This window comes from Mus caroli, unplaced genomic scaffold, assembly GCF_978045245.1.
Source record: "Mus caroli unplaced genomic scaffold, Mus_caroli_1 scaffold_1, whole genome shotgun sequence".
NCBI lineage: Eukaryota > Metazoa > Chordata > Mammalia > Rodentia > Muridae > Mus > Mus caroli.
The window spans coordinates 103,633,390-103,705,478 of NW_028227256.1; the positions used below are offsets into that span (position 1 = coordinate 103,633,390).

Here is a 72,089-nt window from a genome sequence, read left to right on the forward strand (position 1 = left end):
TTTTCCCTTCCCCAGTGCTGAGCTATAAACTGTTCATCTAAAATCGTTTCAGGTCACCAAAGGGAACGTGCCCTACAATTTTAGCTAAGAAATAATACATTAGTGCTGCTGACTACAAACACAAAGGAATCTCATTTCCTTCCAGCACATCTATGTAAGTCTAAGTCTATGTAAAAACGTGTTAGAGAGTTAAGGATGTAGGTTGGCGGTAGAGATCTCTCACCTAGCACAGGCATGGGCCTTGGGCTTGATCTTGTATGTATGTATGTGTGTGTGTGTGTGAGAGAGAGAGAGAGAGAATATATGTTGTCAACGTTGAAAACTAAAAGGCTTCACAATACTGTATTTAAAGAGCTCCATCCAGGCCAGGCATAGTAGTGATGGCATACACCTTAATATTAGAACTCAGGAGGCAGAAGCAGGCTATCTGTCTGAATCCTAGCTATTCTAATCCACACAGTAAATTCCAAGCCAGCATGGCTATACAGTGAGACCCTGTATCAAAAGCAAAACAAAAATCGCTCCTGTCAAAACCTAGCCCTTTTCCAGTCAGACATTTGGATTACTTTGAATATTTTATTACTCTAAAGCCATGCAGAAAGAACATCTCCCACACTGTAATGTTCATATCGCCATGAAACCCTCCAAGCATAGATGTGTCTCTCTGTGTTCTTGAGATTATGTCACTTCCCTGTAGTCTCACCTTGGTTCTAATGGAGAGGTTAACTTGGGAGATCATTAACCAGATGTCTACTGAGGATGACTATAGAAGGATATATGTTGCCTTGGCTGAACGTTATCTCTGTGGCTTCTGATATCAGGCTATCTTACGGGCTGCTCTGGTTTCTGAACTTTTACTCTTCATAGTACCTGGCAGAGCCTCTAAAACATTTGCTCACATGCTTTATAATGCTGCCTTAAGCTGTTTCTCTTCCTCGGATCACACATCACCCCACACAGTTCCCCCAAGCCCTATGGGAACCTTTCCTGAACCCATCAGTCAGTCCTCCTGGTTGGTCACCATGTAGTCTGTACTCACTTTGGATGTATCTTGGCTCCCTGGCTGAACTCATGGTTCCTATGGACCAACACCAAGCCAGCCTGTCTCACTCATCACAGACCATACCAGCCCCCTGCACAAGCAGGCACTAAATAAATACTTTCCTCACTTTGCAGAATGTTCTCCTATATCATTTCCATGAAAACAAAAATCCAAAACAAAACAAAACGTCAAAGCTTACAAATAAAAGTCTCCCTATTTCTTGTTCAGTAAGCTGATGGAGGTAGGAATGAGGTTACTGAGACATCTTTTATGCTCCGATGTATTATGTGAACAAAAGCCGGGGGGGTTCAGGAAAGCAAACAGTGTCACTTTCTCACAATGGGAGTGAGACCTGGTTTTCAGATTAACGTGCATTCAAAAGGATCTAGCCAATGCAGCTAAGTCTTGATTGGCATATAAGAATACAGTTAGGCTAATTCTGGAATATGTTCTTCTAAGAACTGGCGTGGGCTTTTCACAATGGCCGAGAAAACGTTAAACGTATACTATATCTAAACAGAGGGCTCAAAGATAACCATTTACTTCCCCTTCCTTGACCACTCCTTGTTACTGATCACTACAAATACCATTTAAACGATACTGTCTCTTTAAGCACAGCATACAGCCTCTACTAAGGGCACCAGCAACTTTCCTGCTGCTTGGAGCACTACTCTCAGTCATCCAAAAGGAGGGACACTGAAACAAACAACCATCTACTGGGTGAGAAAGACCAGCAAAGCTTTGCTGCTGTGATCAGACACCACAGCACCAGCGTATGTTCACTGCTCTAAAAACGAAGAGTTTGGCTCACTCTCCTGATCCCAGATCACAACTAGATCACATTTTACTCTTCAGATATTAAAAAAGGCAGATAGGAGCTGGGCGTGGTAGCGCACGCTTTTAATCCCAGCACTCGGGAGGCAGAGGCAGTCGGATCTCTGAGTTCGAGGCCAGCCTGGTCTACAGAGTGAGTTCTAGGACAGCCAGGGCTACACAGAGAAACCTTGTCTTGAAAAACCAAAAAAAAAAAAAAAAAGGCAGATAGGGACTCCATATGAATAAGTCATGCTATGTTGTTTATACCAGTATACATACATACATGCATAGTGGTAATTATTTTTATTGTATTAAAGCAGGATCCTGGGAGGGCTGGGAAGTGAGTGTTTTGGAGTGCATTATGTAAAGTTCCCAAAGAATCAATAAAAATATGTTGGGAAAAAGAATGCGTCTATTGAAACAGCCCTCACCTCCCCTGTGAAAGAGCCAGGGACTGGGAACACAAGAACAAGTACCAAGGGTAGTTATGAGTACCTTGTAGATGTTGAATTAGTTTTCATTCTGACTTTATTTCTCCCCCCTTGCCCCACTGCTGAGCTATACAAGCACAAGTTGATTCAGCTTTGTGTATGTAGGTACACCTGTGCAGAAGCTAACAGTCAGTGTCTGGCATTTCAGTCACCCTGCACCTTAATTTTTGCGACAAGGCTTCTCCCTGAACCTGAAGATCACTCGTGCGTCTAGGCAAGCTAGCCAGCGCCAGCGAGCTCCAGGGATCCACAGGTTGTGGCCCCAGTGCTGAAGTTAGAGGCATAGGCCCAGTGAGCATGTGGGTGCTAGGGACCCTAACTCTGGGCATGATGCACGGCAAGCACTTTACCAACTGAGCCATTTCCCCATCCCGAAAGTTCAACTGTTTTAGTCACGATTTTGTGGGTGTAAAACTTTAACAACTTGGCATGATTGTAAACTTTGGATTTTTCTTTCTAATAACTCTTCCCACATCATGCATAGCAGCAGCTGGGAATAAATCAGTAATTTTACAAAAGACAAATTAATGGAAACACATGTTGTCATCCACAAATTCTTGTCTGGGATAAATCATACTAAGATAACCACTCTATCCTGTAACAACGCAGTGGGGACTCACTTGGATGCACTCGTGTAAGTCACCTAAGGGCACCAAGGAGATGCGCGCTGCCGGTTTGGGTACTAGCTGTCCTTATTCGCAACTCCTCGCCTCGGGTTTTGGGTCTATATAGGACACCGAGGAGAAATGCCAGAGTTGAGGCTCTGAGCTGTGGGGGCGGGGTGGAGGCATAGCCAAGCCTGCACACAGGAACCTGCGAGCTTCCGGACATTAACAAACCAAACCACTCATATCTCCTTCCATCTTAAGCTTCAAATCAAGCTGGTGAGTTCATCCTTCTGAGGCCAGAAAGGATTGCACTTGAGCAGTACTCAGCAGACCCTGGCTGAGTTCAGAGACAAGCCTGGTGGCCAAACCTGCCAGGCCACCCCTCAGGTGTATCACTTCCTAGAACCCTCTGGGGGCTCTTTGTCACTTGCACATGACACCCTACAGTCTCAGCTGCCTGGGCCAGCCCCAGAGGCCCAGACCCCCTCCTTGCTGTGGGCTCCTTAGGATTCCCTGGCTGTAGCTACTCCCATCCGGTTTGCGCCCTTATCCTGCTAGTCACCGACTGCCGTGTCCTTGGCAAAGTTTCTCAGTCTCTCTGTTGACTCATTGGGGAAACTGAAGATCCAAACAGTAGCAGACAGGGATGCTCCGGGGATCAGCGAGCAGCAGAGCCCCTGAGTCCTGGAAACTCGGCTGGCGCCTTCCCCACGACACTGCCCTGTACCCCGGCGCCTTGGAGGGCGGGTTCCTGAGGTCCGACAGGGCAGGGCAATACCGGGGCTAAGGCAGCAGGTAACCCGCCCCACTCAACCGTTCCTTTCCGGGACCGTGGTCTCGGTGGCCCAAGCCGGCCAAGCAGTCCTAGCAGTCCTGGGCAAGCTCAGCAACAGGAGGCCACTCACCACTACGTGCGCGCCGGGCAGCGCTAGGGGCTTAGGGCTGATGAGCGGCGACACCATGTAGAGGAGCAGCACGAAGGCCACGAGGCCGGCGGCGGCCAACAGCAACATCTCTGCCCGAACGACTACTGGGAGATCACGTGCACCAGCAGCCGGGAGTGTTTGGGTTTGCGAGCGAGGGCGGGACGGCGGCGAAGGGAAGAGGAGGAGCCTGGGCGGGGCGGTCTCCGCTGTCGGACTAGCTCTTGGGCCCGCGCCCCTTCAGCTTCGGGCTGCGGCTGCGCAGGGTGTGCGTGCGTAGGCTCCGGGTACTTGGCCTCCCCGTTGGCCCGCCCGCCAACGTCGTGGGAGGCTTGCAAACGGTGGTTTTTGGATCCACGGATTTTGTTCTGTGCCTAAGTCCTGGTATTCCTCTTTGAAATCACAGATTCCAGTTCGTGTATTTCTGGCACACTCAGAAAATGGTCACCGCTCCCTTTCGCTTTGAGCGTTGACTTGGATTTCTGATAATTGAATTTCGCTGAAAACTGTACATACATCCTGTAACCAAAGCAGATGCAAACGCGGGGGCGCGGGGAGCCACCGTTGCAGAGATTTAATTCCAACATCTGATCCACCGACTTAAAGTAGTTTTAGTGTCTAAACTATCGCCGCAGTCTTTTGTAGCCCTACACAGAAACCCTATAGTCATTAACAGTCACAGTTCAGTTCCTCTTTTTTTTGTTTGTTTTTTCGAGACGGGGTTTCTCTGTATAGCCCTGGCTGTCCTGGAACTCACTTTGTAGACCAGGCTGGCCTCAAACTCAGAAATCCGCCTGCCTGTGCCTCCCTAGTGCGGATTAAACGCTTGCGCCACAACGCCCGGCTCATTTTCTCTTAAATGGTACAGTTATAGGCAATCCACAAAGCTCTCTGGACTTGCCTATTCATACAAGTGGAGTTCTAATAATATGCCCTTTGCAGTGCCTAGCTTCTTTGACTTAGCATACTAAGATTCTTCCATACTGTACCTATCAGTACTTAATTTCTTTTTATTGTTGATAATATCCTAGTGTAGGCTAGATTATTTTTTCACTCAGCACTTTTTGATCAAAACAATAACAAAAGAAAAAAAAAAAAGGCTACTGGATCCAAAAGGAGAGAAGGGCTTTTGTTAAGAAAGCTTTAAGTCCTGTGCTCGATCCCTCTAGCACCACAAAGTAGGTTGTCCTTTGACCTCCACTAGTGTGTCTTGGCGTTCACCAGCACCATCACGCTCACTGAATAAATTTATCTTAAGGTCATGTATGGCCAGCCTCCTTTAAACAAAGCCATTCCTAACCTCCCCAAAGCAAAGAAAGAACGTACTTTCTGGATTAGGATGATATAAAGCCAACATCTAGCCTTTGGCCAAAGCTCACTTGAGCAAAACAAACCTCCAACACTTGGAGGGTTCATTGGGTAGCCTGAGGTTTTAAACTCTCTTCCTCAACATATTTGGCTATCCATAGAGTATTATAATCTCTCAACAAAGAAAAACCTGTGCTATTGTGTCACAGTAAGATATTAAATCCCAAATCCATGCATTTTCACATACAAGCTTTTGTGCGTGCATGCTTTGGCTGTCAATTGCTGGCTCTCAAGCCACTCTGCAACAGCATTTGAAGGGCTCTGCCAAACCATTTCTTAAGTAGTAGCATAACTTTTCACTCAGCTATGTCAACTCCAGACTTTCCAGCCCTCTACTCCAAAACTCTTTTCCTCAGGATTATTAAAACCTTTCCATAGTGGGTTTTGTTTTTTTTTTGTATTTTTCCTTTTTTTTTTTTTTTTTTTTAAGAAATGTTGTTGTGTTTACCAACAGCAAAAGGAATTATCTTTTTCTTCCATTGATCTGTGCCCAGTGTTAGTTAATAGATTCGAGGGAACAATTCCCAGGACTTGTAAAACTAGGTGGAAATTGAAGGGCTCCCAACCCCTCTGGTTGAAGGGAAGTTTGTTGGATGGACTCCTAGCGCTGTCATACTCATGATTATGTTTATCACAGGGAAAGGACACAGATCAGTCCACCAAGAAACAGTGCCTGGGGCAGGCGGGAGGGTTCAAACACAAAGCTACTGTTGTAGTCTCCCATAGACTTGGTGTGCTGCTTTTAAAGCCCCTCTTGAAGTGTCGTTCTTTGAGACGTGGAGTCCAAGGGGGTTCTATGAGCCTAAAGTGGTATCATTCCGACAGGTCATATGATGATGAACTGGACTGTGTAGAGCTGGAATCTAGCATTGAGCCCCAGTCTTTTGACTTTAAATTTTTTTTTTTTTTTTTGGTTTTGCGAGACAGGGTTTCTCTGTGTAGCCCTGGCTGTCCTGGCACTCACTTTGTAGACCAGGCTGGCCTTGAACTCAGAAATCCGCCTGCCTCTGCCTCCCGAGTGCTGGGATTAAAGGCGTGCGCCACCACGCCCGGCTGACTTTAAATTTTTTTATTGCTGTTCTTTTTCAGAGAGAAGCTCTCATGAAGCTCTGGCAGGCCTGATATATGGCAATGTGCTTAGTGTTGCAGCCACATGCATTCCATGTCCAGAATTTTGATTGGGACCTAAGTATATAGCCTTGACTGAAAGAAGTCAATATAGTAGGAGTCCATCTCTAAATAAACTGTACTTCACTGTACAAAAGAGCCACCTAAATAACTTTGCTCTTCTTGCAGGCATCATCAGCCCCACCCTAAAGTCCTGTTCAGCCAGCCTCCCTTAAACAAAGACATCCCCATTAAGCCTCCCCAAAACAAAGAAAGAACTTACTTCCTGGATAAGAATGAATTCTGAGTAAGTAGATAACATCTAGCCTTTGGGCAAAGCTCACTTCAGCAAAACAAACCTCTAATATTTGAAGGGTCCACAGGGAAGCCAGAGGCTTTTAATGCGATTTCTCTATATTTGGCTATCTGTAGAGTAAATCTCACCAAGGAACACCTTGTGATATTGTGTCACAGTAAGGTCCTGTGGTGTACACATAAAACCCCAGCACTTGAGAGGTGAAGAGGGGAGGATCAGTCATTAAGGTTATTCTCTGCTATATCTTAAGTCCAAGATAGCCTAGGCTACATGGTCTCAAAAAAAGCGTCAAAAGATAGTGGTCATTACTAATTTCCTGCTATATCCAGTTGTAGGTCACCATGACCACATGACCAAAGTATCTGGCAGAATTATACCACCTTGGTCTTACACGTTTCCATTAGTCTTTTGGGACTTAGAAAATGATTCTTCAAAAATATGATGTGGCAGGTTTTGGTATGTTATTCAATAAACCGACTTTTAAAGTCCATTTTTAATTAAAATAGATCCCTTTCACTCTCCCTTTCCTCTCTCCAGCTCCTCTCAAGTACTTTCCCTTTAATTCCTTCCACAGTCCCCCTCAGTCTCAGACTATCAACAGCCTCTTCTCTGATTACCAGTTACATGTTTGCATGTACAGATCTATAAATGTAACCTGCTGAGTCCATTTTTGTTGTGTGTATATGGTCTCAAGATTGAGCATCTTGTATTGGACAATGAATTAGGGGGCTTATGTCTATGACAGGGTAACCTGTCTCTCCGTAGTCACAAGTTGCCTACTTGTACAGAAGTGGGAGTGACCCTAGGAGATTTCCCGTTTTCCTCAATAGCATACCTGTTGATATTGCCATTGTTCAGGTCTTGTTTATGCAGCCATTTCTATGACAGACTGTTCCACTGCAGACTTCCTGGCATGGCTCTTAAGATCTTTTTGCTCTCCTCCCATGTCTCCTGATGCTGCAGCAGGTGTATCCATTGGGGTGGGGCTCCCCAGGATATGCTAAGTCTGCATTGTACCTACCAGTGTGCTTTTTAATTTGTTGTGAAGAGAGTTATTGTTCAGCTTATCCAGGAGCAGGAAAACCTCTGGAATTTTATCTGTATTCAGAACAGATTGCAAAAGGGAACCCATGTGTTTGGAAAAAGGCTGAGGAAGTATAACCACACCTCGATAAACTCCATTACAGAACAGTATGCACCCCTGTGGGCTTATTCAAGGTCCAGGGGTCTTTTGTGAACAGGGTAGAAATGTGCGCTGATTCCATGGATCTGGCCTGTGGGAGCCACAGGTTGAGCCACACTAGCACTGTTATGTTCACACAGGATATAATGACCTGCAAGACCCATCTAGGCTCATTGAGCAAGTCAAGGGAAACAGCTTTGGCACAAGAATAAAGGAAATGACAAAAAATTAAAATATATAATTTTTTTTTTTTTGTTTTTTGAGACAGGGTTTCTCTGTGTAGCCCTGGCTGTCCTGGAACTCACTTTGTAGACCAGGCTGGCCTCGAACTCAGAAATCCGCCTGCCTCTGCCTCCCGAGTGCTGGGATTAAAGGCGTGCGCCACCACGCCCGGCAAAATTTTTAAGGGAGTGGTTTTTAAAAATATAAGTCAATATAAAAATCATGGAAAACAAAACTATAGTTAAGCTATAGTAAAAATTGCCTTACAACAGACTAATCAACAGCAAAAACTGCCTTATAGCAGCTTCTATTGGATTGCATTCCTATTGCCAACAACCAAGCAAAGATTATTTATTACCTTGTTCTTGGTTGCTGTAAACTATTAGCCTTTTCTCATGTTAAGAACAACTTCTTGCTTTGTACTTATCACCATGTCTATAATAAAACAATATGGACAATAAATGCTGACAAGAAATGAAGAGAGACTTGACTTCTCGCGCACTGCTGGTTAAAATGTGAAGTGCTGCAGCGACTGTGCCCCAGCTTAGTGGGTCACCAAAGGGATCAACATAGAAGCACATATGACCCACAAGATCTACTGCTGGGTATGGATGGAGAACAACTGAAAACAGGGACTCAGATAGATACCTGCGAATCACTGTTGATAACCAAGGACCAAATATACAAGTGGTCTGATTTATTTCGTTTAGCATGATGCAGACAAACTCTTAAGAAACAGTGCAATAAAGGTTACCAGGGGCTGAGAGCAGTAGGGGAATGGAGAGTTACTACACATGGGATGAAGAGAAAGTCCTAAACATGATGCATCCTGATGGCTGAACAATACTGAATGTACTTAAGGCCACTGAATTACATATGTAAAAGTGATTGCAATGGCAAATTCCACTACATACTGTTTTCACCAAAATAAACTACATAAATTATAGAAAAGAAAAAACAAGTAATTTTATTACTCCAAGATAAATGCCATTAAATTTTGGCCCAAGACTTTCCTCTTGACATTTTCTTGATATACTGTCACAATATGTGGGGTTTTTTTCTGCGTGTTTTCCTTTCCCCATCTGAAGGCTGTTATGTTCCCTTGCCTCATATAAACAAAGCATAATTGTCTATAAAATACAAATTTCCTATCTTAGCCTCAGCTGCCACTTAAAAGATTAAGCTAAGTGGCTTCAAGAGCAGTAGGAGAGAAGGAACTTTGCAGACAGCAATAGGGACATAGGTCTCATCTCAAAACAATATTGATTATCTGAGGGTTGGAGTCATCCCTCTCCCGCCCTGGCTGCTGTATTCTTGCACTTACAGCCTGTCTCAGAGGTACTGGCAGGGGCATGAGTCTGGGGAAGGATTGAGACATGAAATTTTGTCAAATGTTCTTTTTGTGTGTAGTACATGCATGTGCATGCAGTGTGCATTGTCACAAGCATACAGGTACAAGCCAGAGGAAGATGGTGAGTGTTTTCCCCTATCACTAACAGCCTGATTGATTGCCTTTGAGGCAAGGTGTCTCTTTATTGGGAAGCTATAGATTTTGCCTGGGTTGGTTGATTGGCAAGCTCTCAGGATCCAGTTTGCTTTGCCCCTTCACGTTGAGGTTTCAGGCATATGAAGTCATACTTGGCATACTTAAATGGGTCCTTGGGGATTCAAACTGAGATCCCAATATTTGCATACAAGCATTCTTACCCATTTGAGCATGCCCAGTAAAGGTAGCCCTGGCTACTCACTAGATAGACCAAACTGACTGGCCTCTGCCTCCCAAGTGTTGGGATTAAATATATGAACCATGGCACCAAGCTCAGCAAAAGATTCCTTTACTCTGCTCCTGGCACAGTGAGGGAGAACTGAGACTTATCTGTCCACTTGCACAATTAAACGTTGGCAATGTATGAAAAGCAGTGGAGGTTTTTCTTCTACCACTTGGTACAGTATATTCAAGTAGAGGTCTAAGCAAGGTTACCAGCTTTCCTTTAGCATAGCAGACCTTGATTTAGTGATCACATGTAACTATGTAACTATGACTATTTCCTTTTGCAAATTGAAACCTGACTTACCATAGAAGTGTCTACATCTTGTGGAAAACTCTCAGGATTAACAGAGATAAAAAGTCAAAGGTTACTCTTTGTGTTGCACTGAAACCTATAGCAGGAATCTGAAGGAACGAGTGTTTTTCTCCTGGAGGAATGGAGGAGCTTGTGCATGTTTGTACAGCTAGGACAGATGATTCCAGTAGTGCTGTACCCACACAATACTTGGCTTTTTATCGCGCCATCCTCATTATCTTGGTATATTTTCAGTTTTAGTACTTTTTTTTTGTAGTATTCTAGACTTTTTCACACATGGATACTTTTTGTGGAACCACATTGCTGTCTCAAGCCTTTCAGAATGCACTGACAATTATATAGACAACTTTGGATTAAGTATCGAACAAAGTACTACAGTTCTGGCAACTTCCAAGGAATATGTACACTGAGAGCCTTGGCTTTTAGAAAACGCTGGTGTTCAGTTGCATGCAGGGAGGACAGCAGCAGCATGGACTTGTTCAGATGACTCACACCCTGGTGCTAAGTATGGATGCAATGCCAATCATTCCTCAGGCAAGCAGCAACATCCTCTCCTCCAAACCCTCCAGTCTCGTTTAACCACATTTGCTTTAAGGAGGTCTATGTTTGAGATTGGGTGTGTGTGTGCGCACACGCGTGTGTAGTAATTTCAAAGTTAAGAACATCGTGATAATTCATCTCTCGGCATAGACCTTTTAAAACGAGGGACAGCATTCGCCAGCACAAGCTCAATAGCAGTAGCACATCTGAAAGAACTCATAATTCTGTAATGTTACTTAATATTACATTCACATTTCCTCAGTTCCCCTTCCCTTTGTCCAGTCAAGGTTAAATATTCTGCTGTTTTCAATTGTATTTGAAGAGCATGAGAATCACTAAGCTATTTTACCCCAAAACATTGACTTTTTGGAGAAACCAACCCATTTTCTGAAGAATGTTTCACATATTTTGACTGACTGGTTCCTTGTGTTCTCTTCCCAGTAGACACAGCAATTACTGGGTCACTGGTAGATTAGGTTCAGAACACCTATTTTTTGCTAAAGCGGGACACTTTATAAATACTTTCATGTTGCATACGACTCGAAAGTCCATTGTTGCCTCCAACCCAGACTTTTCTTATAGTGTTATCTTAACATTTCTTCCAGTGACAGGTAGGAGGGACTCTTGTTCTCTTCATTTGCTACTGGGTGGGCTTCTGTGACCACTTCAATAGCAATAGCACATCTGCGAGGGACAGCATTCGCCAGCACAATGGTGACAGTGACTTCTGAGCCTTGCTGGGAAAGGTTGTATAGCTCCATTTTGTTGTATGGTGGACTTGTGCGGCAACTTTCAACCACACAGTAATGACTTTTCTCAGGCCACCATTGTGTGGAAGCTCAGGACAAGGTGTCTAGGAAGATCACAGGCAGAAGCCTTGAGACTTTGTGGAGACAGATGTGCAGCCAACTCCTAGAGATTCAGCTCTCTGCTAGTCCACTGCTTCAGGCAACTGTGTAAGGGACTTGCAGTGAGGACGGCAAAGCTTTCCTTCAATTCCTGGCCCACAGTATTTCGGACTGAAGTACAATGCAATACAGACTGAAATTATTGAGTTACCCCACGCCTTCTTATACTCTATATTGATTTACTGATCTTAGATATATTGTTCTGTTTATCTGTCTAAGCTTTGATTTAGAGGATGGATTCTTAGTCTTCTCCCAGAAGTGTAACAGCTTTGTCGGTGACACTGACATAATCAACTTCCTTTAGCTTTGTCTTCCCTGAAGTTGTTGAGTACTTGTTTTTACATTGTGTTATTGGAGTTCAGAGTATACACTGTCAAGTTCAGTTTCTTCAACCGTCAAGCAAGGACCTAAAACCAATGTCAGCAGGTCCAACAACAACATGGTGCAGAACCTCTTGACTGGACCCATGTTGAAATATTATTTGAATTTTAATTTTTAAAAAGATTTATTCCGGCCGAGCGTGGTGGCGCACGCCTTTAATCCTAATACTCGGGAGGCAGAGGCAGGCAGATTTCTGAGTTCGAGGCCAGCCTGGTCTACAAAGTGAGTGCCAGGACAGCCAGGGCTACACAGAGAAACCCTGTCTCGAAAAACCAAAAAAAAAAAAAAAAAAAAAAGATTTATTCCACATGTATGATTATCTTGAATGTATGTATATATGTGCATCATATCTGTGCCTATGGATTGATGGTGGCAAGCTAACATTTGGGTGCTGGGGCCCAAACTTCAGCCCTCTACAAGAACAGTAAGTACTCTCAAAGACTGAGCCAACTCCATCCCTCCACATCTGAAATCTGAAACTCCTGGTCCAGGCTGACCACAAACATGATCCATCTTCACACACCTTCCTCATACTGCTCTCACTCAGATTCTTCTCAGTGTTACAAATGCATATACACAAGTATCTATGGATCATACGGTAAGTCTGAATATATGACTAACACACTTTAGAAACCTGTGAAATGAAATACTGATCAAACACTATCTAGATTATTTTAGCACTGTGACTACAAGAACTGTTGAACACAGCCAAGGGAGATCCCTGGGCTTCTATCCTTGCCTCAACCTCTACTAGGTGCTCTTCAAGTTTTCATTGTGATTCCACTATATAGCTGCTTCCCTCTCTCCCTCTTTCCTTTCTTTCTTTTTCCCTTTGTAGTCCAGGCTGCCCTGGAACTCATTTTGTAGACCAGGCTGGACTTGAACTCAGAGATCTGCCTGCTCTGCCCCTGTCCCGAGTGCTGGGATTGAAGGTGTGTACCATCACCAAAATACAATCCTATTTTCAATGCCTTGCCCTTCTTTGTTCTAGATGTTCAAAGTGAAAACTGGAATGGCTGGATCCGTTAAGCCTTAGACAGGAATGAAGGAAAAAGATCACCCATTTGCGTTCCCATAGTAGAGGCCAGAGCATGCTTTGGACCAGGAAGGAAATGTGAATAGACAGAAACTCTTCAAAGGACACTCGTTTGATAAATATCTTTGTGATCCTGTTTTTCTATGTCTTAAAATATATTGCACACAACACACACACACACACACACACACACTTACTTTCTGTTATATCCCAAAGCTCGAGATTAATTCCTATCATTAACTACCAATCTGTCATTCATACTGATTTTTATATTTTATTTGTAGAGATTAGTTTTTCATATTCCTTTCACTAGACTTAAGTACTGTTAGCTTCTCCCTCTACTGCCCTTTTCATTTAACAAGTGGGTAAGAATTTTTTTTTAATTAGGCATTTTCCTCATTTACATTTCCAATGCTATCCCAAAAGTCCCCCATACTCCCCCCCCCACTCCCCTACCCACTCACTCCCCCTTTTTTGGCCCTGGTGTTCCCCTGTACTGGGGCATATAAAGTTTGCAAGTCCAATGGGCCTCTCTTTCCAGTGATGGCCTATTAGGCCATCTTTTGATACATATGCAGCTAGAGACAAGAGCTCCGGGGTACTGGTTAGTTCATATTGTTGTTCCAACTATAGGGTTGCAGTTCCCTTTAGTTCCTTGGGTAATTTCTCTAGCTCCTCCATTGGGGGCCCTGTGATCCATCCAATAGCTGACTGTGGGCATCCACTCCTGTGTTTGCTAGGCCCCGGCATCGTCTCACAAGAGACAGCTATATCTGGGTCCTTTCTGCAAAATCTTGCTAGTGTATGCAATGGTGTCAGCGTTTGGAAGCTGATCATGGGATGGATCCCTGGATATGGCAATCACTAGATGGTTATTTAAGCTAAGTATGCTGTGTGCTAAAGTTTTTAGGCAGTGCATGCTCTACATTTTGTACATTTATATGAATTTCAAAAGATACACTCTAACATGTTTGCCTACTTTTCAAATTCATACATTTTTTTTTAAATCTGATGCACAGTATTTATAAACAAACAAAAATCTCCTGCAATGAGCAATGTTCATTATAAGCAGGGCTTGGTACCAGGTGCCTATCCTAGAAGTATATACTAGAAGCACTTGGGAGGCCAAGATGGGATGAGATCCCATCTCAAAATAAACAAAGAGCCCCAACTCCTCCCAAGTCCCAGTCCAACCAAAAAAAAAAAAAAAAAAAAAAAAAAACAAACTCACTGACAATGCATGACCACTAGTGTAGCTTCCTTTCTCTTATCTCACTGCAGTGGCAAAGGAAGCTTTTCAGTGTGAGCTGCACCATCTTGACTTCCTGCCAACAGACAGTGAACTCAGCAGTCAATTCTCTGCTGATGTATTGACATCCGTGTCTGCGATTCTTCAGACTTGTGTAACACTTTTAATCATGTGGTGTGCAGCTCATGATGGGCAGCCACAAGAGTCTTCTTGATAGCTCAGAAACTGTCTACCTAAAACTATAGAGCAGTCACAGACCTGAGAAGCAGAACATGTACACACTGGCTCCAATGATTTTCTACAAAAGAACACAGATTGGGTTGGCAAGATAGCTCAGTGCCGAGGGAGGAGCACTTGCCAGGCAAGCCTGAAGTCTGAACTTAAGTGGAAGGAGAGGACTACCTCCACAAAGGCATCCCAATATCCACCACCCACCCCTCCCCCAACTCCACAAAGGCACTGTTGACATCCATGTTTCCCCTCCAACTTTACAAGGGTCTTCTGACATCCATATGTGCCCTCCCACCATATCATGAAAAACATACACACACACAATTTAATGTTTTTTTTTTAAAAAAATACATGAAAATGGCTTATGAAGCAAATCCTACCATTCCAGAAATGTAAAGATACTAGATTACATAAATAAATCTATTCCCTATAAATAGATTTAGGGAATGGAGCAATAATTCCAAGTCACAGCAACACAGAGGTCTTAAAGGATATATAAAAATCAAGTATGAGGGGCTAAGCATAGTAGTGTATGCCTTTACCACTTGGGAGGCAGAAACAAGTGGGATTATCTGTGAGTTCAAAGCCAGCATGATCTACATATTGAGTTTCAAGCCAGCCAGCTAAGACCTTGCTTATAAAAAAAAATTAAGCGCAATTAAAGCATTCACTTTTAAACACTATTATTACCATTTGTTCATATATTTCACCAATTTTATATAGAATTTTTTTGAACTTTGGATTCACAAAAATTCTCACTTTCAAGTGTATTTAAATAAATTTATATTAATTCTCATTGACCAGAGACTTATCAAAAACAGTTTATATATAATTTATTCACAAATTACATGTTTGAATAAGAATGGCTCCCAAAGCTCATATATCTGAGTACTTAGTTATCAGGGAGTGGAACTACTTGAGAAGGTTAGTGGTGTGGTCTTGTTGGAAGAAGTATATCGCCAGAGTTAGGTGCTGAGGTTTTAAAAGCTCAAGCAAGGTCCAGTGGCTCTCTTCCTGCTGTCTGCAGATATACAGAACTCTCAACTACTTCTCCAGCACCATGTCTGCCAGCATGCTATGTTCCCCACCATGACAACTGTTTAAACCTCTGAAACTGTAGCAAGACCCAATTAAGTGCTTTCCTTTTTAAGAGTCACCTTGGCCATGGTGTCTCTTCACAGCAATGGAACACTGACTGCAGTGGATTTGGCCTAATGCTGCTTGTACTATGTTAATTTGGGTCCCCAAAATGGTTTGCAAGAGAGAGTCTGCACTGGGGGACCCTGCCCCAGTTGGTATTGATTGGTCAATAAAGACGCCAGCAGAGGATGGCTGGGAAGGGCAGACAAAAGCAGGACTTCAGGATTCTAGGGCTTAAAATCTAGGGAAGAGGAAGGAAGAGGAGATCTGCCATGCCTGGAGAGTGTGGAGGAGAGGAGATACCATGTCTGAGAAGAGTGGAGGACAGGGAGGCATAGCGGCCATGTAGGAACTGGGACAGTGTGGTCCAGATGGCTACCCAGCTAGGCCCAGGGCAGTGAAGGTAGAGTACAGAATGTAGTAAGTGATAGATCAAGACTATCAGTGGGAGGTGGATTAACCACATGGAGGTTGCAAGTGGCCTAGCTGTTGCACTGTTTAAGGCATATCAAAATATAAAAGCTCTCTGTGTGTCTTTCTTTGGGAATGTTAAGCATTGAGGCTGGAAGTGGGATCTATTAATTAAAATTTAATTCAACAACTAAGATGCTACACAAATTAATTCATTTAGAAAAAATTCAGTATTATTCTGCCAATATAACTTACAGCTGTCACACAGCAGCTGTGGAAGAGCATAATTTTAATGTTCTTTTAAAAACAGTGTCTTGTTATGGAACCCAGGCTAGCTTTGAAGTCCTGAGACTATAGGTGTGCACTTCTACACTTGACTCTTTCACATATGCTCATTAATAAATATAAATTATTTCTTTTTATCTATCCAACTTAGACATTTTCTCCTATGTAGAAGGTCCCAAAATAAAAAAACATATAAAAGATAGCCAAAAGTAGGTTATAGTAATTTACTTCACATAGGAACAGTATTATTTCAAGCCTATAATTTTCATTGAATATCAACAAAAATAGTCTGTACAGAAAACCCAAAGGCAATCAAATAGCATAGCATGTAAAATGTGCAAATATACTTTAAAATGCAATTACCGTGTAGCACTCGCAAGGTAGAACTGCATAGCAATTCTAGTTAACCTAGTAATTGTTTGCAGGTAGGCAATGCAAATGTCCAAGGCACAACTAAGAGTTGGTACACAAGTATGTGACATACACCCTCAGATCATGTATTTGAAGACATTAAAATAACACAATGGTATGTTTATATTTCATTATGTAATGAGACATTAGTTTGTCTCTAAAGCTCCATGAAATACCACACTGAGAATGTTTGTGTGGTTAGAACAAACCGCTCCCTGAACTTAAAAGTGAAAGACATGACTCTCGCTAATATTTAAAAAATTATGTATATATATGTACACACATACCCACATCATCCACAGGAAACATCCCAAAGTCCAGAAGAAAGTCATTTTCTTATTAAAGTTTCCCATTACAGTATTTCATGACAATTCTCCAAAAATGCATACTTGTTTGCTACCTCTTTTGGTCAATCTTGGCTATAAAAGACACTGACGTAGACAAGGCAAAGATGACTACTGATTTAGAAAGTCTCGAGTGCACAGTGGAAGGAGTCATGGAGTTATAAAAGCCCACTGCTTTAAATGAATCACTTTAATCTATACAGGAGAAACTAGCCCACTACAAACTCAACAGGAGCACTGGCTGTGCCACAAACCCCAAATTCATCAGTGCTCTGCATTTTGCTGCCCATCCCTGAGAGTAAAGATTCCACCATTCTTAATTCTTAATAAAGCAGTAAGTTTACATTGATAAAATGCTTAAAGATTTTTCAAGACATTTATATACCATTAGCTTTAGCCCTGTTTCAATTTCATTTTTAAGAAAAGAAAAAAGGCCTTGCTCTTTGAACAAGTACTCATGAGACTCCTAGCTGCTGTCCATGAAGCCGGGCGAGGCTCCTTGATGCCCCCACTCTGCTGTTACTCATACCATTGTTGCTTTCCTTACAATTCGACAATGTTTGTGAATTAGGGAATTTAACAGACAGTGAAGGAAAAGGACAACACAGACTTTAGGAACACTCAAGTGACATGTATGTTTCCCTGGGTAAACGAGTTTTGCTGGAAATAATCTGAATGTCATCCAAGAAAGGCAAAATACCTACAAAAGAGAAGAAATGCAGCATAAACATGTTCTTGCTGTCTTTGTGTTAGCCTTCCTGGCCAAAATCTTCTGTAAACTTCTTCAGCTTCAACAAGTCCTGCTCATTGACTGTTGGCTTTGTGCTGGATAGGGACCGCAGCATATCCCACTGTCAGAGAAAAGAAAGAGGTCATTAACAATGGACTCAATACAGTATAAATGTCCTTCTTCGTTGTGAATTTACAGTTGCCTAGGAAAATGTGCTGTGTTATGAGCTCCTAGCAGCAACTTCCTCCTCCTGCTCCCTTGTTACCTACCATGCTCACTACCTCCTACAAAGACAGGCCACAGTCCAGCCACCATCTCACTCCTGGTCTAACTCTTTATCTTCAACAAGAGGTCTATTTCACACCAATTGTAACCCAGAAGAAAAATGGTAATTGCACAAGCAATTGATAATTTAGCACAGTCTCTGTGGAATTCTATAACTAAAGTATCGAATTCTGAAAGTCAAGACTATTAGCATTCAATAATAGTAAACTCCTCTACATTATTCTACTCCTTCCGATGAAAACTATAAACTACATTTTGTAGTAGTATCACTATATTCCTTTTTAAATTGTACTCCTTATTACTACAAAAATATATTTCTGTAAGTCACTTGGCTGTACTTAAATGGAACAGCAATGAGAATACTTTTTAAAGTTAAAACTAAGAGTGAAATGGTGAAAATACACTAACATCAGAAAGTCATTAAAAATGAACATTTCCTATAAAATTACATCACAAATGAAAAAAGGAACCACTGTAAGTTACTCTGAATTCTTCAAATCAGCACAGAACATAAAAACTTAAAACAATAATCTCATTTAGAAGAACTGCAGTCAACGGGACTTCTGAATACTCAGACAAGTACTGAGTCTGTGTCCTTATACAGACACACACACACACAGAGCAGACTGTCTGCTCACTAGCACATCAGTCTCCTCTCTTGATGCTCCTGTCCAGCCTGCTACAAAGCACTCTGAAAACTGGCAGCTAAGGCCAAAGCTGTTTGACACTGGGTGTTCATCAGTAACCAAACAGATTTCTGCAGCACCATAGTTCTCTAAAGATACACCTTACAAAATAAACCTGTGAAGTTACTTAATTTCTACAATGTAAACGTACACACAATAAAAAAAAAAAATGTTCCCAAAGTCTTATACAGTATTTGAGAAAAAGGTTAATGTTTTCAGTTAAAAATGTAAAGAACTCCATGATTTAAACTTTCTATGCAGCCTAAGAAAGTAAAACAAAACAATACTTTCTATCAATACTATCATACAAGAGTTGATGTTTCTGGTTATTTTTAAACAGGTGCGATTCAAAGGCAAAACTCATATTTTATTTAAGTCCTAACAATATTTTATGCAACATATGTGAGAATTTTGTGGATGACTTAAAGTCAGAGAAAATTGTGCTTTCAAAATACAACCTTTTCATTAACACAAGTATCACACCTTTAGATAATTATTTTTACATGTAAACAAAATTAATACAATTCTCTTCAAGTATTAAATACAGTAGCTTGATCATAACATTCTCTAGTGCTATAGAAATGAAATGACAAATTAGTGTATAAAAATTTAAAATGCCCCACCATGGAAACAACTGGCTCCAAGAGTTTATCTCCAGGAACATCCATCCATGTCATTTCAATAGCCCCAGGATCTCCCGGAGAGCAGGGTGTCAGCAGGTCATTTACAATGCAGTTAGGATCAGCTCTTGAGGGTCCACGAACCTGTAATGATAGTAACTTGAATACATCTGAGTAAATGAAATAAGAATTAAGATTGTGGTCACTAACAGAAAAGTTAAAAATATTGCTACATCCACTCCAGCAGTGACAAGCGCCGAAAACCTGGGCACTGTCCCAAGGCGAAAAGTTCATGGAAACTCTCTTGGAATCGTGGCATCCTGTATAACGAATTTTCCAATGTCCTTGCTTTAGTTGGTAAACAGATCTGTGTGCTTTCCCTTAATATTGCTTTATTACAGTGCTCCTAAGGATTGATTTTTTGACATATAGCTAAGCTAGATTCTAGGCAGTCCTTGGGCATGGATAGCTAAGTCAATGCCCTACACAGGAATTTACCATTATCTAGGAAGAAGGAAGTTTGTGATCTAAGAAGGAACCAGAGTAGATACTTAGAACTATAGATAGCTGAGTTACACCCGTACACAAGTATTTACAATGGTCTAGGGGGAAGGTGGACTATACAATAGACTAGAATAAGAACAATGGCAAGGGCACGAAGCCCTTGACCCTAGCTTCTAAGATCAAGTGGACCTTAGATAGAGCTGTTTTGGATCCCAGTTGTTAAACACTGAATTTTATCCCAGTTGGTTCCTGCCAGTCCTTCCGTGTTTGCATTCCTCTGTTTTGTGTAAGAATCCAGTAACCTCTTTGTACCTGGCCGATGTGTCACCTAACTTCTCTATTTTCTTCAGTATAAAAAGTCTGATGCAGCCGGTGGTGGCGCAAACCTTTAATCCCAGCACTCCTTTAATCCCAGCAGAGGGAGGCAGAGGCAGGCGGATTTCTGAATTCGAGGCCAACCTGGTCTACAAAGTGAGTTCCAGGACAGCCAAGGCTACACAGAAAAACCCTGTCTCAAAATAAACAAACAAAAACAAAAACAAAATAAAAGTCTGATGCTTGATTTGTCAAATTGCATTCAGATTCTACACAATCTTGTGTGTAGCTTCTGTTTGTCATTCATTCACCGACTCCTTGTGCACCTGCAACTAGAGACCCATTTCATGCAGATAGGAGACCCAAAAAGGGGATAGTCTGCGGCAAAATACATTAATTTTTAGATTGTATTTAAAATGTTTACTCTAGGAAAAATAGAATATATGAGGAAAAATAAACTAGGGTTAAAAAGAAAAGTTTTGAAAAAGAAACAGCTCCTTCTGGCTACCCTTTTCTTCCTGTAATGCTTATTAAGTGGTAGTTACATTATAGACCAAAACAAACATTACAAAACTCTCCCAAGTTGCTCTTTTCCATGCCTGAAAGAAAGCTTGAGATATTGTGTAGGATTATTTAGTCTTAAATTACTCAATCTTTAGGTCTCTCTCTTAAACTTTAAAAACCCACGTGTGCTGGTTTAAATGAGGATGGCTCCCACAGTCTCATATATTTGAAGGTTTGGTTTCCAGATGGCAGAGGGCTTAGGAAGGATTAGGAGGTATGGCCTTGTTGGAAAAGTGTGTCATTGAGGTTTGGCTTGGAGGTTTCAAAAGCCCAGGACAAGCTCTCTCTGCCTGAAACTTGCCAATAAGAAGTAAGCTCTCAGCTACTGCTCCAGTGCCGTGCCTGTCTGCCTCCTGCCATGCTACCTACCATGATGGTCATGAAATTACCGTCTGAAAAATACAAGCAAGCTTTCAGTTAAATGTTTTCTTTTATAAGCTGTCTTGGCCTTGGTCATGGTGTCTCTTCAGAGCAATAGAAAAGGAACTAAGAAGACATACACACACTGTGCTAGTTAGCTTTTTGGCAACTTGACATAAGGGAGAATCATTTGTGAAGAAGAAATCTCTATTGAGAAAAATGCTTTTATCAGATGGTCTATAGGCAAGTCCATGGATCCTTTCTTGATTATGACTTGAGTGGGAAGATCCAGCCCACTGTGGGAGCTATCACCTCTGTGCTGGCTGTCCTGTGTTTCTAGAAAGGAGTGCCACTGAGCAGTACTCCTCCATGGCTCTGCATCAGTTTCTGTTTCTAGGTTCCTGCTCTGACTTCTCTTTACCATGGAGTATCATCAGAGCCTGTAAGCCAATAAACAAACCCTTTCCTCCCCAGACTGCTTTTGGTTATATTGTTTCATCACAGCAATATAAAACTAGGACTGAAATAAAATTACATGCTTAATAATGGCTATGTGACTTCATGAAACGCAACTTAAAGCAAGATTTTAGCAATATCTAGAAAACAAACCTTTGTTACAAAGTAGCATATATATATATATATATATATTTAGACGGTTGCTTTCAAGACTATTTCATGATGATCACCTTTATTTCAAGACTGGAATAGGTGTAAAATATACCCTGGCTTCCTTAACTGTGTACAAACCTACTGTATACACACTCACATTTAGTTTATGTCTATATTTTTACTCAACCTGCATGAGACCAGGGATTTCTGTCTTTATTTTTGGCTGATTACATCCTGACTGAACTCTGGGCTCAGACTTAGTATGTTAGACACTGTACCAATAATTGAAATAAACAGGCAAATATGTCTGTTCTTTTAGTTGTAACATTTTCAAAAGTAGAAGGATGGAAACATGGAAATATCTACTGCAGATGGTAATCCAAAGCCCTAGTGTTAAAGCTAATGAGATCATAAAGAACATATCCACGAGATGCATATGTCACAGTGAAGTCACTAATCTGTACAATTAAGATACATTACTAATTATGATTTTTAAACCTATGCTTGCTTTAACCTTTATGATATTAAGACCTGGCTTCATGTTCACATATGAGGTCCCTGGTACCGATATGTAGAAATAAGTAACAAATTCTAGGTAAGAAAAGTCTGAGGTCCTAAGAATTTAGTTTCTAAGTGCAAAGGGAATTTAAAAGAAAATATGATGGCTATGGCATATATTTAATCCTGAACTGCATTTCTCTCTAACAAGCTGCTACTGTACAAAAGCACTACACATTAGTGAGGAAATGGCTGAGGAGGGCACACAGTGAATAGTCAGGGACTATCATTAGTGTTGTGTGTAAACATTATCTCACAAGATCCTTACAGTAATTCTTCAAAGAGTGCTATCTCCATTTAAGAAACAACAATAAGAATTATATAGTAAGACTATTATCTTCTCACCAAGTGGTACCCCAATCAGATAGCTCAATGCATTCTTATGGGAAAGACAGAAAGGCTGACAATCGTGACTTCAGATTCTGAAATACACTCCATCATACCTTTGCCTCTGTGAACTACAATACACGGAATTGTGTGTGTTAGCACCCAAGTTCCAGATTCACTACTAACACTGTACCTCTTGTTTCCTCTCTGACACAGCACAGTGCCTGACAGTGTGGACATAGAAAGGCCAGGCTAAGCATGTACTGGATCTACTTGTATGATATGGTGAAAATGTAGCAGATTCTGCTCCCAGTTGCTCTGGCTATGCCCAAAGCAGACTCTCATCCATGTGAGCTGTTGCACTTCCACCAGAATGACTCAGAAATGCCTCACATTACTTCTTAAAAAACCACGATCTTTAGGACCGTGAATAATCTTCACTGGAGAAAATATTTTCAATGCAGCAGGAATGTATTTATTACATTATCATACAACACTGAAGCCATTTCAACTTCTCTGGAAAATAAGCCAGGGACAGTCCTGAAGTTTCACTTAAAAAGTACATGACAGGGTCAATTAATGCTTCTTACCTTTTTGAAGTGAGTAGCTGACTGAACTTTTCTCACAGGCTGCATAAGTGCATCCCGTACAATGATACTTATATCTGCTCCTGAATAGCCATCCGTCTTTCTCCCAAGTTCTTGGAAGTCTGCTTCTGTGAGGCTGTTCTGAGTGCTGCCCAAGTGCAGTCTAAACATGGCTGCTCGGGCATGGGCTTCGGGCAAAGGAATATAAATACGTTTCTCAAATCTTAAAATAAAAGAAATTATACAGATGATGTAAAGCATATAGGCTTAATTTCAATGTAAAATTAGCATGTTTAGAAAAATCCCACATGATTAGTTGGATAGTCTTTATTATACTAAGATAGGGTGAATAAGATCAGAGTTAAATGCACATATATTTAAGTGTTTCATGCATACACATATTCCTACCTACCTCGAGGGAAGACTATCTATAATATACTGAAAACTAAAATTAGAAGCAAAATAGTCAGGAAACAAATTTTGAGGGGTTTAATCTTTCTCACACAACTTTTGGGTCCTTTGTGGCTGTTTCTATGTCTGGAATTTAAAGCATAAAAGCACATCTTACAAGACTGCATTCGGAACTTGTGATGAAAAGTAATGATTCATAATACAAAATAAGGGTTACCATAATTCTCTAAATTCAAAATAGTAAAACTACTTAAAATCTTTCAAAATAGACATTATACAAAATGTTCTTACTATGAGTTCATTCTGAATAATCCTGTACTATACGTAATTACTATTTTTACTTGCCTTCATTAAATTCAAGCATTTGGAAACTGAGAGGAAGCAGTGAGAGACAGTTTTCCAGACCCCCTGGGGCAGTGACATTTTTAAACGTTTTTCTTACCTTACCTTTATTAGCTGGCCTTCCTTTGGAATCAGGCTTTCTAACCTACCTAACACATTTCCTCTGGAGGTATCAGGTGCTATCTAAGTGAAGGGGATAAAAGTGGTATGTACTGAACTGCTTTTTACTATGCAACTAAAGAATGCTTCAGGGAGCTGAGGAGCTGTAAACAATCTACATACTGCTCCTATAGCTGAACTTGCATCTTTACAAAGAAGACTTGCTATTGTTTTAAACAGGGTTTCACACAGTCCGAGCTGGTCTGGAACTTGCTACAAAGCTAAGGATAACCTTGACTTCTTGGCTCTCCTGTCTCCTCCCAAGTGCTGGTATTCAGGTGGTTGCTACTTTGCCCATATCAGACATAAATCTCTTATTTTTTACAACTAAAAATCTATCTTCCTAGGCAAGCAGGGTAGCTCATGCCCATAATCCCAGCATGTGGAAGGCTGAAGTAGGGGGGATGCTCTGAGTCAGGGTACATCCCTGAGTTACAGAGTAAACAACAAGAAGTCATTTTGCAAAACTTTATATGAAGATTTTCACTGAGATACAAAACTGTTTGTCAATTTTGAAGCATCATTCCTCTTAAACTTACTAAAATAAAGCTAAGCATAGATGCCAAGCAATGTTCTTTCCAAAGTGGAAGGCCCCAGTATAGAGAGCACTTATTTTCATTATAGCAGGCACACAAATAAGCAATTCCTCCTGCCCAACACAAGGACACAAAAAAGGCTAGAAGTCAATAATTGATTTTCAAAAAGCCATCAGAGTAAATTCTTATACAGGAAAGGGAAATTATCATCTATTGCTACACCAAAAGTTAGCAATAAGATGTTTATCTATCATCATACCTTCGCCTAATTGCAGAATCCAGAACCCAGGGTATATTTGTAGCTCCCAGAACCAAAATGCCATCATTGTCCACACCAACTCCTGCATTAAAATAGGTAATATTTAAAGTACTACTTCGGTACTTTCTTTTTTAGAGTCCCTGGTGCATCCTCACTATGGATGACAGTGCTGCAGAGGGATGTTTTTAAAGAAGCATGGAAGGCACTCAGCATATTCTCCTGCAGCATCCCATCTCTCCCTTCCCATGAGCCCCCTCTGTTCCCCAAGGCAGTTGACTTAACTTTGATACCATATAGATACCTGTAAGTTTACATAGTCATAGAATCTATGAACTACAAGTAAGACAAAATAAGATATTTGTCTTTCTGAGGGTGACTTAGTTTGTTTAATATGATTATCTCTAGTTATGTTCATTTTTCTGCAAATGACCCAATTTCATTCTTTGCAGCTAAAAAAGAAAAACTCTCTCTCCCTCTCTCTCTCTCTCACACACACACACACACACACACACCCCGTTTGTATGTTCCACTAAGAACGGCAGTGCTTTACATAACAGTAACGTGCTTCATCTTCACCTTTACAAAACCTTTAACTAAACAAGAACCATGTTGCACAGGTCTCAGTCAAATCATCTGAAGAAGCAAATACCCTAAATTACAGACAAATACTATTAATATTCTTTTCAAATTGTTCTTTCATGAAGCGCCTGGTAAATTAGTAGAGATATTAATCTCCTTACTAATAACATTTGTGAATCCTGTAAGATAATTTAAAACATGACAGATTCCTGCAGGGAGTGATGGTGCAGAGGTCAGTGCTAGGGAGGCAGAGCCAGGTGATCACTGTGAGGCTATCTTGGTCTCTGTAGGAAGTTAACAGCCAGTCAGGGCTAAGCAGTGAGACCTTCTCTCAAAACAAAAACAGTAATGGAAATAATAACATTTTAGAGAAATTCTGCTTAAATTCTTTCCCACTAATAGTGAAAAAAGAATTGGAAAGTGTCTTAGAATCCAACAATCCTACCTTGCATTTGAACCAGGAACTCTGTCTTAATTCTCCGTGCAGCCTCGCTCTCATTCTCACTTCTGGAACCACACAGAGAATCAATCTCATCGATGAAGATGATAGAAGGCTTGTTCTCTCTGGCAAGCTGGAATAAGTTCTTAACCAGTCTGCGAAGAGTAAGTAAAGCTCAGCTCCTGAACGGCACTAAAGGCCCCCATCAAAGCAATGCACAGGAGTTCTAAGAACCATGCACACCTAAGGCCTAGTCATGCTGTCGGGGTAGAGAATGATAAATTACAACTACACGGTCCACTGAGTTATAGAAGCACCCACATGACCACGGACAAACGCATACACATACTTACTATTTTTTTTTCCTACAAAATAAATTCCTAGCCTGGTCCAGAGCTTGACCAAGAGATGAATACCTACTGTTACATGCTCCCTCCCCCTGGCCCCCGAGTTCTTAGGAAAGGTACTTGAAACCCATTAACCACAGACAGCCTAAGTTACCGTAGCCTCCAGGGACCAACGTAAAGACTTTCAATGCACCACTCACTTTTCGCTTTCCCCTAGCCACTTAGACACAAGGTCAGAGGAAGATATTGAGAAAAATGTTGAGTTGTTTGCTTCCGTTGCAACAGCTTTAGCCAAATAAGATTTTCCTGTTCCTGGTGGTCCAAATAATAGGATTCCTCTCCAAGGTGTCCGCTTTCCTACAATTGTATTAAAAAAGACATGAGAATTTCAAGACTATTCATTTCACTTACTTCAGACATTAGCCACACTGAAAAATACTGTAAAAAGGTCTTCATTGGAAAGCTATCAGTAAAATAAAAAGATAGCTTTAAAAAGTCTAACATATGTCTTCAGTGCATATAACTTGCTCTTCTAGAAACATTATCAGAAGTGCATTCACTGCTTCATTGGACAGAAAGTTCATTTACTTGCTCATTCATCTGCTCAGCCAATGTATGGAGACAACACTGTGAGAAACAGATGGACAAAAGGATCTCTGCTCCCCAGGGAGAAAGTTCAGTTAAAGAGTACTGCTCAAAACTAGACTAATACAGGAAAACTGCAGCCATAGAGCAGGGCTGCTGCAAAGACTTGCTTCTATCACCTGTGGAGGAAGGACAAGGCATGAACTCACAGTCTGGGGGACTTGTGATTTCTAAGGAGTTCCTGATTTACCAGGAAGCACAAGCCAGTGCTACCATCAGCAGCTTCAAAGATTGGGTAATGATATGGGAGCTATTATTGTAAATCCTACTTCTGCTTAAAAGAAATGAGGGGATAGGAAATCAACCTTTTGTGCCTTAATTTGGCTAATCAGAAATTATAGTATTGACTAAAATACACCATGATGTATAGAATAAATTTAAAAGTCTACAAAAACTGCAGATAGGTACCTAGTGTCTGTAGAACTGTCTGTCCCTAGATAACTAATGAAAAACTAGATTAATATTACTTGACTTTCAGAATTTTACCACTTTTCTCTTTTAAATGCACACTACTCTAAGTCAATGTTGTACTGCTCAGTTGGTGCACAGAACACTAGTATGATAGGAAATGATTTTAGGTAATATGTACTTTTAAGTGATTACCTTTTAAATATGTTTGATAGACACTTCTTTCATTCATCATAGATAGTAAGTAGTTTTAAAAATAATTATAATCAAGTAAAAGTAAACAAGAAAACTTGAAGCTCAAATACAGGTAAAATCTATTCTGTTAGAAGTCTCTGGGGAAGAAGCAGGCAGGAAGGCAAATGCCATGCTACCTTGAGCTGGAAGGCCAGTACACAGACACATTGACTTATAGGGTCCTCCATGTCCCTCTGTGTGTCCTGAGGACTGAGCTATAAGCAGCCCCCTAGAGTGAGGTAGGTGAGATGCAGCCCAGATTCTTTGCTGTATCTGCTCTCTGTGACATCAATGTTTGAACTTGTTCAGTTTGCAACATGAACCAACTTGTTTTCAAAACAAAAATAAAACACCTCTGTGTTAGACTGTGGGTACAGTCCTATCACAGGCACAGAGGTCACCAGTCACAAAAAGGACATGAAAAAACAGTTCAGCACAGTGCAGATGGTCACTTACGCTGCAGCTAGAACCAGAGCTATCATATCCCCAGGTGCTGGGGTCAGGAGACCTCTCTTCAGAGGGTTAAGGATGGTGTTCTCTGTCCCTACAGGATGTGCACTCCATCTGAGGCAGTCAATTAATTAACTCCTCTTTTTAAAAACTGGAAACACTTTGAAAACTAACACGTGACTACTGCACAAATTCAGATAAAACTCAGAGGGTAAAGTTAACCTGTAACTGTATTCTCTAGGCCCTTACTGGCATTTTAAAGTCTATAGACATTTACTTCTAAGAATACATATTTACTTCATAAACATGGACTCATACTCTACGTTTTTTATAATTTGTTTTCTGATACTTATAATAGATGTGGACATGTTTCAACAAATTATCATGTGGGCTTAAATTTCTTAATATGAATACGCTCACTGTGTTTTAATGAGTATGTAGCATTCCACTGATTTACCTTAAGCCTTATTGGCTGACAATTAGATTTTGCAATGAATACTTACAAATATAGACATGAACAGGAATATATCTGGGAAGATGTATTTACTAATGTCAAAACTCAGTGCTCTACCTTAGCCACTGGTTTCTTTTAAATAAAGTTGATAAGAAGCCATTTCACCTGTAAACAGATGAGGAAACTTAATAGGCAGAATCACAGCCTCTTTAAGAGCTTCTTTGGCTCCTTCGAGACCAGCAACATCACTCCACTTCACATTCGGTCGCTCTATAACAATGGCACCTGCAAAATATTGGGTCATCTTTCAACCGAGGAAGACTAGTTCAGCAAGCTAGAAAGCAACATTTAAAACCCACAGCGTAAAGTCGTCTGGGAAAGGTCTTAGTACTAAAACCTTCTAAAGTAATGCAAGGAGGAAGCAGTTAGAAATCATCAAGAGGCAGGAACTTAGGTGGGTGGCTGGACAGCTAAGGGCTGGACTCAATGCCTACATTTTTGCTGCCTCATCAGTGCAATGACACTAATCCTACCTAGCAAAGCAACACAGACAGGCTATCACAAGGATCAGGTGACACAGTATCAGAGCTGGGTACGGCCCTGGGCAATCAACGTACTTCCCAGCAGGGCTGGTTTACGGTTTCGCTTGTTAACACTCTCAGGTGAGAATACACTTCAGTGATTTTAACTAAAGACAGAGGAAAAAGTCAGAGGAAAGTCAGAAGGGATAGAAATGAGACAGGAGCAGATGATGGAAAAGACAAATGTGTCCCTAAACATCTACAGTTCTTGAGTTTGCCACTTTTCGTCTAGCTTTTAAACAGAATCATTAAAAAAATTAAAGTTACTTAAAGGGATGATTTAGTTCCTCAAAGCAGTACATTTAAAAACTACAGCAAGTGTTACTAAAAAAAAAAAAAAGCCTGCACTTTATTAGAAGACGCTTCCAGCTATTTCCATTACAAGTGTTCCCATTCTTCTAGTGTGTAAGAACTGCTTTACTGCAAATCACTAAAGAAAGAGTCCAAGATGAGAAGCAGCCACTCTTGTGCTGCGAAATGGCTGTCAGCAAAGCACCTGCAAGTGTGAGGGTCTTGCATTCAGACTCCCTGGCACCTATGTAAAAACTCTAATGGTGGACATCTATAAGCCCACCTCAGAGGTAGGGGGTGGGGGGCGTGCAGAAATGGGAGGATCCCTGAAGTTCACAGGCTGTCGGCCAAGCTGAACTGGTTCAATAACAAAGCTTGTCTCAAAAACTAAGGTAGGATAATCTAAGAAGATGCTTGAAGTCACCCTCTGTCCTCTACATAACACACACACACACACACACGCACACACACACACACACACACACTCTCTCTCTCTCATATATGTACATGTAAATTAAATAAATGCAAAAAAATTAAAAATCAAACAAGTTCCTGAATTACCTAACAGAAAATCTTAATAACAATCATATATTAAATCCCATAGTCTAAAGCACAAGTAAAATATTAAAACACTATTTCACGAATAGAAATTTTAAAAATGATAATGTGTTTGTATGTGTACAGTCACACACGTGTGTATTATGTCGAGGTCCATTCCTCAGGACCATCCACCTTGTCTAAGAGCCGGCGCTCATTGAGCAGGCTAGGCTGGCAGGCTAGCACGCCTGACAGATACACCTAGCTTCACCTCCCCAGCACTAGGATGACAGATGTATGTCACCGTGGCTGGCCTTTGTACATCGGGCTTGAACTCAGGTTCTTACCATGCTGTGTGGCAAGCATTCTACCGACTGAACTATCTTCCTGGTTGGAAGAAATAAAAATAATAATCCATTAAGAACCCATTAAGTTAAAAGATGGTCAAAAGCCAGGCACGGTGGCACATACCTCTATTCCCAGCACTTGGGAGGTGGAGACAGAAGTATCAGAAATTCTAGGTCATTCTCAGCTACGGAAAGTTTAGAGCTAATCTGGCCTATGTGAGACACTGTTTTCATGTGTGTATGTGTGTGTATTTAAAAGGAGATGGAGAGAGACACCCCACCTTAGAAAGGCTAAAGCTCCATTCATACTATTTCATACTGAGACTCCAAAGGTTTCTATATTTAAAAGTTGTCTTTGGATTTACAGTTGATAGGAATTTACAAAAGTCTCTGTTAAAAATCCTAATTTTCAAAATTGAATATATGATCTACTTTTTACCAGGCACAGGGAGATGTACAGGGAGAAACCCAAACTAGCAAGACAAACAGAGAACAGCTTTTTGTCCTACAGTCAAAAAGTCTACTTAGTGTACAACTGTCAACAATGTGCACAGTAAGCATTATATCACGGAGGGCAGTACAGTACAGCAGTATAAACTCAAAGTTCTCTCGGGGACTGTATCTATTGCCACAAAAGTTCTCAGCATACAAACATACACTAAACCAAACCAATCAAATAACAGTAACAAAACTCTATTCTTAGGGGCTGGAGAAATGGTTGAGTGTTAAGAGCATACAATGATCTTCAGAGAAATCAAGTTTGGATTCTAGAACCCACCTTGGGCAATTTACAATTGTTGTTACTACCAGCCCCAGGGAGATCTGACACCCTCTTCTGACCTTTGTGGGCATCCACTCACATGCGGCATGTATTCATACAGATATAGACACTCACACGTAAGTAGAAATAAAAGAATAAATCCAAAACCAAAAACCAACACCCCAAAACCTCAGCTCTCTTGCTTATGGGTTTCAATGTACCAGGTTTACAATATTTTCCTACATAACAGTGGGTTAATGTAAAACAGAAATATTGGCAAAGCGAAGGAAGTAGTAGAGTTAAAGGTATAACACATACACACAGCCCTCTGCACATATGTACACACATACATAGACACACCCTCTACAATATGTATGTATATATAAGTATAGATATATACACACATATACATGTATATATAAGTATACATGTATATATAAGTATAGATATATACACACATATACATGTACAACACACACACACAGCCCTCTGCACATATGTACACACATACATAGACACACCCTCTACAATATGTACATATATAAGTATAGATATATACACACATATACATGTATGTACACCTGCACATATATACATTTATGTATGTACATTCACACATCCCTCTGCACATATGTACACACACTTCTGCGTGATATGTACAAGTCTATGTGTAGATATGTATACACACCCACGTACATGCACATTCATGTGCACACACACACATACATACATACACACAGACAAAAACTCACTCTCACTATCTAGTAACCAAACTGAGTATATAAAATGGGAATCCTTTTTAGTTAAATATTTTTTAGGTGACTTAATGGTACAAGTACAAACTACCCACGCCTAAGCATAAAGTATACTTGGAAGGTCATTAGCTGGCTTACAAAAGAACAATTAAAGAAATCAGAAATTACGTGGATCCCTTTTAGATATCCTGAGCTCATCATCAGGCCTCAAGAATTTACTAAGACCTCTCTGAATTGCCTTGATTTCCTTTCCCTACAAGAAATGTCCATTTTCAGGATGGGGACTCAGATTCTGAGAGGTTGGAGAACTTGCCCAAACCTAGAAAACTTTTATGTGGCAAGTCTGATCAGAGTGTTCCCGATCTGTAACTGCAGCCATTCCATTATGCCACTATAATGTAGGACAGCAGAATCAAAGGGCTTTGATCTATGTATTGGATAAAAAGAGAAAAGAAAATGTAATAAAATAAGCATATCTGTGAAACTGGAAAGTGGAGGAAAAGAACAGGGAGGAAATGAAGCCACAGGCCAATGGCAGCCATGGCAGTAGGATCACTATAACTCCTAATCCATGCTGTTCCTTGGGCCTTGTAGTGTGACAACAGTGGCAATGTTGCCTAGCTTACAAGGTGCAAATAAGTGAAAAACAGTAACTTCTGGCAGCCTTTTAATTTTCTTTTTTAATTTTTATTTATTTAATGTATGCATGTTCTGCTGCATACAACTCTGCCTGCCTGAAGAGAACATCAGATCCCCCTATAGATGGTTGTGAGTCACCATGTTGTTGCTGAGACTTGAACTCAGGACCTCTGGAAGAGCAGCTAAGTGCTCTTAACCACTGAGCCATCTCACCAGCCCTGATGGCATCCTTTTAAAGGCAGATTTTATTTTTTTTTAATCTATCGAAGAAAAGAAATCCTAACTATTAGAAACTTTTGAGACTAAATCCTAATCTGGAACCAATCTAGTATATGACCCACCAGCAACTAAAGCCATTTTTTGAAATTTGATGAAAAAGAGGGAAATAAAATTGTTCAAGCAGACAATCCATGAGTATTTTCAATAAGAGTAAATTTAAACATGAAATCCACAGTAACCTTGAAGTTGATTCTGCAGTTTCTTTTTTTCAGGATCATCAGATTCTGCTTCCCCATCACTGTCATTCCTAATGAAAAAAATTTAATATATGCAAAAGATCACTCACTGCTAATAAACAATGCAAAAGTGAAGGAAAGATTACCTGAAATATTTACACAACAAAAGACACTGACATCAAAATTGATTTTTACTTCAGTGTTTCAAATGATGCTTTTAAGAATATATTAAAACAGAGAACAGGCAAATAATCAATAGGAAAGTACACACTGGAAACGGACAAGAGTGGGCTAAAGTCAGGATCACCTGCACCCTCGTGACATACCTGTGCATGAACCTAATCACAGGAGTGTGCCCCACACTACTCTATAAAGGACTTAAAGGAAAGGAAAATGATGAGCTACTATGAAAAACATTAGGACCAGGCAAAAACTGGAACTCAACAGGACTTTGTGTTAGGAAGAAAGGGTACAATACATAAAAATGTACAAGAACAGAGAAAGCTTCCTAGTGAAAATCTTAGGAATTCAAAAAAAAAAATTGCCAACCCACTTGTATTGGTTAGCTTTTGTGACCTAACCAAGACTACCTTCGAAGAAGGATTCTGAGGAACTGCCTCGAACACACTGCAGTGTGGTGGGCACATCTGTGTGGCAGTATCTTGATTACTTAGTAACATAGGAAGGTCCAGCCCACTCTGGCAGTGCCATCCCTAGGCAGGTTGAGCTTGGGCGATACAAGAAGGATGAGCAAGCAAGGGAAAGCATGCTAGTAAGCAGCATCCCTCCATCATGCTCTGCGCCAAGCTCCTGCCTTGAGTCCTTCCTACCTTTGAATCCCTCAGCGGTGGACTATACTTTCTAAACCAAATGACATCACTTCTCCTCACATTGCTTTTGCTCATGGTATTTTAGCACAGCAGTAGATAAGCAAACTAGAACAGCGCTATATCACATCTAGGGATTTACATTGAGGTCATTTTTAAAGTTCACTACAAGGACAGTCATACCTATAGTACAACTGTGGAAAAAAACAAAAATAATTATGTTCAATAATGGCTTATCACAAAATACACTACAGCTTTTGAAAACAATGTTGTAGAAACACATAATGGAAAAATGTTCCTGCTACAATGTTGGGTAAAAAAGTGATACAGAGAAGAAAAATCCTACCAACTTTTAGATTTTAATATATCAGAGGGTTGAAAAACTTGACAGGACTTATGACTGGGTGATAAAGCCTTGGTTATTTGTAGCATGGCAGAGTTACAGATGAAGTAACTACTGAGAACTGAGTCACAGACACTCCAACCCCTTATTCATGCTATCTCATGCTGTACAAATCATTCAATACAGGTTCCCTTCATCCTCAGCAAACCTGAAGTCCCCCAAGGTGAAGGTTGCTTGTGTGAAGAACAAATCTTCAGGGAAGACCATGGTTTGCCCTGAGGAAACTGAGGCAGAGGTCTTCTATGTACTTCTGAGCCCTAGTAATGGCTCATGGGAGAGGTGGCAACAGCAAGATCTCTACTTGAACATAAAATACCACAGGCATGAATTTACAATTCTCTGTCCCCAAATGGAATCCTGGGTAATTATTTCTCTTAGTGATGGGAACCCATCTGTGATTCTCTGTACTCAAAATTCTATAAAATAATCCCTGCAAGAACACCTTTCCTTTTAATTAAATCAGCCAAAGTGAGTTCGGCTGCTTGTAACTGATAATTAGTATAAAAGAAAGATCAACTCTCCTCTGTCTGGCTGCCACTGGACAGCAGATGACTACGGGGTCCTCAGTAATACTGCATGTGTCCCAGCAGACAGGGAAGATCCAATGTCTCTAATGGAAAAGATGCCTGTGAGATGTGGAAGCCCTGTATGCTCATGATGAATTCTTCCCTTTACGTGCACTTCATGTTGGGAACTAGTATGTACAGAATATAAAATACTCTTGGCATGCCACAGACACTGTTTTCCTAACCTAACCTAACCTAAATTCCCTAGTATTTCAACAGAGAATATAAAACCCTGAGATTCTAATTTTCTTCAAACTCTGCCACACACTTTAAGACAGCTAACTCTAATTTTTATATCTGCCCCCATCCTTAAAATAGACAATGTCTAGTAAATGGGCAAAATTTCACCATGAACAAACATGGAAGGAGAGCACTGACTAAACAGCTCCATCTCTAGTTCCCTCATGACTTTGGGCATCACATGTACCTTGCAGAACATGAACTGTGAGCATCACAGGCTCCAGAACTCATCAGATCCTCAGTGTTTCAAATCCAGCCAGGCCACATCAACTGAAAAATCTCATTTTCCTAATGTGATTTGGAACCATGCTGGCACTCATTTGTAGGACCATCAAGAGCAAATCTGGCTAGAATAAGTCCTCCCTGCTTAGCAGAGTTGGGCACAAATCCACTAAACGCTCTCTACATTTTTGATACCTCATGCATCTAGGAAGGCATTCAAAACCTGGAGCTTACTGCTTCAAAAATTATGCTGTTGTTTCTTCATGATGACATAATACAAATCCACAGAGAAAAAAACCTTTTGCATAAAATAAAAATTAATGACACTGTTAGAGTTCGCTTTCCCTTTGTGCACAAGGTCAGATGTAATTCACAGATCACACACTTCTACAGTAGTACTGTCTTACTGACAGTCAGGGGTGTGCTGGCGTCATGACTGTAGTGTTTTCCCAATTACTTGAAAACACCTTGAAAAAAGGTAGGAGAGAGAGAGTGCAGTCAGCACAGACTAGCAACTCTGGTCTGATGGTAGATGCTTCCAGTTTCCTGGCCACACTATCTCTATGTAACCACCCAACTCTGTTATAGGACAAAAACTGCTGCTGGGTGGTGGTGGCACACGCCTTTAATCCCAGCACTTGGGAGGCAGAGGCAGGCACATTTCTGAGTTTGAGGCCAGCCTGGTCTACAAAGTGAGTTCCAGGACAGCCAGGGTTATACAGAGAAACCCTGTCTCGAAAAAAAACAAAAACAAAAAACAAAAAAAAAACAAAACCAAACAAACAAAAAACCTGCCTGAGATAACAGTATGTAAGTGGATGTGCAAGGCTATGTCTCAATAAAACTTAATGATTGAAATAGGCAATAAACCCACTTAGGCCCATGAACCATGGCTAGAAAATCCCTGGCTTAGACAAAAGAATCCTATTTCACAAGTGAAAAGTTATAGGATACAAAATCTAACACTTTAGAATACATACATACCCCTTCTCATCAACTGGGCCTGACTGTTCCTCTTTCACGGGCTTCTGTGGTTTCTTCTCCTTTTTCTTCAGATATTCCTTTAGTTTTTCTGCTCTATCAAGATATTCTGTACACTTGGCCCTGATACTTTGCTTGGCTTTATCACCTTGTGCTTCATCTGTAGAAGGGAACGACACACTATGTCATTAGTATTTGTTGTGGTTTGATATGGAATGCCCCCACAGGCTCATGTATCCAAATGTCTACAGTGGGTGGTGCTATATAGGAAGGTTACAGAACGTTTAGGAGGTAGAGCCTGACTGGAAGAAATATGTCACTGGGGTAGACTCTGAGGTTTATAAAACCTGGCTCTATTTCCTGTTGTCTCATTTCCCATGAGTTGATGAGATGTAGTCAGTTAACTTCCTGATCCCAACCAAGGCTGGACTCACTCCTGCTGCCTCGCCTTCCCTGCGATGATGGGCCAGATCCCCTCTGGAACTGTATGCAGACCAGAATAAAGCCTTTCTTCCCTAACTTGTTTTCTGTCATGGTATTCTTCAGCATCCAGAGAAAGAATCAAAGAGGTATATTCTTTAACCAGGAACTTCTGTGTTGGAGGAGGGAGGAGAAAGCTTCTCTAATTCATTGTATCCAGTGATCATCAGCCCTCTTTCCACTCAGGGTAGGAGGCCAACACTGGGTTTGAGTTTACAAACAAAACAAAACAAAAAGCTCACAGCAAAATAGTAGTTATTCTAAGTTAATATTATATCATAATCAATAAGTAACAATCTATAGGTTACAAATTCTTCCCTTAACCATTTGCAGACATCTAAACACTGTTTATCTCACATAAAACCAACCACAAGAGCGACAACAGACAACAATGACTGCACAGTAGGGATTACTAAAAGCTGGAATTGGAGGGTTAGGAAAGTGGAAGCTGGATTTACTCTCTGTATACTGCTTGCATATATTGACAGAGAAAATTAATAGAAGTGAATAAAAACTTTGATATAAAAGATATATAAGCCATAGTTAACTATTTCTATTAACATCTTTGTCTCCTTTATCTCAAAGTATACAAAGAGATGGAAATTGCCTACATTATGTGGACTACCAACATTGTAATTTTTTTATATTAAAGCTTCTATTGTAGTTGTTTTGAAATGTGGACTTTAGCAGTATGGGCAACACATAGGACTATCCTCATGTCTCTTAAATGTTACATTTCATTCCCCGTTTTAACATACACTCTCCCCTACAATTAAGTAGGAAAGTTCACATTAAATACTTTTTAATAACCCAATGGTGCTAAATATAAGATTGGTGATGGACCTTACAGGTTTTCATGTACTTGTTTCAGTGTTGAATATCCAGTTTCCAGAACAAACATCAATAATAAACATCAAATAAGAATTTGTTAAATAAACGTAATACCTCCCTACCTATTTTTACAAGAAAATAACTTTTAACATATGCTCAGAAAATGGTTGTTCAAATCATATAATCTAGCTGGATTATCTATCCATAAAATAAAATTCTCTCTACTGAATGCACAATAAGATACTGTTATATAAAGTAATAATTACAACAGCTGGCACATTGCTTGATAGTATTAAAAGCTAGGAGAAAGGAGTTTCTCTTTAATGGTGGTTTAGATTTTTAGAATTCTCTTGGCTTTGTATTTCAACTTTTAGAAATGTCCCATTTCCCCCTCCTAGTGTACAGGTTTAAAGAGAATAGAACATGCCTTACATTTAACAACATGGAGAAAATACTGCACAGCATGTTGGTAGAGTTGAAGAGCTTCCTCATAGTTCCCAGCTTTGTCTTCCTGGGCTGCTTTGCTTGCAAGATCTATTGCTTTCTGTGTGAGGGAGGCAAAACAATACACTTAAAATGAAAGCATAAATCTTAAGCTTGAAGCAAATAACACCCCCCCCCCGCAACATACATAAGGGGGTGGGGGGCACAGAGTGGATTTAATTAAGAGTAGTTAGGGAAATTCTCAAAAGTTAAGTACTGTTAGACTGAAGACATGGCTCAGGGGTTCAGGGCACTAGCTAGTCTTCTGGGAAACCTGGGTTCAATTCTCAGTACCCACATGTCAGGTCATAAACTTCTGTGATTTCAGTTCAGGAGATCTGACACCTTCTGCTGCCCTCTGTGGGTACCAAGCATACACATAGTGCACAGGCACTATGCAGGCACAAGACCTAATCACATAAAATAAACTTAAAGCATCTGAAAAAACCTTGGTGCTGCTTTGCCTAAAGCACAAACAGAACACAGAGATAAAATCCTGTATGGAACATTGTGATATTAATGTTCTGAAAGGTTCCCAAAATGATACTGAGCACAGATATTAAAAACCAAAATAGTATCACATCAAAGAATATTAAAAGGTCATTAAAATATTATAAAATTTTAGAAACATGGAAAGTATTTGAGGGGCATTTGTTGATGATTTGACCCAAATTCATTTTCTACCTTTTCATATCTTCTGTGATAAGACCTTCAGTAGAGATTAAAAAAGGAAGACCTTCCCAGAAATAGAACCATACCAACATAGCCAAGCAACTATTTAAAAGTGATAGAGAACCAAGTCTACAATGAGAAAGTAGGCTCTTAAAATGGAGTTAGAGCAAACGGACATCCACGAGGGAGCAAAAAAGAAAAAAAAACAAAAAAAACAAAAACAATCTTGCCTTAAATCCTGTATGTCCAGGAAAAACTAACTCAAAATGAGCACAGACTTAAATAAAAACTTTTAGAAAACAAAACCAAAAAGAAAAAAGTTCTTAGATTTAACTCCAAAAGCACAATGTATAAAATGAAAAGATGTTAACATGAAAACATATCAGTTAAAACATTTGTTTTCTGAAAGATCCTGATAAGATGATGAAAAGACAGTATAGACTGAGGGAACACTTGTGAAACATCAGACCAAAGAGAAACATCTACTAGAACACATACAGGGATCCTGAAGACCTAACAGTTTAAAGGGTCTTGCTACCTAACCTAATTGATTCAATATACCCACACAGTAGAAGAGAACCAACTCTTGCAAGCTGTCCTGACACGGCTGCACACACACATTTAAAAAACCCAATTAACTAATATATTTCATCAATGAGACCATATAGATGGCATACCATTATTGGTCATTTGAATAATGCAAATTAAAACCACAATGAAAAAACAGATACCTATCACAATGGCTAAAATTAAAACCAATGACAACTTCGATGCTGGTAAGAATGCCGAGAGCGTATAATGGTTTTGCAGTTCTGGAGAACTGGCTTGTATTTACTGAACAAAATATGTAGCTAATAATATAAACAAAGAACTGCACTCCTAGACAATCCCCCAGAAAAGGTATGATTTATGTTCCCACAAAACTTGTACATAAATGAATGTTCCAGATAGCCTTCAGTGGCTTGACGAGCAAACTGTTCCCAAACTGCACAGAAAATACACAAACACACACAGAAGTACAGGTCAAACTGGGGGATAAGTAAAACCTGCAGAGGGTGTCAACATCAATATCCTGATGTGTTATTGTCACAGTTTTACAACATGCAAGTGGGGGAAGGGTCTACTGGATACCTCTCATCATTTCTGAAAACTGCATGTGATCTCAAGATAAAACGTTTTACAGGCTTTCTCTGTGTAGTCCTGACTGTCCTGGAACTCACAGAGATCTGCCTGCCTCTACCTGGCCTTCAAAATAAAACTTTGACTAAGCATTGTAATTTAGAGGTTGGAGAGATGTCCCAGGGATTAAGAACACTGGTCTTCCAGAGGTCCTGCATTCAGTTCCCAACATCTGCATGGTAGCTCACAATCATCTATAACTTCTTTTCCAGGAGATCCAATGTCCTCTTCTGGCCTCCATGGGCATTAAGAACACACATGGAACACAGGCATAAAGCAGGCAAAATACCCATACACATAAATTACAATAAATTGTAATTTAAAATACATGCAGACATATGAAAATAAGGAAGGAGCATAAACACTCCAATGGGGAGAGAGTATAGGCATGGGGCTAGTGAGCTACCACAGTAGGTAGGGAATAGGTGAGGATGCCTGCCACAGTAGGTAGGGAGTAGGTAAGGGCACCTGCCACAGTAGGCAGGGAGTAGGTAAGGACACCTGCCTGCCACCAGGACTGATGACCTAAGTTTGATTCCTAGGAACCATTCAACAGAAAATGAGAACAAACTCCCCCAAGTTGTCCTCTGACCACCCACAAACGCTATGGCACATGCTTGTGCGCACACACACACACACAGACGGATGGACAGACTGATGGGGGTGGGATAGTTTTACATGGATAGCAAACATTTAGGAGTGGTTCGCCTTTAGATTTTACTTTATGTTCTCTGCAAGGTTTTTATTACATTTCTGCAATTTTTCTCTTCCTGGAAAGCATTCACCATTCTTCTTCAAGTACACAGAATTTTACAGGGAAAGAAAACCACAAGCATATCAGCACACAGACCTGGGTTCAAAGCTAACCCCAACACTAATTTACAGCATCTCTCTTTGGGCACACACCACCTCAAGAAGTTCGAGTTTCTGATACTGTGAAACGGGATTAACGCTGGCCTTGAAGAGTTGTTCTGAGGAGTCAATGAGATCCCATCACACACTGAGCCAATCACAGTTGGTGCTTACCTTATCTGAGATCACAGCACCTTCGAGAAACATGTCTTACCTATCCTAGGAAGAGTGAGATACACCCTTCTGGGATGTATGAGAATTAACCTCTAATTCTCTTATAATCTTATGGAATTGTATTTAAATTCTGGTGGCATTCTGTTGTTGTTTGCTTTCTTGGTTATTTGCATTCCGCATTAGATTAAAAGCATCTATTTACAAAGATTTTTATTTTGTTCCTTGGGGAAATTACTCATTTAACAATTCTTCATCAAAATTTTCTTGGTTAGAAAGCTGAAAAGTCTGATAGAGAAAAACCACAGTCGAACTAACCACTAACACAACTGAAGCTCAACATCCCTCTTCTTACCTCTCACAGCTATACTTTTAATATTTTTCAGTCTCTATCTAGCTCACTGAAGAACATCCAACAATCCAATTAACATACAATGCATTCTGGTTACAGAATCAAACTACAAATGTTGAAAAAGAAAGATGAGTACCACAAATGAAATTATCTTTAATAGCCACAGGAAAGCCTTTATCAATTAACGAATACATTCACAAAAGCAAAATCATCAACAACAAATCCACTAACCACCCTCCAAAACAACCAAAACAAAACCCCAGCATTTTCCGAATAGGGCTACAAAATATAAGGCTACAAAAACTCTGTGGAAAAAAAATATACATACATATTAATAGTGAGCTTACTCTTAATTCTTAAAAATGAGCCATGGTTGCATTTAGGCTTTATAAAAGACAGCAATCATTCATAATCTTTTAGGTTGAGTTTCAGGATAAGACCCACTAGACAAGCCTCTACTCCCAGTCTTGGTGTGGAGTGATCCCTATTCAAATGCCCTTCTTTTGGGTGGAATTTCTTCAGAATCAATTATTCTATGTTAAGGAAATATGTTTACATTATCATTGTTACTTATATCAGACACTGAACAAATACCTATTTGACTACCAGAAGACCAATATTTAAGGGTACTTTGTCCTACTCCTTGGTAAGAAACTAACCAACCTATTTGGCTACAAGTCTTGGTTATCCTTCTGGACCCCAGGGGCGAACCAAGGATGATGGGAGGCGGCCTTACAAACATTTGCCAATGCACACCGTTCCATGAAGCAACAATAACCGCTTTCTAACATTATCTTAGGAATCCGAAATGTATCTAGAAAACACTGAGTTTTTGTTTTTGTTTTGCGATGCGTGCGGGAAAGTGAAGATACAGATTAAAATACTCCCTGATCTTAAATTTAGTAATTCGGGAGAACATACTCTTAATGAATTAATGGGGATGGTGTGTTGGCTCTCTCTAACCTAAGGTTCTTGGACTATTCACCGGATACCTGGACATCTTTGTTTATCAGCGTAAGGAACTGAGAAGGCAAACCTTATTCTAAACTGGTCCAGAGTACTGCTTTGGGGAAAACAATAACAAAAATATAAACAAAAACAAAAAACCCTTTTCCTTTCTTCCTGGTGGACAGACTGGAGATCTTCTTGATTGGAGAGATCTGCCCAGTTCGGCCCAAACTCCGCTGTTTTGTTTTCCAATCTCACAAGCAAACCAAGAGTCCCAAAGACCGTGAGGCTGAGGCGATGCCAAGGCCGGCCCCACTGGGAAGCGCCCCTTCGCCCGGGTCGGGTCTGCGCGGCCCCGCCCTCCTCCGCCGGGGACAGGGGCGCGGCCGCTTCTCCGTCCCCCGCCCCCACTCCTTCCCCGCGGGGCTCCGGCTCTCCAGAGGGGCCCAGAAAGACCGCGGTACCTGGAGGTTGGTGTTCGTGGACGCCATGGTGGAGATCCGAGGGGTCCCCTACAGACAAGGCCGGCAGCAGGGCCGTCGAGTTGCGCCCGGGTCACCACCGCAAACCCTGCGGAAGCTGGCGACTCTGAGACCCCCAGCGGCAGCCCCAGCTCCCGAGCCGTAAATCCAGCAGGAACTCCAGCAGCCACCCGACCCTCCGCCCAAAACTTCCGTAATTTCGAGCCCCTTAGGGCTCTGGTCCCGCCTCTGGCCCGGGCACTTCCGCTTCGTCATCCGCACACGCGCTAACCTGTCACCCAGGATGCGTTTCGCCACAAATGAACTCTCGCGAAATGAGAACAGGAAGCCGAGATGCGGAAGTCAGCCTAAAGGCATGTGGGGGATTCTGGAGTGAAGTCTGGTGCTGGAGAGGGACGTCAGTTGTTAAAACATAAAAGTGTGTAGCTCAGCTAATGTATCGGACATTAACATTTTAGTTTTAGTAAGCAATAGTACAGTCATTTAAGATGCTACTAAGAAAACTGGGTGACAAATACGTTGGAATTCGAATTTTTTTTTTTTTGCAACTCTTGTGCAAGTGTTTCAAACTAAGTTTTTCTTTTCGAAATTATTGCTATCTGCTCCTTATATTTCAGCACAATAAAATACCTATTGTGTATATAAAATGGTAAAATGTAAATGGAGCCTTCACCCCTATTGACTAGTGTTTACGGCACTGGGAGGTACTTTGCACAGAACCAGAGGAGAAAGGTAACCATCACCCAGCTACAAACCATGGGACCTACAGTGCTGCTTGCAGATAGGCTGGCTCAATACTGGCACAAATGTAGGAATAACCAGCAACTCTCTGATTGGATATAAGGCCCATCTATGGGATGGAACAAAACTGCTTGGGTAGCCATGAACTTTAGATTGGATAATCATGGTCTTAGGAGAAAACCACATACTGTTGTTCTGATTTAAAAAAAAAAAAAAAGCAATAAAAATGACTCCCAACAACATTCTGCTACACCCATAGATCAGTGATTCACTCTCCAATCATCAAAGGAGTTTCCTCTTGTAGTATACGTATACGGGGAACTAACCAGAGACCCGGAACTGAACAGTCAGTGTTCAGTGAGAGACCTAATGGGCTATCTTCATCCCTCCACCTCAGAGCAAAGAAATCTAGAAGAGGAGGAAAGACTAAGAGTCAGAGGAGTTTGGATGACTCCAAGGAAGCAAAGTCACAAAAGGACTTGTGAGACCCTGACTTAGAGCGTTTCTCCCTGGAAGGTAAAGCCCCTAGATGTTCCCCAAGCTTGTTTTCCCTGATCTCTAAAAATACAGCTAGAAAGAAGCTCTTTGTTCTCTAGAGCCAGCAAAAAGTCTTTTTGTTTCTATACTGTACAATCAGAGATGCCTGCCTTCCTGTGCCGAGGACACGGAGATAAAAATTCAGAAAGAACTCACTACCCACTCCTTCCTTGTAAATTTCACCAAGGACACCCGGAATAGAAGAACTCCTCCCAACTCCTCCCAATTTTCCTCCCAACTCCTCCCAACTCCTCAGCTAGCTGTTAAAAACCCCCTACTGTCACTGCTTGGGGTCGAACTCCCCTGCCCTGCTAGAGGCAAACTGCAAGAGGTTTTATTATCAGCTAGCTGATAATAAAACCTCTTGCAGTTTGCATCAGGTGTGGTTTTCTATTGGGACACTGGGGTGCTGGCCAGCTCATCCCGGGACTTGAGCGGAGGCCCAGCTTCGGGGGTCTTACAGACTAAAGAGCAGGGTTCAAGTCAGATGGGGTCCCAGCACTGAAAGGGGGAAGTGGATGAGGGCTCCCACCCTAACCAAGAAACTATCTGCAATGACACTCACTTACAAAGGAAAAATTAATTTTCTCCAATGAAGCCTTACTGGGTATATAAACCACACTTAAGGACAGGTCCTAGGCCAACACAAACAAACTCAACGGTATTTTTGTAGACTTTTTGTCTCATACTTTGAACATTCTTTTCTACCTTGTCTTTTTCCTGTATGTTGTAGTTTCTAATTTTGGGCTTTAATGTAATGTGTGTGTGTGTGTGCGTCTATTTCATTGGGTTCTTTTTCTTCCTGTTTGCTTTCTAAAGAGAGAGAAAGAAAGCAGAACATGAAGGTGGATGGGTGGGAATGTGGAAGGGACCTAGGAGGAGTTGGGGAATGAGAAATCAAAATCTGGATATATCTCATGGAAAAACTTTTCAATAAAAATAAGATGGAAATGGAATTCTTTATGTGCATAAAGGTTTACAAAATACTTGTGTATATATTTTATCTTACTGAATTCTATGAGAAATGTGTCTGATTTTTATAAATGAAGTTAATTGGATGATCAAGAAAGCACATTGCACAGCTGGGTGGTAAACTTAGGTCACTTATCTCCAAGGGCAATCTCATCTGAGAACTGAGGCAAACAAGCATAGGCTGAATGAACCCTGACTCTGGAGTGGAGGCTCAGTTCCAGTCGCATGAACAAGGATGCCCTAGAGAAGTGTCATCTGAACAGAATCTCAAAGTCTTAAATTGATTTCCACAGACCAGGACATTTCAGACAGCAGTCAAAGCAAGAATAAATGCACAAATGAAAGCCATCCAACGTGTTTATGGGAGTCTGGCATGCAGGAAACAAAGATACTTTGGAAAAAGAGCAGCAGGAAATGAAGTTAGGAATATATCAGCAGGCACTGATGGATGCTGAGTGCTTCATGCATTAGGCTTTTCTAGAAGGCAGAGAGGGCTGCAGAAGTCCTGCATTATTGGTCTTTTTAGATTTTATTTCTGGTGAAGTTGTGATTGGTGGTATGTTGACTTTATGAAGATGGATGTGGGTATTGTAGAATGGACCAAGAGAAAGCTGGTAATAGGATGAAGTAAGAGGCATCTTGTTTCTACACTTTAAGAAAGAGCCATAGAGCCAATAGGATATTCCCCATTCCTGGAGTACAAACCTTTCGTCCTGACTTAAGGGCTTTGGTTAATAGTAGATCATGTTCCTCAATTGCTTTTGATTAACTCAGCTTGTTAAATAAACACACAGATATTCTTCAAGTGCCTGTTCAATGTCATTTTTCATGATGTCTTGGATGTGTCTTCGTTCTCACTACATCTTGGCACTTGAACTCCCTAGATGTTGCACACTAACAACTTGTGTGTCACAAATAAGAAAAATCTGTTACTCCCATTTTCGTACAGTATCCTATCTTTCGAGGGGTAAAATCTCCAAGGTCCCACTGCTTTAGAGCACAATTTCCTGGGCACTAAGCCTTCCATGTTTTATAACACCCTCTGCCCTTACATTGACATACACCTACAGATTACCTGCTTAATTAATATTAATTAAACAAAGAAACTCCCTTTCCTCAAGGGAAATCTTTCAGGGAAACACTTTCAGACCTCAGGAATTATGGGAAATGGGGAGATCAGTAGAGCTCATGGAGGCATTTGTGGATTCAGCCCTTCTACATGAAATTTAGTTTCATAACGACAAAATTCATCTCAGTCTTAAAGATTTAAAGGAAGCACCTAACCGTAAGACCTTTCCTGTAGCCAATACAATCATCTATGTATACCCAGAAGTCAGGTTTCTGCTTGTTGAGTTTCCATCTCTTCCATGGCTGGGGATACAACTAGTAAGCAGGCCAAGTGCTGGCAGGGCTGGTCTGTGAATGAGGTGACTCACCTGCATTATCAGGCTAGAAACCTGTTGGCCCACTTGGAGCTGCATACGTCTCTGAGCATACTGAAGTACTGTGAAAACCAAGTCTGCTCTCAACTTAGGTTATATTTTTTTTATTATTCTGTAAAAAAAAAAAGTCTTTTTAATGTAGTTTAATTTAATTTTATTGACTTGTGTGGGTGTTTTGTCTGCATGTATGTCTGTGTACTCCATGCTTGCCTGATACCTGTGTAGGCCAGATGAGGTGTCAGATCACTAGAGCTGCAGTTACTGATTACTGTGACATAGATGCTGAAATGTATTGAATCTGGATCCTCAGGGGGAGCAGCGAATGCTCTTAACTTCTGCACCATCTCTTTAGCCCCTCATTTTATTCCCATGCAGCCATAAGAATAAAGCCATAAGGAGTCTTGGGAGGTGAGGTATGGGTTTTGTAGTCAACCTATCATTGTCAAAAAAGGATTTATTCTCACTTGCATGCATGTTTCTGTGTGTGCAGGTGTCCATGGGGTCCAGAAGAGGGCACTGGATCCCCTGGAGCTCGAGTATAGGCTGTTGGGAGCCGAGTCCCTTGGTGTAGATGCTGGGAACTCAACTCCAGGAAGAGCAGTGATCATTCGTAACTGCTTGAGCAACCTCTGCAGCCCACACAGAAGTTTAAAAATGCTTTTCAAATATTAATTAGCATGTGCTTGTTGGAGATTGGTTCTAATGCTTTGATTTAGTTGGCAATCTATGTCTCTAGACATTGAAGGTCCTTGTCCCCAATTGGTTTTTGATTGACCAATAAAGATGCCAACAGCCAATGACAGTGCACAGGGTGGGACACTTAGAGTTGCTCAAGTAGGACACAGAGAGGAACGGAGCAGAATCTCCATGACCCAGAAAAGGAGGATGGGACACATTAGTGGCAGGAGACAAAGCCAACAAGCCATGTGAGTGACCACTGGCCACTTCCCCCATTGGACTTTAGGCAGCAGAGGAAGGTTTAGGAGTGTTCAGCCTTTGAGGTCGCCAAAGCATTTTAAAAATGAGCTAATGTGTGTGTGTGTGTCTTTCATTTGAGGATCCAAAAATAGCTCCTGGGCAGATGTGCGTGTGCGATCTGCTGGGATCACAAAGCAGAGTAGCAAAAACTCCACAAGGGATTGCACTATGACAGTTTCATATATATATATATATATACACACACACGCACACACACATATATATAGTGTATATTTTATCATATTTATACCCACTTCCTTTCCCCAATTAGCTTCCTTTCTACCTTAATCTATTTTCAGTGTGTGTATGTGTGTGTTGCCTATGGAAGTTTATTAGGGTTGTGTATAGGAGTATGGGTGGCAGTTGATTACATGCACAGGTTCACCTTACCATTGGCTACATTATTGAAGAAAAAGAACATGGTAGCTTTAATTTTCTATTTAGCATACCTTCAGAGTGACATTTCCTGTTGTCTTTATATGGGTAAAAATCTATTATATTAACTGTCACTATCTCAAGATACAGCTGTGGATTGAAGGCATGTGATGGTTAATTCCAGTTGCCAACTGGATGAAATCTGGAATCACCTGGGAGATAGGGCTTACCCATGCCTGTGGGAGATTGTCTTGATTAAGGTAATTGAGGTTGGAAGACCTGTCTACTCTGGGTGTCATCATTTCTTATGCTCAGAGCATGAACGGTTAAAGCCCCCTTTAACTAAGCTAAGCACAAGTATTCATTGCTTTCTTCTTCCTGACTAAGGATGCAAGTGAGCAGGTGCTTCTAGCCTCTGCTGACATCTCTGGACCACGGAGAACTGTATGTCACTTTAAGCCTAATAACCCCTTCTCCCTTAGGTTGCTTTATTGATTATTTTGTCACAACTACAGGAAAGAAACTAGGACAGATATTGGGATAGAATAATCTTTTAGTTAAAAAAAACATATGAAGATGTACTTGTTAGCATACAGTTTAACATAGCGTTTCAGAAGTGGGGCCTAGGTTCAGTCATAGAATGTTCCAGCACTGAATAGCACTATCTTCCAAATAGTGACAGTGTCATCATTAAGCTAATGATTATTGGCAGGAGCAGCACAATTTTGTGTACTGTTATCTGAGCTTACTGAACATTTCTAGGAACCATAGTACATACTACTGCTTCATGTGCCCATTTGATTGTTAAACCAGGTCACCTCAACAGAGTTAAACAGAAATACAGTTATCACAAAATAAGAGTCGCAGTCATATGTATACCAGAAAAGAGTAAAAGCTGACTTTTTCCCATAATGCCTTTTCCTTTCTGAAGGCAGTGCAGCCCTGGTTTCTCCTTTTAGGAGATGACCTGAATCCACATCAAGCAAGTCTTCCTCCAACTGTGGGCGGTGCTGACATCTCCCTTTTGCTTTCAAAGTCCATCAGCATATATCAGTCTTGATTCTGTAAACTAACTTTCTTTCTTTCTTTCTTTCTTTCTTTCTTTCTTTCTTTCTTTCTTCCTTATTTTGGAAACAGGGTATGATGTTTGATTTAAAAAATCAACTTCATGGCATTTATGCATGTGGAAATGTGCATGTGTGTGCAGAGGCAAGAAGAAGGGACAGATCCCCTGGTGCTGTATTTCCAAGTGGTCATACGGCATCTGACCGGGGGACTGGGGACTGAACATGTTTCTTCTGCAAGAGTGATGTGCACTTTTGACCACTGAGCAATCTTCCCAGTCCTCAACTGTAAATATTTTAAAAAAATGACGTATTTCCATGAAATGCACAAATTGATTGTAGTTTATGTAGACCACATAAACTTCATTAGCTGAACACTGAGTCAGGAGCCCCTTTGGTACAGTTTTAAGTGAAGATAATGCTCTATCTAGGTAGAGGAGATATGAAGACAGAGGAGTGATCCCTGAGGGAAAGGTCAACTCGAGGGAAACCTAGGATCACAAGTAATCTTACATTCTGCTATATGACTTACCAGTTTCTGTGTATTCTGCTATATGACTTACCAGTTTCTGTGTATTCTGCTCTATGACTTACCAGTTTCTGTGTATTCTGCTCTATGACTTACCAGTTTCTGTGTATTCTGCTCTATGACTTACCAGTTTCTGTGTATTCTGCTCTATGACTTACCAGTTTCTGTGTATTCTGCTATATGACTTACCAGTTTCTGTGTATAATGTGTGAAGATAAATTTGGGCTCTTCCGGTCAGACTAGCACCGGGGTAGCTAGGGCGCAGGGTCGGCTGACACCCGCCAGCTACCCACGACACCCGCCACAGGATTTTGAGACTTCTGGTGAGTGGTACACAGCTTCTGCTCCAGTCCAATCGCGCGGGACCTGAGACTGCTTTGGTTGGGGAGGCAGAAATCCTGCCTGAGTAGGGCCACGAGCCTCTTCCGGTCAGACCAGCACCTGGATAGCTAGAGTGCAGGGTCGGCTGACACCCGCCACAGGATTTTGAGACTTCTGGTGAGTGGTACACAGCTTCTGCTCCAGTCCAATCGCGCGCGGGACCTGAGACGGCTTTAGTTGGGGAGGCAGAAATCCAGCCTGAGTAGGGCCACAAGCCTCTTCCGGTCAGACCAGCATCAAGGTAGCTAGGGCGCAGGGTCTGTTGACACTCGACATCTACCCACAACACCCGCCACAGGGTCTTAAGACTTCTGGTGAGTGGAACAAAGCTTCTGCTCCAGTCCAATCGCGTGGGACCTGAGACTGCATTAGTTAGGGAAGCAGAAAACCGGCCTGAGTAGGGCCACAAGCCTCCTCGTGTCTGACCAGCACCTGAGTAGCTAGAGCGCAGGGTCGGCTGACACCCGCCAGCTACCCAGGACACCCGCCACGGGATTTTGAGACTTCTGGTGAGTGGAACACAGCTTCTGCTCCAGTCCAATCACGCGGGACCTGAGACTGCTTTGGTTGGGGAGGCAGAAATCCGGCCTGAGTAGGGCCACGAGCCTCTTCCGGTCTGAACAGCACCTGGGTAGCTAGAGCGCAGGGTCTGCTGACACCCGCCAGCTACCCACGACACCCCCCACAGGATTTTGAGACTTCGGGTGAGTGGAACACAGAGTCTGCTCCAATCTTTAAACAGTGACAACAATAACAACTAATCCCAGAGATTACCAGATGGTGAAAGGTAAACGTAAGAATCTTACTAACAGAAACCAAGACCACTCACCATCATCAGAACCCAGCACTCCAACTTCACCCAGTCCAGGGCACCCCAACACACCGGAAAAGCTAGACCCGGTTCTAAAAGCATATCTCAAGATGATGGTAGAGGACATCAAGAAGGACTTTAATAACACACTTAAAGAAATACAAAAGAACACTGGTAAACAGGTAGAAGACATTAAAGAGGAAGCACAAAAATCCCTTAAAGAATTGCAGGAGAACACTGGTAAACAGGTAGAAGACATTAAAGAGGAAGCACAAAAATCCCTTAAAGAATTGCAGGAGAACACTGCTAAACAGGTAGAAGACATTAAAGAGGAAGCACAAAAATCCCTTAAAGAATTGCAGGAGAACACTGCCAAACAGGTAGAAGACATTAAAGAGGAAGCACAAAAATCCATTAAAGAATTGCAGGAAAACCAGACCAAACAAGTGATGGAATTGAATAAAACCATCCAAGACCTAAAAAGGGAAGTAGAAACAATGAAGAAAACCCAAATTGAGGCAACACTGGAGATAGAAACACTAGGAAAGAAATCTGGAACCATAGATACGAGCATCAGCAACAGAATACAAGAGATGGAAGAGAGAATCTCAGGTGCAGAAGACTCCATAGAGAACATCGGCACGACAATCAAAGAAAATACAAAATCCAAAAAGATCCTAACTCAAAATATCCAGGAAATCCAGGACAAAATGAGAAGACCAAACCTACGGATAATAGGAGTAGATGAGAATGAAGATTTTCAACTCAAAGGACCAGCAAATATATTCAACAAAATTATAGAAGAAAACTTCCCAAACCTAAAGAAAGAGATGCCCATGAATATACAAGAAGCTTACAGAACTCCAAATAGACTGGACCAGAAAAGAAATTCCTTCTGACACATAATAATCAGAACAACAAATGCACTAAATAAAGATAGAATACTAAAAGCAGTAAGGGAAAAAGGTCAAGTAACATATAAAGGCAAGCCTATCAGAATTACACCGGAGTTTTCACCAGAGAGAGACTATGAAAGCCAGAAGGGCCTGGGCAGATGTTATACAGACACTAAGAGAACAAGAATGCCAGCCCAGGCTACTATACCCAGCCAAACTCTCAATTACCATAGATGGAGAAACCAAAGTATTCCATGATAAAACCAAATTCACACATTATCTTTCCACGAATCCAGCACTTCAAAGGATAATAACAGAAAAAAAACCAATACAAGGACGGAAACCACGTCATAGAAAAAGCAAGAAGGTAATCCCTCAATAAACCTAAAAGAAGACAGCCACAAAAACAGAACACCAACTCTAAAAACAAAAATAAAAGGAAGCAACAATTACTTCTCCCTAATATCTCTTAATACCAATGGACTCAACTCCCCAATAAAAAGACATAGACTAACAGGCTGGCTACAGAAACAGGACCCAACATTTTGCTGCTTACAAGAAACTCATCTCAGAGAAAAAGATAGACACTACCTCAGAATGAAAGGCTGGAAAACAATTTTCCAAGCAAATGGTAGGAAGAAACAAGCTGGAGTAGCCATTATAATATCTGATAAGATTGACTTCCAACCCAAAGTCATCAAAAAAGACAAGGAAGGGCACTTCATTCTCATCAAAGGTAAAATCCTCCAAGAGGAACTATCAATTCTGAATATCTATGCGCCAAATACAAGGGCAGCCTCATTCATTAAAGATACTTTGTAAAGCTCAAAGCACACATTGCACCTCACACAATAATAGTGGGAGACTTCAACACACCACTTTCACCAATGGACAGATCATGGAAACAGAAACTAAACAGGGACACAGTGAAACTAACAGAGGTTATGAAACAAATGGATCTGACAAATATCTACAGAACATTTTATCCTAAAACAAAAGGATATACCTTCTTCTCAGCACCTCATGGTACCTTCTCCAAAATTGACCACATAATTGGTCACAAAACAAGCCTCAATATATACAAAAATATTGAAATTGTCCCAAGCACCCTATCAGATCACCATGGACTAAGACTGATCTTCAATAACAAAATAAATAATAGAAAGCCAACACACACGTGGAAACTAAACAACACTCTTCTCAATGATACCTTGGTCAAGGAAGGAATAAAGAAAGAAATTAAGGACTTTCTGGAGTTTAATGAAAATGAAGCCACAACATACCCAAACTTATGGGACACACTGAAAGCATTTCTAAGAGGAAAATTCATAGCTCTGAGTGCCTCCAAAAAGAAACTAGAGAGAGCACACATTAGCAGCTTGACAACACACCTAAAAGCTCTAGAACGAAAGGAAGCAAATTCACCCAAGTGGAGTAGATGGCAAGAAATAATCAAACTCAGGGGTGAAATAAACCAAGTGGAAACAAGAAGAAAAATTCAAAGAATCAACCAATCGAGGAGCTGGTTCTTTGAGAAAATCAACAAGATAGATAAACCCTTAGCCAGACTCACTAGAGGGCATAGGGAAAGTACTCTAATTAACAAAATCAGAAATGAAAAGGGAGACATAACAACAGACCCTGAAGAAATCCAAAACACCATCACTTCATTCTACAAAAGGCTATACTCAACAAAACTGGAGATCCTGGATGAAATGGACAAGTTTCTGGACAGATACCAGGTACCAAAGTTAAATCAAGATCAGGTTAATGATCTAAACAGTCCCATATCCCCTAAAGAAATAGAAGCAGTCATTAATAGTCTCCCAACCAAGAAAAGCCCAGGACCAAACGGGTTTAGTGCAGAGTTCTATCAAACCTTCAAAGAAGAACTAATCCCAGTTCTTCACAAACTATTCCACAAAATAGAATCAGAAGGTACTCTACCCAACTCATTCTATGAAGCCACAATTACTCTGATACCTAAACCACATAAAGACCCAACAAAAATAGAGAACTTCAGACCAATTTCCCTTATGAATATTGATGCAAAAATCCTCAATAAAGTTCTCGCTAACCGAATTCAAGAACACATCAAAACAATCATCCATCCTGACCAAGTAGGATTCATCCCAGGGATGCAAGGATGGTTCAATATACAAAAATCCATCAATGTAATCCATTATATAAACAAACTCAAAGACAAAAACCACATGATCATCTCGTTAGATGCTGAAAAAGCATTTGACAAAATCCAACACCCATTCATGATAAAAGTCTTGGTAAGATCAGGAATTCAAGGCCCATACCTAAACATGATAAAAGCAACATACAGCAAACCAGTAGCCAACATCAAAGTAAATGGTGAGAAGCTGGAAGCAATCCCACTAAAATCAGGGAGTAGACAAGGCTGCCCACTCTCTCCCTACCTATTCAACATTGTACTTGAAGTCTTAGCCAGAGCAATTAGACAACAAAAGGAGATCAAGGGGATACAAATCGGAAAAGAAGAAGTCAAAATATCGCTTTTTGCAGATGATATGATAGTATACATAAGTGACCCTAAAAATTCCACCAGAGAACTCCTAAGCCTGATAAATAGCTTCGGTGAAGTAGCTGGATATAAAATTAACTCAAGCAAGTCAATGGCCTTTCTGTACACAAAGGATAAATAAGCAGAGAAGGAAATTAGGGAAACAACACCCTTCTCAATAGTCACAAACAATATAAAATACTTTGGCGTGACTCTAACTAAGGAAGTGAAAGATCTGTATGACAAGAACTTCAAGTCCCTGAAGAAAGAAATTAAAGAAGATCTCAGAAGATGGAAAAACTTCCCATGCTCATGGATTGGCAGGATCAACATTGTAAAAATGGCTATCTTGCCAAAAGCAATCTACAGATTCAATGCAATCCCCATCAAAATTCCAACTCAATTCTTCAACGAATTGGAAAGGGCAATCTGCAAATTCATCTGGAACAACAAAAAACCTAGGATAGCAAAAACTCTTCTCAAGGATAAAAGAACCCCTGGAGGAATCACCATGCCTGACCTAAAGCTGTACTACAGAGCAATTGTGATAAAAACTGCATGGTACTGGTATAACGACAGACAAGTAGACCAATGGAACAGAATTGAAGACCCTGAGATCAACCCACATACCTATGGTCACTTGATCTTTGACAAGGGAGCAAAAACCATCCAGTGGAAAAAAGACAGCATTTTCAACAAATTGTGCTGGCACAACTGGCGGTTATCATGTAGAAGAATGCGAATTGATCCATTCCTATCTCGTTGTACCAAGGTCAAATCTAAGTGGATTAAGGAACTCCACATAAAACCAGAGACACTGAAACTTATAGAGGAGAAAGTAGGGAAAAGCCTCGAAGATATGGGTACAGGGGAAAAATTCCTGAATAGAACAGCAAAGGCTTGCGCTGTAAGATCGAGAATCGATAAATGGGACCTCATAAAGTTGCAAAGCTTCTGCAAGGCAAAAGACACCGTCAATAAGACAAAAAGACCACCAACAGATTAGGAAAGGATCTTTACCTATCCTAAATCAGATAGGGGACTAATATCCAATATATATAAGGAACTCAAGAAGGTGGACTCCAGAAAATCAAATAACCCCGTTAAAAAATGGGGCTCAGAACTGAACAAAGAATTCTCACCTGAGGAATACCGAATGGCAGAGAAGCACCTGAAAAAATGTTCAACATCCTTAATCATCAGGGAAATGCAAATCAAAACAACCCTGAGATTCCACCTCACACCAGTCAGAATGGCTAAGATCAAAAATTCAAGTGACAGCAGATGCTGGCAAGGATGTGGAGAAAGAGGGACACTCCTTCATTGTTGGTGGGATTGCAAGCTGGTACAACCACTCTGGAAATCAGTTTGGCGGTTCCTCAGAAAATTGGACATAATACTACCAGAGGATCCAGCAATACCTCTTCTGGGCGTATATCCAGAAAATGTTCCAACCGGTAAGAGGGACACATGCTCCACTATGTTCATAGCAGCCTTATTTATAATAGCCAGAAGCTGGAAAGAACCCAGATGCCCCTCAACAGAGGAATGGATACAGAAAATGTGGTACATTTACACAATGGAGTACTACTCAGCTATTAAAAGGAATGAATTTATGAAATTCCTAGGCAAATGGATGGATCTGGAAGGCATCATTTTGAGTGAGGTAACATATTCACAAAGGAACTCACACAATATGTACTCACTGATAAGTGGATATTAGTCCAAAAACTTAGGATACCCAAGATATAAGATACAATTTGTTAAACGCATGAAACTCAAGAAGAACAAAGACCAAAGTGTGGACACTGTGCCCCTTCTTGGAATTGGGAACAAAACACCCATGGAAAGAGTTACAGAGATAAAGTTTGGAGCTGTGAAGAAAGGATGGACCATCTAAAGACTGCCATATCCAGGGATCCATCTCATAATCAGCTTCCAAACGCTGACACCATTGCCTACACTAGCAAGATTTTGCTGAAAGGACCCAGATATAGCTGTCTCTTGTGAGACTATGCCGGGGCCTAGCAAACACAGAAGTGGATGCTCACAGTCAGCTATTGGATGGATCACAGGGCCCCCAATGGAGGAGCTAGAGAAAGTACCCAAGGAGCTAAAGGGAACTGCAACCCCATAGGTGGATCATTATTATGAACTAACCAGTACCCCAGAGCTCTTGACTCTAGCTGCATTTGTATCAAAAGATGGCCTAGTAGGCCATCACTGGAAAGAGAGGCCCATTGGACTTGCCAACTTTATATGCCCCAGTACAGGGAATGCCAGGGCCAAGGTGTGGGTGTGGGTGGGTGGGGGACTGGGGGGGGGAGTGTATTGGGTACTTTTTGGATAGCATTGGAAATGTAATTGAGAAAATTACCTAATTAAAAAAAAAAGATAGATTTGGGAGGCTGGAAAGATGGCTGAGCAGTTGAGTACTACTATTGGTGAAGATCTAAGTTCAGTTTCCTGCACCCATATCAGGTGGCTTCAAGCCGTCAATAATTCCAGCTCCAAGAGATCCGATGCCTTCTTCTGGCCTCACATGTCCTGCATTTACAGGCCTATGCCCATGCAAATAGACATACGTGATTAAAAACAAAAATAAAATCATAGAAAACAAATAGGTTTGGACATTTTTTTGATGGAAAATTCCAAACCAACAATCCTAAGATTTTTTAAAGCTGATGTGTTAGAGTACTTTAAGGAAAGGGTTTTAATTTAGTAAGGCATTTAATACTCCTGTTCCTATGATAGCTGTAATTAGGTTGAAGGTTAGATCAAAACATATGGCATAGAATTCTATTAAATATATTTTATTTTTGTGTGTATGCATGCATACTGTATGTGTGCATGTGTGTGTGCATGTGTGTGTGTGCATGTGTGTGTGTGTATGTGTGTGCATGTGTGTGTAGTGTGTGGTATGTGTGTGCATGTGTGTGTGTGCACATGCAAGTACATGCTTCTGCTCTTGTAGGAGTCAGGTTTCCACTTCCACTGTGGGTCCCAGTGGTCAATCTCAGGCAGGCACAGTGCTCACACCCATGTGACCTATGAGCAACTATTCCAGGCCAAGGAGAATACTCAGTGTGGAAAGGATTCCAAGAACACACATTAGAGATGGTAACACAGCTACTGCTGAGCCAATGATATTTTTCAAATAGTTAGCTAGCCAGTGCTGGTTGAGATGCTGATGGGTGCACTGCAGACTTTGATATCCAACAGATTCACCGGGAAATCAAACATGGACTTGTTGTTCTGAAAATCTGCAATACAGCAGAAAAGATGAAGCAGAAAGCAGCCTTTGTGCCCCCAAACGACTGAAAATACAGTGGATGCTTTAAGGAGTTAAAAACAAGTGGTGAGAAATGCCTGGACTCAGTGATTACAGAAAATGCTGGGCCTGAGCTGTGTCTGCTGCAGAAACTGGAGACAATGAAGGAATTTACTTGTTCATATAAAGACACTCAGTGCTACCAAGGAGAGCTTTCTTTTCCTATTATTCAAATTGTAATGACAAAATGGAAGTTTTGAAAGCCCAAATGTTTATTCATAATCTTGGCTAAAGTCCACATTGGAGAACTAAGAGTAAGTTAAAAAAAAACTACTGCCAATTCAATTATTTAATTTCACTGTATTAGAGTGCAAGTTGCCAAATGATCTCATTACCAAATTATATCCTAAGGTCATCCTGGGAAAATAAGCTATCTAATGCCAAGCAAACTATCCCCAAGGGTAATTTCTGGGCAATGATATATTTGAGAGTTGCAAGATGGCTGTGTTTTTTCATAGGAAAGAAATCACTTTTGCTCCTGGTACTCTTTGATGTTTCTACAGCTTACCTAAGCTAGAGCAGAAAAGCATTAACACAAAGAGTATCACATAAGACACATCCAGTGACCTGTAAATGACAGCAGATAGTAGTCAGAAAAGCAACATTACAATAGGTTTTATAAAGAGAAACTTAGGTCTATAAAATTACATGGGGGCCAGGGACATGGCTTGGTCAATAATGTGCTTACTTGAATTCAGATCCCTAATGGTGACATAAAACTCTAGGTGTGGTTCTGTGTGCTGAGGATGCAGACAGGAGGGTCCCTTGAGTTTCCTGGTCAGCTACTCTTGCTGAGTTGGCAAGCTTCAGGTTCAGAGAAAGACTCTCAGAAACATGGAAAACAATAGAGAAGACACCTGGTATTGACTTCTGGTCTCTATATCATGATCCCATGCTCCTGTTCATTCACATGTAACACACACACACACACAGACACACACACAGACACAGACACACACACACAGACACACACACACACACACACACACACACACACATAGAGGCTTCTAGAGTTAACCACAAACGTTTTCTATATATTCCTCTGAAGAGGCATCCATAGTTATTAAACACACAGCCAGGCCGCATTATTCACAAAGGCATAAAAGCACAGCAGTGCTCAGTTCTCATGTTTGTGGGCCTATCTTTTAAATGTGGGGCTTTTTAGAAGCAAAAGGTTCAAGTTGCCTCTTAAAGGAGAAAGTATACTATCCCTACTAAAGGAAGAAATACCCCAGCACAAAGCAGTTTTTCTGTGCCAGGAACAAGTGAGAAACTCTAGAAAATGGATATCATAAGAGCTCTGAAAATGGCAGATCTAGGTCAAGAGATATCCTTTGGAGGGGCATGGAGACATTAGCTTATTCATAAGCCAGATCTCTTCAAAGACCACAGAGTGTAAAGTATCATGTAATTGATCCAAGCAGCCAACATGTCAATCAAGAGATGTATACTGGGTTGATTATTACGTGAGAGCCATGTAACCCTCCAAGCTCCTTCTAAATTTCTCAAACGAGAAAGAGGGGCATTGTACACATATCATGTAACCCATGGGCATTACAATACAATTACATCTTAGAAATAATGGTGATGTGATTTTCTATGCTATGCCTGCTTACTGTGAAGTGGAGGACATGGCTATCTCTAGGCTTAGAATTCTCAAGTTCTAGGTTTGAATCCAGACTTCAGCTCGACAGCCCAGAGCCTTTCTTAGAGCATTAGAAGGGGTCTGCTTGGAAGGATACACCACCTCGAAACTCAGCTGCAATGTGAAAACTCAGTTTTCTTTTGGCCTCAGCAAGAGCAGACTCTGCTCCCATGTTGAGAAGGCAGCTCAGGATTTGGTTCCTCTGAGTAGCCAGCCCATCCCTGCACGAGTCACTGGACCACTCTGTTCACTCTTGTCACACACTATTGCACAACGCTGGCTTCTTTCAATAGGAATGGATTACGAACTCTGAGAACAGGACTAGTGCGTGGATATGGAGGTATTAGGGAAAGTGATAAGACAAGATTCTTAGAAAGGTTCACCCACTTGCAAGTGTGAACAGTAAATTCTAGTTCCCAAACCAGTGAGTGAACTGTGCTTGATGAGGGGTAAGACACTTAGCTAGAAGTCAGCCCCAGAAGCAAACCCCGCTGGCAAAACATAGAAGCTTTACAATTTTCAAAGAGTCATGCTGGTACCTGGGAGACCAAGAGATGGCACACACATGCATGCTATTCTGTTTTACTAAAAGAAAGAGGAAACATCCAACAGAATCCATAGTGCGGTAAAAATGCAGAAGCACAGGGCATTAAGACCCTGCTCTGCAGGGATCATGATGACAAAGAGGAACCTAAACTATGACAGAAGAAAGTACTGAGCTGAAGAAGTCCCAATCAATCAGCAACATAGCTCTAGCTCAGAGCCTGTGGGAACTGACCTAAAGACCCGTGGGACCCATGGGTGTTACATGTAGGAAATAACTGCAAGGTCTAACTGCAATGCACCACAAAGGCATCGTTCCATGTACCTGAGTAAAATAACGCTTGTCTTAGTCAGGGTTTCTATTCCTGCACAAACATCACGACCAAGAAACAAGTTGGGGAGGAAAGGGTTTATTCGGCTTACACTTCCATACTGCTATTCATCACCAAGGGAGTCAGGACTGGAACTCAAGCAGGTCAGGAAGCAGGAGCTGATGCAGAGGCATGGAGGGATGTTCCTTACTGGCTTGCTACCCCTGGCTTGCTCAGCCTGCTCTCTTATAGAACCCAAGACTACCAGCCCAGAGATGGTCCCATCCACAAGGGGCCTTTCCCCCTTGATCACTAATTGAGAAAATGCCTTACAGTTGTATCTCATGGAGGCACTTCCTCGACTGAAGCTCCTTTCTCTGTGATAACTCCAGCTGTGTCAAGTTGACACAAAACTAACCAGTACAAATCTCTTCCAACAGAGGCCAGGAGTAAGTCTCCCTAAACTTTTATGCTCAACAGTCTCTATCAGAGAAGGTTCTATGCTGTGGTAGACACACTGATGTGCTGGTTCTCAACCTGTGGGTCCCGACTCCCAGGGTTCCCATAGCAGGCAGCATGCATGTCAGAATTTTACATGACGATCCATAACGGTAGGAACATTACAGTTACGAAGCACTAATGAAATGATATGATGGGTGGGGGTCCCCACAACCAGAGGGACGGTATTAAAGGGTCACAACATTAGGAAGGTTGAGAAACACTGCCCTAGGCCCATAGCTGTAAAGTTGTTTTCATTTTTCTCCTAGGAACAAAATGCTATTTCTTGCTATTAAGTGTTTCAAAGAGGTAAAAGTAATGGTGGAACATTCCCACCCCCATTCACTGAGCATCCATTACAGCCACAAACCCAACCAACTGCCTCTCATCTTTGCAGCAACCTTATAAAGCAGGAATCATTGATCTTGTTTTAAGATAAGAGTAAATTTGAAAGCACTGAAGTGGGACTGTCCTTGGGTCTCACTTCGAAATTACCAAGACTTTGTTCCTATTCTGTTCCCCAGGAGTCAAGCATAAACGCCAAAACACACCTCCACCATGCACAATGGTCTTGAGTACTGTAATTACGTTTGGCTTTGAGGGACTGATTTAAAATACCAAGCCATTTTAGAGATAGGTAGCGTGGTAAGGAAAACATAGACATGAGAGGCTAAACAACAACCGGGTGTGGTGGGATGGGATGCAACTGTAGTTTCAGAGGATCTCATGAGCCCCGGGGCTCAGGGACTCAGCTCGCGGAGTGCAGGTGCAGGGCGTGTGCAGATTCTCCCTGAAGACCTTTCAAGGATGTTAGTGTTGCTTTTGTTTCATCCCCCCTCCCTCAGTTCGGAAGTTCATCTCTGCTGGGAACACCCTTGTTAAGGTTCACAGGCGAAGAAAAGCCAGAGTGGCGCGCTGGACAGGGAGTGTGAGAATAGAGGTCCGTGCTGGGTCTGTTTTCCTCCACAATAGCAGAAGCTGCTGTGCGCAGCAGGCAGGAGTACAAGAAGTCACTGGGGGCAGCTTGTCATCAGTGTGAGAGCCATCTCTCCGTCCGCTCCATGCAGACATGCATCTGGCATAGAGGGTGGGGCCGTACTCATCTCTGTTGCTTTATTGATCCTAGAAGAACAATCTCCTCACGTGCATGTGGAGATAAATGAAATTGTAGTGGCTTTGTAAGTTTCCTAACGCTGTTATTTTGAAATAGGTCTGTGATTGGTTGAAAATAACTTAAAAATAACTTAAAATAACTTTTACTTTCCTTTTGTGTGTGTGGGTGTTCTGCTTTCATGTTATGTCTGCATTATAAGCACGCAGTGCTTACAGATGGCCGAGGACTGTGGCAGATCCCTGAAGCTGGACTTAAAGATTGTGAGCCATATGTGGGTGCTGAGAATTGAACTCTGGTTATCTGGAAGAGCAGTCAGTGCTCTTAATCACTGAGCCATCTCTGCAGACTCAAAAGAACTGATAGATAGATGGATAGATAAATAGATAGATACTCGGTCAAGTGCACTAATGCTTAAAAGAGAAGTGTCATGAATGCATGATTTCTGCTTTTCTAAACTTCCCTTCCTTAGTCAAGGGGACAAACAGTTCAGTATCCCAGGACTGCTGCAAATGGAAGAGACATTCTCTTAAAGCCCTGGAGGGTGGAAGTCTAATGTCAAGACATCAACTTGGCCAAACACTCTCTGAGGGCACATAACCTCTTCTCTATCCTGATGCCCACCCACAACACCTGACGTATCTGACTCTCTCACCACCATACCCCATGAGGGAGTCTCTGTGCCCAAGTCTCCCCAGTTCGTTATAAGAACATCAGGGCAAGAACTCTAAGTAATAACAAGTTATCAAAGGAAACAAATTTATGATCCAAATATTTCAAGACGGTTCCCAAAAGAACCAGAATCTGGGAACAATTAACTTCATATAACAGTAACTGCTATTGAGACCATTAACTATATTAGGACATTAAATATTGACTACCAAGTCTTCCCTTGTTATAAATATTTTATACAAATGACAGGGTGAAACTCCTTTATAAATAATAGCGACAGGAAAATTTGTAATTTTATTCATCAGTGTCTGCAGATCAGAAGGAGGCACTCAAATTATTTTTAAAAATTATTATTCAAAAATATTACAGAAAAAAAGTAAAATCTCTTAAATATTGATTTTCACTCTCATGACTTACAGGCTTATTAAAAGTTTCCCAATATTGGGTTCATCTATAAGCTTTAAAGAAATGCATTCTCTCATTCACCACGAATTACCTTCATTTTCTCAGTTTCTCTCACTTATCTTTCAATGAACAATCTCAAATTGGTTCAAAACAGAATTCATAGTACAAACAGTGCCAATTGGCAGCTTTCGTTTTTCAGACAAGTGTGGTACTCGCGACATCTACTGGCGACATTTAGAAACTACAACTTTCTGTTAAGTTGTGTTTCCTTGAAAATTGTCGAGGTATAGTGGAATATGCCTTTAATCCCAGCATTTAGCAGGTGGAGGCAGGTGGATCTCCAAGTTTGAGTCCAGCCTGATCTGCAAAGTAAGGTCTAGGACAGCCAGAGCCACACAGAGGAACACTATCTCAAAAAACCAAAAGGGAAAGAAAAATAAAAAAATTGTCAGAGGTAGTAATAGCAGGGCAGAAATTCAAGTTGGAAAGCAAGCTGGGAAGTCTGGCCCATAGCACTTTGGGTGGTATTAGAAACTGAATAACATTGTTCCATAGACAAAAGCATGAACAATGAGCATAATGAAAACTAAAAATTTTCTAAAGGCCACATATTTTTTATTTTATTTTATTTTTTTGATTTTTCGAGACAGGGTTTCTCTGTACAGCCCTGGCTGTCCTGGAACTCACTTTGTAGACCAGGCTGGCCTCGAACTCAGAAATCCGCCTGCTTCTGCCTCCCGAGTGCTAGGATTAAAGGCATGAGCCACCACACCTGGAAAGACCACATATTTTTAAAAAGTAAAACCAAGCAGCTGGTAGTGTAGCTCAGAGGTAGGACTTTTGCTGAGTATTTGTAAGGCCCTTGGTTGCATCCCAGCACTGCCAAAAGAACAACCAAATGAGACAAACTAATTTCAGTGATACTCACCTAATTTCACCTAATGTTACCAAAGCATTATCGTCCCAACATTGTGTCACAATAAGAAGAGAGAAGTTATTTACACTCTTAGGTTGTAGAGACTTCTCCACATGACCTATCTCAGTGAAGACTAGCCACATCCAGGTGGTTAGTAGTTCCTGGGGCTAGCAGCCACCATATTGGATAGTGTAGAACTTACCATAGCAAGGGCAAGGTGCAAGGCATACCCCATTCATAGGTTTACAATTTACCATCCACATTTCACATTGGTCCAAAATCAACCTAGAAATGGCCCACTATCCATTGATACACTGGTTTCCGAGAACCTAAAGTTTGATGTATCATTGTTGGTGGATCGAGAGTTCAATCATGGATCTGGAAGATGTGCGACGTTACCTACTCAGAGTCTTAAGCATCCAAGCTTCTGTTTTCTCTTGTTTTTATGATGCTTGGACTACTACACAGAGCCTCCTGCATTCTGCATAGGAGCTCTGTCGCTGAGCTACATCCCAGACATTCACGTTCTGGGCCAGTCGTTGCATTTGTGGAAACTGAAGCATGTGATCATGAGTAACACCATGGCTTTGGGTATCAGGTACCTGTCTGCTGGATGGGCCTACATCTCTCCTTCCAAAGCCTCCCCATGGTTGTAGCCAGCAGCCACATGACTTTGCATAAATGAAATAAAGTATATAGTGGATTAAAATTAATATAATGAAGCTAATTATGTTTCTTATTGATCTTGAAGATCTTTTTCTCTCAAGGCCTTTTGTTGAGTCTAATTAAAAGAAACTGTAGGAATTAATTTTGTCTACTAACCCGGAAGTAGACTTTAACTAAGTCGGAAGTTACACATGCAGGAGACTTCCAGCTATGGTTGTTCAATATGGTCTTGTCATATTTGGAAAGGTAGTTGCACATATCCACCTGTAAAAAGGGCTTCTTTTTTAACAGTGTGCCATCCACATAGATTGCATATCATACCACTTCCGAAGACTTATTTGATTTTTAATGTGTGGGCACCGAGACCCTAGGCTCCCTCTGGAGCTGAGCTGGTGTTATAGGTAAGCTGCTCACACTCTCCCTTCCCCTACCCTACCTTCGTGACATCCCTCAACCCATGGAGACGCTGAAACTTGGGTCTTCTGTTAGAGAAGCACACACACTCTTAATTGCTGAGCCATCTCTTCAGCCTTGCCACCTTCAAAGTAAACCTTTTAGTGAACCACTTTTGGTTTTTCCTAGTCTTCCTAGGGTCGCCTGAGTTGTGTGGCTTCCTTCTCTCTACCTCTCCTCTTCTCTGAGTGTCTTTCATCACATTTGACCAGTTGCCATAGAACTTTCATGTGTCCAAATGACATGCTGCATTTCTGCCTGTGGGTAATTAAATTCCAGCCATCACTTACTCCAGCAGTCCTCAACCTGTGAGTAGTAATATCTGCATATCAGCTATTTATATTAGAATCCATAACAGTAGCAGAATCACAGTTATGAAGTAGCTACAAAATTAATTTTATGGTTGGGGGTCACCACAACACGAGGAACTGAATTACAGGGTCACAGCGTGAGCAAGGTTGAGAACTGCTGAGCTGCTCACTGTTCATTCTGGAAGGGAAGGATTTGGCTATTTTCCTTCTCAGCCTGCCTCTTCCACGTTCTCACCCTTCCTCCTGTCCCGCAGGCCTGCTCCTGCCATGTGCTTACACAGATGCATGCATCTTCTGGTCCTACTACTCTCCCATGATAGACTGCAACCATCTGCTTTCTTGGTTTATGACTGGACTGATGAGTGCCAAAAGAATTATAAATTAGGTGAGATAGGCAAGGTGTTAAAGGAATTATACATTAGGGAGTTTGTAGGTGCCTTTTCAAGCAAGCCATGGAATGCCAGCAGCCAGTAAAGCTATCCCACCAAATTTCAACATAGACTTTCATGCCAGGTTTATCATCACTCCACACTTACGAGGGTAACTTTTATTTATTTATTTATTTATTTTTACAATTTCATACATGAATGACATATTTATATAATTTCCACACCTCCCTTTTCTCTTCTATTCCCCACCCCCTTTAAAGTTCATGACCTCTTCCTCAATTATTGTTTTACACACACATACAGACAGCCCATTCTGAGTGTTCATGTCTAACCCCTTGGAGGAGTCAGACAGCCAATCAGAGGCAAGGAGAAGATTAATTCTTCCTCTCAGCAGCCACAGAATGCCTGGAGCTCTTTTCTTTTTTCCCCCTTTCCTTTTTTTTTTTTTTTTAAGATAGGGTTTCTCTGTGTAGTCCTGACTGTCCAGGCTGGTCTCAAACTCAGATCTGCCTGCCTCTGTTTCCAGAGTGCTGGGACTCAGGGCGTGAGCCATCACCACTTCACTGCTTAGAGCTCTTCATCTAGATGTTGCTGGCTGGTCATTATGCAGGTGTTGTTTAGGCAGTCATACTGTTGAGGTTTCATGAGGGCAGCTTTCCTGGCACTTCTGAAAGACAGTATCTAGCAGATGTTCTGGTCCTCTGGCCTTAACAGCTTTCCCACCGCCTCTTCCACGATGTTCCCTGGGCCCCAGAGATGGGGTGACATTGTTGTAGATGTACCTACCTGCTCTGTTCCCCCTATCATGTGACCACTTATTTCATTGTGGCCAGTGTTCTGGAGCTCTCGAGAGCCTACAGAAGGACTTCTTGATGAAAGGTGAGAGCTACATTTACCTATGGGTATTAGGCTAAGCATTTAGAATGCAGTTCAAACTTAATCTGGTTTAGGAAAACAGCAGGCAAGGTTCACCTTAGGGTCCATGACCTCAACAGACATGGTAGGTGTCTAGGTTTAAAGCACCAGGCATGACTTTACCCCTGTTTAGCCCAGTTAGACAGCTGTTGGTTACCCCCAGATAAGTGTGCCATATTTTCAGCTTTTCAGTTTTGTTGTCAATTCTGGTTGTGCTGAGACTGATAGGAGAGACCTTGAGTGTAAATGAAAAAAATGCACAAGGGGTGTGGAAGTGACATCTAACAATACACACCTCCAAATGCAATCTCTGTACTCTACTTACAAAAGAATGGGATTGGAAAGGAGTTTGGAGTGTGGGAAGAGATCAAGGGTCGTGTGGATCTTACAGAGAGCTAGAGTTGCTCAGAATGAAGACACGAGCATGAGGGAGAGGAACGGTCAGGGCCAGGGTATTGCATCTAGAATGCTTGGGAGGCAGAACTGGAAGCCACAGGAGCTGAACCCAGCTGGGAGATGGAGGATTCAGGGCAAAACAAGACTTACCTTCTGTCCTGTGGATGGTTTGTATTGCAAGCCTAAAATTATTTTTATTCTTTTTTTCCATGTATTCAATTAAGGGAATTGAGGTTGAAAACCTGTGTGGTTACAATTATTTGCTTTCATTATTGAGTAGTAAATGTTCTTTTAACTTTGAATAAATGCCTAGACACTCGACAATACAATAAAAACACACAGTACCTAACAGGAACTTCACTCTCCCCCAATTCCCAGTCTTGATTGTCTGTTGGGCCAACCTGAGTAATTTCTCTGAAAGTGCTGTCAGAATGAGATAGCAATTATGTCACTCATTGGCAATAAACAGCTAGGGAGCCATCACTGAGAGGAAGTTTAAAAGAGTCCCCTGGGAATCACATTGTTCTGCTTCTAGTTCTGTGAGATGTAAATGGATCTCTAAAAATGTGTGCTTATGTGCTTTCTCTCCCTTATTGCAACATAAAATGTATCCCTGAGGTAAGGCCCATGCCATGATGACAGATTCAAGTATTCACAATTTATTCCTCAGGGTTCGGATTCAGTAACTTGGAGTGGCCAAGGACCTGAAATATCAACTATTTTTAACTGCCCCATAATTCTTCCCCTATTTTTCCCAAAGTATGAGTCTCTCAAGATTTACCAAAGATAGAGTGTGGGCGCTGTGTAACAGAGAGGCATTCATTCTTGGAGACTAGCCTTCTGAGATGCTCATGTAGGGGCCTGTTAGGGTTGCCATTTTGGAAACAAACCCTACTTGGAACTATGCCCAGTCCCTGGGCAGAGAACCTGTCCAATTCCATTTGCATTACGCAGCCAAATGTCTTGTCTGGTGAGGAAATCAATGAACTTCTTAGATATTTATGGGGCTAGATTTGACTGGGTAAAGAGGAAAGACAGCCTAGAAAAAGAGGTGCAAACCATCACTGGTATTTATTAGGAAAACACATCTTTGGAAATGTAAAATTCTAAATTATGGAATATTTCAATGATATTTAAAATGATTATATATAGCAAACTTAAACACCTATGATTATTCATCAACTAAATGAGAAGACATATTTTCTAACTCCCATATTAAAATACATATAAACCAAAAATGATTTGAACTCCCTTTTAAAAAAGGTTTATTTTTATTTATGTGTATATGTTTGTGTTTGTGTGTAGGTATGTACACTGTAGGTGTTCATGGCAGTCAGAAGAGTGTGTCAGATCCCTTGGAGCTAGAGTTACAGGTGATTGGATGCTTCTTACTGTGGGTGCTGGTAACCAAACTGAGGTTGTCTAGGAGAGCAGTAATCACTCCTGGCCCTGAAGTCCTTTCTCCAGCCCATATTTTTTATTCTGAGCAAATATAAATCAGTACTATGGATGTATGGAAATAAATTTCAAATTAGTAACTATGGTGGTTTGAAAATGCTTGGTTCATAGGAAGTGGCACTGTTGGGAGGTATGGTCTTGTTGGAGGTAGTGTCATTATTAGGGTAGGCTTTGAGATCCTCCTAGATGACAGTCTTCTAGATGTAGAACTCTTAGCTCCTTCTCCACTGCCATGCCTGCCTGGATGCTCCCATGATTTTGCCTTGATGATAATGGACTGAACCTCTGAACCTATAAGCTATCCCCAATTAAATGTTTTCCTTTATAAGAGTTGCTTTGGTCATGGTGTCTGTTCACAGCAATGGACAGCCTAACTAAGACAGTGATGTTGAAATCAATGAAGACCTGTGGCCTATTAATAATGTGATTATGGAGTTCTGGAGAGATGACCTAGCGGTTAAGAGCACTGACTGCTCTTCCCAAGGTCCGGAGTTCAAATCCCAGCAACCACATGTTGGCTCACAATCACCTGTAATGAGATCTGATGCTCTTTTCTGGTGTGTTTGAAGACAGCTACAATATACATAAGATATAATAAAAATAAGCCTTTAAAAATTATGTGATTATGGCTTCAGCTGTACAGTGAGAGTTCCTGACCTAATGTTTCTGAAAGGGCATTTGAGGGTTCATTTATCTGCAGGGAACTGTGAATTCAAGGAGCTTCACTATGTACACTATTGATGATATACTGGACAATAGTAACTGACTGATAGGCAGGATCAGAGCCAGACCAGTGAAAAACAAGCTGTGAAGTCTTTCTTCTTGGATCTGGAGGATGGCAGTCTGTGATTTCTGATAATGAGTGCTGTGACATTTGATCGAGGGTGATGGTGCGGGATGCACACCCTCTTTGAAAAAGTGGCTAATGACCTATTATTGTGATGAGTTTTATGATCAGGTTGGTCCCAGCTTGGCGGAGGAGAACATCTGTATGATGATTTCTGTGCCCCATTTCACCTCTATTCTTTTTTAAGATGCTTTTTGGCTTTCTGAAGATTATCTTTCCTTTACCTCACTGGTTTCTTCATTATTCATTTCTTCTGAATCTCTTTGTAGAGAGTGATACATTCATTACTTGTTGGCACAGGTTTCTTCTCTCATAGGTCATCTCAGCAAGCACAACAAGAAATATATGTATGTACACATTTTAATTTGTGGATATTCCCATATCAACCAAGCTATTAAAAACCTGCAATGCAGTACCATGGAAAGAATCCTACTGCTTCTATAAAGGTTGTTATGATCCATGCTGCGTCGTCTACGGTGTGCTGTGAAGATTGATCCTATAATACATGCCCTCTGTTGCTGAGCATCCCAAGTTACTTTTCATCAAACTTCATGTGGGATGTTGGAGGTGAGAAGATGCGATTGATTGTGTTAAGTGCCATCTTACTATGCTTAGGACAGTGTCAACGCACATTCCCTTATCTCTCCTCCTTCCACTCTTCCTTTCTTCAAGTTGCATTAACTTTGGGAAGGCTGCTACTTGGTGGAGATGGAGATGCAGGAGGAGGCATCATCATTATGACTGAGGAAACATCTCCAGAAATCAGAGAGAGGCTCCTGTTTATGCTTTAAGGGATGGAGAACACTCACATTGAAACTGTTTCCTGTGACAAGCGCTTCTATGGGCCATATGTCTTTAGGAGAAAGGCCTTAATAGATTCTCATGGGAAGTTGGGTTGCTGTCTGTGTTGGGCAGAGGGTCTGGAGAAAGGAAGGACTGTTTAGTAACAGGGCATCAGGGAAGGAAGAAGATACTGGGAAGGCAGTGAGAGGCAACATGGAAGGAGGACCTCTTCGTCATGTCCCTGTTCTTAGCTGTTGGGAAACAGCTTCTCCTAGGAGCTCATTTTAAAGCCTATTCAGCTTCACTAGGCTGAGGGATAGTTTATAAAATGCAGTAAGAGCAATTTCTGCTGACAATGGACCAGGACCTATTGAAACCAGGGGGAAAAAATGAGGAAAGACTTCTTCAGTAGAAAGGACAGCAAGACCCAAGATATAAGATACAATTTGCTAAACGCATGAAACTCAAGAAGAATGAAGACCAAAGTGTGGACACTGTGCCCCTTCTTAGAATTGGGAACAAAACACCCAGGGAAGGAGTTACAGAGACAAAGTTCGTAGCTGTGATGAAAGGATGGACCATTTAGAGACTGCCGTATCCAGGGATCCATCCCATAAGCAGCTTCTAAACGCTGACACCATTGCATACACTAGCAAGATTTTGCTGAAAGGACCCAAATATAGCTGTCTCTTATGAGACGATGCCGGGGTCTAGCAAACACAGGAGTGGATGTTCACAGTCAGCTATTGGATGTATCACAGGGCTCCCAATGGAGAAGCTAGAGAAAGTACCCAAGGAGCTAAAGGGATCTGCAACCCTATTGTTGGAACAACATGATGTACTAACCAGAACCCCGGAGCTCTTGTCTCTAGCTGCATATGTATCGAAAGATGGCCTAGTCGGCCATCACTGGAAAGAGAGGCCCATTGGACTTGCAAACTTTATATGCCCCAATATAGGGGAATGCCAGTGCCAAAAGAATGGGAATGGGTGGGTAGGGAAGTGGGGGGCTCTATGGGGGACTTTTGGGATAGCATTGGAAATGTAACTGAGGAAAATATGTAATAAAAATATTAAAAATTAAAAAAAAAATAAATAAATGAAAAAAAAAAGAAAGGACAGCAAGAGTACCAACAGCAGAGCCATGAGACTACTCATTGATGCTGACTGTGTCAGCTTCATCAGCAAAGGTTATTGAATTCTTAAGTTCCAGGTTTCTCATCATCACATAGAAGTAATCATGATGATATTTACCTTTATGGTGCCATGAACCTCTAAGGGTGATACAAAATATTATTGAGATTAGCAAAAAGACTCACAAGAAATGGGAGAATGATATGGCTGGATGATTGCTTAGTGGTTAAGAGCATTGCTGTTCTTCCAGAGGACCTGAATTCAGTTCCCCAAATCCAAGTCAGGCTACTCACAACTGCCCAAAGCTCCAACTCCATGGCACCCGATGCCCTCTATGGCCTTTGTGGGAACTCACATGCATGTAGCATTCACTCACACAGGCATAAATAAAAATACGAATGGAAAAAATCCTCAAAAAGACAAAAGGAATGGTAGAAAAGAAAAGGATGGAAGAAATTGAACCTAGCAAGAGATTTGTTTTTTTTTTAATTGGATGTTTAAAAATTTACATTTCAAGTATTATCCCAATTTCTGCCACCCCCCAGAAATCTCCTATTCTATCCCTCCTCCTCCTGCTTCTATGAGGGTTTACTCCCACCCACCTACTTCCACTTCCCTGCCCTCGAATTCCCCTATATTGGGGCATCAAGCCTTCATGGAACCAAAGGCTTCTTCTCCCATTGATGCCTGACAAGGTCATCCTCTGCTACATATACAGCTGGAGCCATGGGTCCCTCCATGTGTACTCCTTGTTGGTGGTTTAGACCCTGGAAGCTCTGGTTGGTTGGTATTGTTGTTCTTCCTATAGGGTTGCAAACCACTTCAGCTCCTTCAGATCTTTTTCTAACTCTCCATTATGGACCCCACGATCATTTTAATGGTTGGCTGTGAGCATCCACCTCTGTATATATTAGGCTCTGGCAGAGTCTCTCTGAAGACAGCTGTATCAAGCTCCTGTCAGCATGCACTTCTTGGCATCAACACTAGAATCTGCATTTGGCACCATCCCTGAGCTCGAGCTGTACTACAGAACAGTAGTATTAAAAACTGCATGGTATTGGTACAGAGAAAGACATGTTGATCAATGGAATAGAATTAAAGACCCATAAATGAGCCACACACCTATGGTCACTTGATCTTTGACAAAGAAGCTAAAACCATCCAGTGGAAAAAAGACAGCATTTTCAACAAATGGTGCTGGTTCAATGGGAGGTCATCATGTAGAAGAATGCAAATCTTTCCATTCTTATCTCCTTGTACAAAGTTCAAGTCCAAGTGGATCAAGGACCTCCACATAAAACCAGATATACTGAATCTAATAGAGGAAGAAGTGGGGAAGAGCCTCAAACACATGGACATTGGGGGAAGTTTCCTGAACAGAACACCAATGGCTTATGCTCTAAAATCAAGAATCGATAAATGGGACCTCATAAAACTACCATAAGGCAAAGAACACTGCCAATAGGGCAAAACGGCAACCAACAGATT

The 72,089-nt window shown here is 41.2% G+C and overlaps 2 protein-coding genes across 2 annotated transcripts in view; both read right to left on the reverse strand.

The window, feature by feature from the left end:
- Positions 1 to 4,114, reverse strand: part of Kdsr (3-ketodihydrosphingosine reductase) — a 36,878-nt gene extending 32,764 nt beyond the window's left edge. The window contains exon 1 of the mRNA XM_021159111.2: positions 3,863 to 4,114. Within this exon, the coding sequence (XP_021014770.1) occupies positions 3,863 to 3,970 (108 nt within the window). The 5' untranslated portion in view covers positions 3,971 to 4,114. The remainder of the gene's footprint in view (positions 1 to 3,862) is intronic.
- A 12,437-nt stretch (positions 4,115 to 16,551) lies between these two features.
- Positions 16,552 to 42,814, reverse strand: Vps4b (vacuolar protein sorting 4 homolog B). The gene is made up of 11 exons (XM_021169137.2): positions 42,541 to 42,814; positions 37,852 to 37,963; positions 36,112 to 36,268; positions 32,873 to 32,940; positions 28,670 to 28,789; positions 26,514 to 26,670; positions 25,973 to 26,121; positions 24,949 to 25,030; positions 23,245 to 23,464; positions 19,421 to 19,561; positions 16,552 to 17,947 (listed from the first exon to the last, which is right to left on the reverse strand). Exons 1-11 carry the CDS (start codon positions 42,565 to 42,567, stop codon positions 17,846 to 17,848), a joined length of 1,335 nt encoding a protein of 444 aa, XP_021024796.1. The 5' UTR covers positions 42,568 to 42,814; the 3' UTR covers positions 16,552 to 17,845.
- Between the last annotated feature and the right edge of the window lie 29,275 nt (positions 42,815 to 72,089).

Coding starts and splice junctions, on each gene's coding strand:
- Vps4b (XM_021169137.2), bottom strand. CDS start 42,567: ATGGCGTCCACGAACACCAACCTCCAG. Junction 26,122..26,513: donor TGGCTAGGGGAAAGCGAAAA/GTGAGTGGTGCA, acceptor TACTCTTCGCAG/ACTGGTTAAGAACTTATTCC. Junction 19,562..23,244: donor CAGCTACTCACTTCAAAAAG/GTAAGAAGCATT, acceptor CTATCATTACAG/GTTCGTGGACCCTCAAGAGC.